At 39.4% G+C, this 72,089-nt stretch overlaps 1 protein-coding gene and 2 long non-coding RNA genes across 3 annotated transcripts; 1 reads left to right on the top strand and 2 right to left on the bottom strand.

The window, feature by feature from the left end:
- The first annotated feature begins 33,502 nt into the window (after positions 1-33,502).
- On the top strand, positions 33,503-35,727 carry LOC123469801. The gene is made up of 4 exons (XR_006643162.1): positions 33,503-33,642; positions 34,308-34,387; positions 34,470-35,107; positions 35,298-35,727. It is a non-coding gene; the product is annotated as an uncharacterized LOC123469801 (long non-coding RNA).
- A 2,340-nt stretch (positions 35,728-38,067) lies between these two features.
- Positions 38,068-38,790, bottom strand: LOC123469858. Its single transcript, XM_045169202.1, has 2 exons — positions 38,362-38,790; positions 38,068-38,238 (listed from the first exon to the last, which is right to left on the bottom strand). The coding sequence occupies exons 1-2, from the start codon at positions 38,788-38,790 to the stop codon at positions 38,068-38,070; spliced, it is 600 nt and encodes a 199-aa protein (XP_045025137.1).
- Positions 38,791-54,085: 15,295 nt separating this feature from the next.
- On the bottom strand, positions 54,086-54,362 carry LOC123470195. The gene is made up of 2 exons (XR_006643817.1): positions 54,259-54,362; positions 54,086-54,182 (listed from the first exon to the last, which is right to left on the bottom strand). It is a non-coding gene; the product is annotated as an uncharacterized LOC123470195 (long non-coding RNA).
- Positions 54,363-72,089: the final 17,727 nt, after the last annotated feature.

Here is a 72,089-nt window from a genome sequence, read left to right as displayed (position 1 = left end):
CTTTGATGAATTGGAAGCCCTTAAGAAAGTGGATGCTGGAAAGAAGGAGAGTTCCAAGCCAAAGAGTTCCAAAATGTACTGTTTAAGTTTCTCTTAAATCTACGGTTGCCAAGATCATCGCAAACGCCCGTCTATAAAATATCCTTTGGCCTGATACATTTCCAGCCTGCCTTCTTCGGTAATTCAGCAAGATTGTAAAGCTGCGAGCCGAAGGATGGGAAACTGTGTCGTCATCTTATTAAAAACAGCCAAATTGAAGGCCCAGTTGGGACCTGTGCCAAATCCAAAATGATGAAATGATATATGGGGAGATCGGAACCATTGTTGCGGATTGTCAAAGTCCACAAGAAGAAAGAGTATCCAAATTTGGAAGGCCCGTCAGACGGCCTATTGTTTTTGATTTATAATTTATGTTATAATTGTAAACTTTGTGTAGGCCGCCAGGGGCGCTGCCAAGCAGAGCCTTCTTGGTGGCCGATATCGGCAATAGCCGTTGTTAGAATTTTTCCCTGTGTAAAGGCAGACGCCATTTTTGTGTCAAAAGTCAGTTTCAAATAAACTAGTGGTAGAACCTGCCTAAGTTAAATTTAAAAAGGTATTGAATCGCAGGTATTAGAGTTGTTAATTAGATTTAATACTTTTCATGGTCCTTCGAACCTTTCTTTGAGACTGACGATATCGTCCAAGTAATTGGCGTAATTTAAAGTGTAGACTTTGAGTGAGAGATTCAACACGTGTTGTAAGGAATCACGTGTTAGGGAAATTTTCAACCCACTATTAATTTATAGTGTAAGTGTTTTGACCTATCTGTTACCTAACTAACAAGTCGTTAAAGGTGTGCGATTTCGCAAAAATACAGTCTTTTGTTTCTTCTTAAACTCGTTTTTGTGTTGCTTTCTCAGACACAATATTGCATTGGGATATCCCACTATAATTGTTATTTAGACAACTTTTTCAGATCACCAGTAGAACTCCACAACAAAAATGGCTGCCAAGAGATTGAATCAAGCAACGTTGGCGGTGACCATAGAAGTTTTGGAGAAAGAACTTCATAAAGACATAAAGAATTACGAAACCGCAGCTTCTGAAAACAGATTGCAGGAAGCTGAAACTTCGTTTGAGCTGGCCGATGACAGGATGAAACGACTAATCAGAAATTACGAAACAATCATCCCTATGTTGGAACAAGCCCCCGAAGTTCAACAGAAGTACCTGGTGCAGCATGAAGAGTTCGTCGACAGTTTCCACAAAATAACCATGGACTGGAAGAAAAAGAAACCAGTAGTAACAACAAGTATGGCAAGCCCCATACTTCAAGTAGCAGCTCCAAGTGGAAACAATACACCTCCAAGCACAATAACTCCACCGATGAATGCGATGCAACTGCAAGTACCTTCAACCCCGTGGAACATTGCGCATCTGTTACCACGGATAGAAATCACCAAGTTTGATGGAGATATTAGCAAATGGGAGGATTGGTGGGCAATTTTTCGCACACTGATCCACGAGAATCCGTCAATGAGACCCATCGAGAAATTCAGCAGACTGAAGTTGCATTTAACGGAGGACGCAGCTGGTGCGATATCGTACTTGGATCTGACAGACAACAATTATATCAAAGCAATAGATATTTTAACTGGGAAATACAACAAGCCGAGATCGGTAAAAGCAGACCATTATATTGCCATTACAGAACTTCCAAGAGTAGAACATCAAGAGGACTTTAAAGGACTACGGAAACTACATGACAAGGCAATGGGCCATGCTTTAAACCTCGGCAGTTTAGACCAACAAACAGTTCAGAATGAAGCAATTATGGAAATCTTGACAAGAAAACTGCCAATTGAACTAAAATCTCGATGGCATGGCAAAACCAGGCAGTTCAACAAGACATTAGAAGATTTTTTTAACTTCATTGACTCAATAGCTGCAGATTGGGAGTATGCTTACTCAACCGAGAAGCAAGAGAAGAAGAAAACTATACCAGAAGCAAGCGAAAAAACGCAAAAAGTAACATTTGCCACCACACCAACGGCAGCTGAACTAGCAGTCACAGGCACTGCTACAGAATATAAGGACAGGAAACAGAACCCTATGGTCAAAAGAAGATGTTTATTCTGCAATGATAAACATTCACCGGCTAAATGTGATATCACCCTAGAGAAGAAACTGGAGCTAATCAAGAAAGAAAAAGGTGTTGGAAGTGCCTGGGACAAAATCATCAGGTGAGAGAGTGTTGGAGTACAAGAAAGTGCTACAAGTGCGGAATGGGTCACCACACGTCTATCTGCAACAAGGCAGTTAAACCGAAATCGGTGACAGCAACTGTGGCAGCGTCTCCAATGTTAAAAGTAGCAGATGGCGCTCCTCTCTCAATCGAAGCACGCCTATTTGGTGGCGTATACGTCCAAACGGCAACAGTGGTAGTGGAGGGCCCAAACGGGTGGCATAAAGCTATCGCCTATATCGATCAAGGATCGAATGCAACCCTTGTTAGAAGTGAATTGGCACAGACTTTAGGGCTACAAGAAGTCGGAAAAATCAATCTGAAGCTGCAAGCAGTGGGACACATCCATCCAGAAAAGGAAAGAAGCGTAAGAAAGCTACGACTTCGCGGAACAATCCCACAAGCGGAAGATATTGAACTTGAAGCAATAGAGCAACCCGAAATCGGGAAAATTGCTGGGTCAAATAAGACAGAATTCGTCAGCGAACTTTGGAGACAAGGATACCAACTAGCCGACGACAGAATACTGAGCGGAAAAGCAGGACCCTGCCAAATAGACGTCTTGATCGGAGCGAATCAAGTCTGGAAGGTTCTCGGCTCAAAACAGATCGTGTCGAATACAGGTATTCGAGCGATAGAAAGTAAATTGGGATGGCTACTACTAGGGCAAGATGAGAAGGTGGCGTTATCGTCTACAACGGCTATCAGCTTTCTCTTAAAAGCTAAACTAGGAACACCCAAAGATTTACATGAAGAAACTGACCCGAAAAAAGAAGAAATTGATTTTGCCAGATGGTGGAAACTAGAGAGTCTAGATCCACTGGAAAAGGTGCCACTTTCAGTACAGTGGAAGACCTATGCAGAGTCCATTACTCAAGATGATGATGGACATTATGTAGCACCGCTCCCATGGAACGGGAACAAAAAATACCTCAGCAAGAATGAAGCCATGGCAGAAGGTCAGGCAAAGGCACTGATAAGAAGATTGGACAGGGACCAGGAGATGAAGACTTCATACGAAGCCGAGTTCAGCAAATTAAAGGAACTTAGGTTCATTTCCAAGGCGGATACGTCATTCGACGGTATCTACACGGTTCTGCCCCATCATCCGGTTGTCAGAAAAGACAAAACCAACATTAGATTAAGGCCAGTTTTCAATGGTTCAGCAAAACCGAAAACGGGTTTCAGCGCCAATGATTGCCTAGAAGAAGGACCCAATCTGAACCCAGACATTCTTGACATCATGTTACAGTTTAGGCTCAACCCCATTGCCTGGACAGCTGACATTAGACAAGCGTTTCTAATGGTGAAACTGCTTAAAGAAGACGCGGAAGAGTTAAGGTTTTTTCTAGAGGATGAAAACGTCCCAGGATCACTGCAACTTTATAAATGGAACAGGCTTCCATTTGGACTCACATGCAGCCCGGCAGTGCTCCGGACCGTCCTGAAGAAACATTTGGAGTCCTATGAAGGTGACTTAGCAGAAATCAGCAAACAAATTCTACGCCACCTATATGTAGATGACTACTTGTCAAATGCCTCTACAGTAGAAGAAGCAATGGCCGTAATCGGAATTGTGCTGAAATTTTTTGCTGACGCAAACATGGACTTAAGAAAATGGGTAACAAACAACCAACAGCTGCGTAGATATCTACAAAAACAAGGTCTAACCAATGACTCAGACAAGTCACACTCATGTCTTAATTTAGACCCACAAAAAGTGCTTGTAGTTAGATGGAATACTAGCACGGATTGCTTTTATTTCAAGGCAGATGTTATCGTAGACGCAGCAGCAAAAGTTCAAGTGTTAACTAAACGAGCTTTTGCAAAAATTTCAACAAAATTGTTCGATCCACTTGGATTAATTTGACCTGTAACGCTCCAATTTAAGCTTCTTTTTCAAGAATTGTGGGAATTCAAGATTGGATGGGACGAGAAGGTGCCCGAAGAGACGGAAAGCCGATTCAGGACAATTGTTGAAGATTTAAAATACATTGACAAGATTCAAGTGCCAAGAATGATTTCTATGGCACCTAGCAAACACACGCAAGAACTGCATGTTTTTTGTGACGCTTCAACCAAAGCGTATGGAGCTGTTGCTTACGTGAAATCAATACATCCAGACTTCATTCGGCTAATTTGCTGCAAAACCAGAGCAGCACCACTCCCGAAGAACGAGGTATCTCTACCACGGTTAGAGTTACTTAGTGCCGAACTCGGCAGTGTTCTAGCTGAAAGAATCGTCAATGCAGTTGACAAAGTAAATTGGGAAGTGCATTTATGGACTGACTCAATGGCAACCCTTGGATGGATTCGCGGAGAAGCAAACCGTTGGAAGATGTTCGTCAGAAACAGAGTTGAAGCCATCCAGAAGAGGTTTGGGCCAGATCACTGGAAACATTGTCCGGGGAAGGACAACCCAGCAGACCACGCATCAAGAAGCTTGACAGCAAAGAAGTTAGTTGCGGCTTCTTCCTGGTGGGGAGGTCCCTCCTGGCTGAAACTAGAAAAGACGGAATGGCCGCAACAAGATATGCTGACATCAGAAGTAATGCAATTGATGGAGATCGAAGCAAAATTGAAGCAGAAGCTGCAAATCCTTGCAGCTAATAGTACTTCGGATTGGTTTGACGTACTCGTATCAAGAGCGAGCAGTTATCTGAGAGTTTTACGTACAATCGCCTGGATGTTTAGGATTTTTAGGAAGGAGTCGCCCGGCAAAGCAACTGAAATGATCAGGGGAGTGGAAGTTTCCTGTCTCTGTGTTCACGAAATCGCCGTCGCCGAGAACTTCATCTTAAAACTCATTCAAAAAAGAGCATTTGCAGAAATCTACGAGTCCTTACAAAAGGGAAAACCACATGGTAAACTGCTTCACGGTATTGATACACTCAGGCCCATTTGGGATGCAAAGGAGCAACTCATCCGCGTGACTGGAAGAATAGGCCCGGCCCTAAAAGAACTGCTCATCGATCCACCCATCCTTCTTCCATCAAACGAGAGGATTGTCGACATGATGATTTACTATCATCATGTTAAACGGAAGCATGCTGGTGTCCAAAACACTCTGACGTTCTTACGAAATCGTTTTTGGATCATTCGTGCACGCCAACGGATTAAAAGTGTCATAAAAAAGTGTGTAAAGTGCCAACGAGTTCAATCGCGTCCCTTTAATGAAGAAACTGCTGCAATGCCATTGGATCGAACCAAGAAAGCGCAGCCATTTGAAGTGATCGGGATCGACTACTTCGGCCCAATGTATGTGCTAGAAGAAGTGATTCTTATTGAAAAGGACAGTGATGGGAACGATATCGAGAAAACTCGTGTTGGTGAAAAGAAAGTGCATGCGTGTTTGTTTACTTGTGCAGTCACAAGGGCTGTGCATTTGGAGCTTGTGACTGATCTGACAACACAAACCTTTATGTACGCGTTAAGAAGAATGATGTCACGCCGAGAAGATTGTAAAATTATCTACAGTGACAACGCGTCAACGTTTACTTGTGCCGCAAAACTAGTGACGGAAGATCCTACCCTAGCCAACTGGCTCTCAAGTAAGGGTATAGAATGGAAGTTTTCTCCTAGCCTAGCTCCATGGTGGGGTGGGTTTTGGGAGAGGAAGGTCCGCTCCGTTAAAGAACCGCTAAGAAAGGTGCTGGGGAAAATGAAGGTTAGTTTCGACCAACTTCACACCATACTGGTGGAAATTGAAGCTATCGTGAATTCACGGTCCCTAACTTATGTTTCTGGCGAAGCACATTCCTACGAAGTTTTGTCTCCACAAATGTTGCTGACTGGAAGACAACCTGGAGCTACATCAGAGTCACCCGACTCAACGAAGATGAGCCGTTATGACCTCATCGAGCTGGACAAGCAGAGGAGCGAACACGCCTTAACATGGTGGAGGCTGTGGCAAGAGACATACCTGTCTGATCTTAAGCGATTTCACTGTCGCAAGGGAAAGGGCACCAGAATTCCGCGTGTTGGCGAAATCGTACTGCTGAAAGAACCTAACATCAAACGTGTTTCGTGGCCGACAGCTATTGTTACAGGAGTGATACCTGGAACCGACGCCAAGGTGCGAGCGGTTGTTTTACGACTACGTTCGGGTAAGGAAACCACCAGGAGCATCCAGACTTTCTACCCAATAGAAGTTCAAGCCGATATCGACACGCCCGTCGATGATACCGGAATCGGCACAGTGGAGAAGACTACGTCTACAAGAAAAAAGAATCCGCCCCGTAAGAAGAATTTGGAATCGCGCGAGGACGCTGGCGATTCCGGCGGGGAGGATGTTGCAGATTGTCAAAGTCCACAAGAAGAAAGAGTATCCAAATTTGGAAGGCCCGTCAGACGGCCTATCGTTTTTGATTTATAATTTATGTTATAATTGTAAACTTTGTGTAGGCCGCCAGGGGCGCTGCCAAGCAGAGCCTTCTTGGTGGCCGATATCGGCAATAGCCGTTGTTAGAATTTTTCCCTGTGTAAAGGCAGACGCCATTTTTGTGTCAAAAGTCAGTTTCAAATAAACTAGTGGTAGAACCTGCCTATTTTAAATTTACAAAGGTATTGAATCGCAGGTATTAGAGTTGTTAATTAGATTTAATACTTTTCAACCATATTGGACACTAGCTTTTCCCTTTTATCTCCTATCCCCCTACAGGAATTACCTTTTTCTTTTTACGAATAATTTTTTATTCTATTCCCCAACTCCTCTAATTTTTTTACTGTTTTTAAACAAAGCAAAAAAAAGTTAAAAGATTTTAATTTTTCTGTCTTTCTTGTCAGACCCGGGTAGGGTTAATTTGAACTTTCTTTTACGAAAAAGAAATTCAATTTAAGATAAAGACAAGATAGGGGGGGGGGGATGGAACGAAATAAATCGAGAATAAATAATTCATATTCTTAGCTCTTTTTCTTTAATTTTTTTGCAATGACACGTAAACTAATGACCATATAGATTGTTTTAGCTTGTTAAAAGTTATAAACTACCCCCTCCACTCTCCTTTCTTCTCCACTTCTTTCTTTGTCCAACTTTACCCAACAAATTGTCAAAAGTGACCCCAAAATCCCCAATTCCTTCCAAAATTAAAAATTAAATTATGACTTAACCTTACAACAATAAAATTTTTCCGATTCCTCTTCAAATAGAATTCCATCTTCCACGTCTGCTGAATTAACCAAAATTACCGAGTATTTTAAAAGAAAATAAATGGGACCAACGTTTTTTTGGCGCGCAAGCACTGCCGCTCCGTTTTCTACGTTTATTTCAAAAACTATAAGCCTCGCGTTAAAAACAACTTGCGTATCGTGATTGTGGTTTAATAACGAATCGAAATCTAATTTACTACTATATGTGTGAATGTCAAAGCTATACGAAGCTTCTGTTAGCACAGATGTTTAAGTTTAGTTCAAACTTGGCATTTTTAAAAACTACCTTTCCCATGGATAGTTTATATCCACCGTGATTTAGTTGTGTAACATCGTGTTCAAGTTCAGCTTTTGACGTTTGAGAAACGTATTCTTTAAAGCGCTTGTCTATAATCCAGGTGTTAATAAGTTCCATCCAAGTTCTTTTTACAACACATCTTCAGGTAAATGAAAATTTCTATTTTCAGTAAGCAACACAATTAGTTCAACTGATCTTACTTTTAACGTGACAAGTGTTTTTCCTAGTGAGTTTCTTTTTTTTACACCCGCCTTTAAAAAACAACCACATATATATATGTTAAATTCTAGTAATAAATAATTGAAACATGCAAATCGCATCTCTCGTTTCTTGATGTGTGTTAATAAATTTTAGATAATTACAGTTCTTAAACGTTTAATTAGTGTAATAACCATTTGCTTCTCCTTGCATGCATTCTCGTACAAAATTGCCTTTGAAAAATGATATCCGATCTAACCACATGAGAAAAATTTTAAAAAGAAATTTTCTAAAAGAACTAATAGACTTACGAGCTTTTGACATTCGTTTAGTGAAAGAAAGGTAACGAGACATTTTAGCAAAAGTTTGCTCTGGCTCTTCACCTAATGTCATAGCTGCATGATATCTCAAGACCTACAAAGGCAAAGTATTTACTTTAAAGGTCTCTATCTTATCGTATAGCATTTTATCTGGTAGCATTGACTGGCTTTTCCACGGAATGTAAATAAAAAAGGCCTCATTTATTTCCGTTAAATTACCCAGAAAATTACCCCCGAATTCAATTTCAACAAGAAGCAGCCTTCTTTTGCAAGCTTGGTTATCTTTCTGCCAAAGGCCAATATTTACGGACTATAACGTAGAAGAAGAAATATCATCCTATCCGAAGGACTACCATATTGTCGCGGTTGAAAACGGAGAGTGGTTTTCTCTTCGCAGATATGAGTCACCCGCACCTTGGACAACACTGCGACAATGGTGGAGAAATTACCAGGAGTCCGCTCTAAGGAAGACACGGAGATACGCAGTCCGGAAGGGGAGTAGTTCACGTGACGGTATAACACGCTGCTGTGAATCTGCGTCAGTTGAGTCTCCATCGAGGTAGCTTCCGATGCTTACCGGTTGGTGGGATTTTTGCATATTGACACAAAAATGTTGTATTTGACAACTACAACAACAAATTTGACAAACAAAAAATACTACAACAAGTGAAGACTTAAACTAAAAAATGTTTTATGTTTTACGACAACTAAAAGGGGAATAGAAATTCCCCTAAGTTCGGAGAACCGTCTGAATCTGTTACAGTTATTATTTTCCAACCTACAGAAGGCTTACAAGTCCCTAGTGTTAGTTTCAACTGATGTTATCGATGGATAGTAACTTTTGCGAAGAAGACCAGTATCAAAATCATTTAGATTACGATTTGATTGATTGGAGCACAAATGATTTAGGAGAATCTGAAGATGATGACGACAATGACATTTTGGTAATTCTGGTGATTTCGATGATCAAGTGAATTACAATTTATTTCTTGTTTATCAAACTCTAACTTTTAGAAGGAATTAGTCAATGTAGAGGAAAAGAAACAATATCTCGCTTTATTAAGCACTGCTTTTTACGTGAAACATGGGCCATCTAATTGTGCGCTGAAGGACCACTTTGCTTTATTGAAAATCGCTCTCCCAGAAAACGACAGGGAAGATGCATTCAGAAGTCCATATCTTTTCCATAAAAGTTTGCTCATCTGAAGAACACCATACGAAAAATATTTCTTTGCAACAAATGTTCCGAAACTTTGAAAACTGGAGTGGATTGAAATCCTATCAAAGAACAGCCAAGTTGCCATCCTTATATAAAGAACGTCAAAGACATTCACGACGGTTGCTACACAATCATGCTGCCCGTCGAAGAGCAAATACGATATTACGAAAAGCAATATTGATCATCCGCGAGAAGCTGCAATCCATCAGATGGTGTGGTTGGTGATATAGTTTCTGGCAAACTCTATGAAGAAAGTCGTCACAGAGAATACACCTGCGATAACACAATCACGATCCTTATTTGTGCAGGCGGAGCGAATCCTTATGAACGTAGTAAATTTGGGTTTTGGTCATTTATGGGAGTGGTCAACGAGGCACCATATGTGGTCCGACGTTCAAACGTAATCGTGTTTGCACTTTTTTATGGATATAAAAAACCTTCCATGCATATTTTTATCAAGCCATGAGTTGATGAACTCATTCGTCTTGGAACTACTGGAATAGTAGTAGATGGGACAAAATACCACGTAAAGCCTTTAATATGCTACCCGATTACCCGACCCGATATTAAAAATAACGAGTAATGGAAAGACTCTTTGTATTGTAAAATTTTTTCTACTTAGCCGGGGGGTACGGGAGTCTACCGATGATACAGTCTACACTTTTTTTCAGACATTTAATACCTAGGGCAAAAAAAAGTGTCTGGACTGACATTACCCACACTACAACCCCCTTATGATGAATTTGCGCCAAAACCGCCCTACCTCTCCTTAAAAAGGTAAACTATTAATATTTTCTACCCACAGATGGCTTTTTCAAAATAAATCGGTGTTCACCTTTTTGTGCAGGATACTGTACGTCAAACCATTCCGAAGTACTATTAGCTGCAAGGATTTGCAGTTCCTGCTTCAATTTTGCTTCGATCTCCATTAATTGCATTACTTTTGATGTCGGCATATCTTGTTGCGGCCATTCCGTCTTTTCCAGTTTCAGCCAGGAGGGACCTCCCCACCAGGAAGAAGCCGCAACTAACTTCTTTGCTGTCAAGCTTCTTGATGCATGGTCTGCTGGGTTGTCCTTGCCCGGACAATGTTTCCAGTGATCTGGCCCAAACCTCTTCTGGATGGCTTCGACTCTGTTTCTGACGAACATCTTCCAACGGTTTGCTTCTCCGCGAATCCATCCAAGGGTTGCCATGGAGTCAGTCCATAAATGCACTTCCCAATTTACTTTGTCACCTGCGTTGACAATTCTTTCAGCTAGAACACTGCCGAGTTCGGCTCTAAGTAACTCTAACCGTGGTAGAGATACCTCGTTCTACGGGAGTGGTGCTGCTCTGGTTTTGCAGCAAATTAGCCGAATGAAATCTGGATGTCTGGATTTCACGTAAGCAACAGCTCCATACGTTTTGGTTGAAGCATCACGAAAAACATGCAGTTCTTGCGTGTGTTTGATAGGTGCCATAGAAATCGTCTTTGGCACTTGTATCTTGTCGATGTATTTTAAGTCTTTAACAATTGTTCTGAATCGGTTTTCCATTTTCTTTGGGCACCTTGTCGTCCCATCCAATCTTGAATTGCCCCGATTCTTGAAAAAGAAGCTTAAATTGGAGCGTTACGGATCCAATTAATCCAAGTGGATCGAAAAATTTTGTTGAAATTTTTGCAAAAGCTCGTTAAGTCAACATTTGAACTTTTGCTGCTGCGTCTACGATAACCTCTGCCTTGAAATAAAAGCAATCCGTGCTAGTATTCCATCTGGCTCCAAGCACTTTTTGTGAGTCTAAATTAAGACATGGGTACGACTTGGTTGAGTCATTGGTTAGGCCTTGTTTTTGTAGATATCTACGCAGCTGTTGGCTGTTTGTCACCCATTATCTTAAGTTCATGTTTGCGTTAGCAAAAAGTTTCAGCACAATTCCGATTACAGCCATTGCTTCTTCTACTGTAGACGCATTTGACAAGTAGTCATCTACATATAGGTGGCGTAGAATTTGTTTGCTGTTTTCTGCTAAGTCACCTTCATAGGACTCTAAATGTTTCTTCAGGACGGTCCTGAGCACTGCCGGGCTGCATGTGAGTCCAAATGGAAGCCTGTTCCATTTATAAAGTTGCAGTGATCCTGGGACGTTTTCATCCTCTAGAAAAAACCGTAACGCTTCCGCGTCTTCTTTAAGCAGTTTCACCATTAGAAACGCTTGCCTAATGTCAGCTGTCCAGGCAATGGGGTTGAGCCTAAACTGTAACATGATGTCAAGAATGTCCGGGTTCAGATTGGGTCCTTCTTCTAGGCAATCATTGACGCTGAAACCCGTTTTCGGTTTTGCTGAACCATTGAAAACTGGCCTTACTCTACTGATGGTTTTGTCTTTTCTGACAACCGGATGATGGGGCAGAACCGTGTAGATACCATCGAATGACGTATCCGCCTTGGAAATGAACCTAAGATCCTTTAATTTGCCGAACTCGGTCTCGTATGAAGTCTTCATCTCCTGGTCTATGTCCAATCTTCTTATCAGTGCCTTTGTCTGACCTTCTGCCATGGCTTCATTCTTGCTAAGGTATTTTTTGTTCCCATTCCATGGCAGCGGTGGTACATAATGTCCATCATCATCTTGAATGATGGACTCTGAATAGGTCTTTCACTGTACTGAAAGTGACACCTTTTCCAGTGGATCTAGACTCTCTAGTGTCCACCATCTGGCAAAATCGATTTCTTCTTTTTTCGGGTCAGTGTCTTCATGTAAATCTTTGGGTGTTCCTAGTTTAGCTTTTAAGAGAAAGCTGATAGCCGTTGTAGACGATAACGCCACCTTCTCATCTTGCCCTAGTAGTAGCCATCCCAATTTACTTTCTATCGCTCGAATACCTGTATTCGACACGATCTGTTTTGAGCCGAGAACCTTCCAAACTTGATTCGCTCCGATCAAGACGTCTATTTGGCTGGGTCCTGCTTTCCGCTCAGTATTCTGTCGTCGGCTAGTTGGTATCCTTGTCTCCAAAGTTTGCTGACGAATTCTATCTTACTTGACCCAGCAATTTTCCCGATTTCGGGTTGCTCTATTGCTTCAAGTTCAATATCTTCCGCCTGTGGGATTGTTCCGCGAAGTCGTAGCTTTCTTACGCTTCTTTCCTTTTCTGGATGGATGTGTCACACTGCTTGCAGTTTCAGATTGATTTTTCCGACTTCTTGTAGCCCTAAAGTCTGTGCTAATTCACTCCTAACAAGGGTTGCATTTGATCCTTGATCGATATAGACGATAGCTTTATGCCATCCGTTTGGACCCTCCACTACCACCGTTGCCGTCTGGACGGATACGCCACCAAATAGGCGTGCTTCGATTGAGAGAGGAGCGTCATCTGCTACTTTTAACATTGGAGACGCTGCCACAGTTGCTATCACCGATTTCGGCTTTACTGCTTTGTTGCAGATAGACGTGTGGTGACCCTGTCCGCACTTGTAGCACTTTCTTGTACTCCAACACTCTCTCACCTGATGATTTTGTCCCAGGCACTTCCAACACCTTTTTCTTTCTTGATTAGCTCCAGTTTCTTCTCTAGAGTGATATCACATTTTGCCGTGGAATTTTTATCATTGCAGAATAAACATCTTTTTTTGACCGCAGCATACTGTTTCCTGTCTCTAGGATATTCTGTAGCAGTGCCTGTGACTGCTAGTTCAGCTGCCGTAGGTGTGGTGGCAAATGTAACTCTTTGCGTCTTTTCGCTTGCTTCTGGTCTTGTTTTCTTCTTTTCTTGCTTCTCGGTTGAGTAAGCATACTCCCAATCTCCAGCTATTGAGTCGATGAAGGTAAAGAAATCTGTTAATGTCTTGTGGAACTGCCTGGTTTTTCCATGCCATCGGGTTTTTAGTTCAATTAGCAGTTTGCTTGTCAAGATCTCCATAATTGCTTCATTCTGAGCTGTTTGTTGGTCTAAACTGCCGAAGTTCAAAGCATGGCCCATTGCCTTGTCATTTAGTTTCCGTAGTCCTTTAAAGTCCTCTTGATGTTCTACTCTTGGAAGTTCTGTTATGGTAATGTAATGGTCTGCTTTTACCGATCTCGGATTGTTGTACTTTCCAGTTAAAATATCTATTGCTTTGTTATAATTGTTATCTGTCAGATCCAAGTACGATATCGCACCAGCTGCGTCCTCCGTTGAATGCACTTTCAGTCTGCTGAATTTCTCGATGGGTCTCATTGACGGATTCTCGTGGATCAGTGTGCGAAAGATTGCCCACCAATCCTCCCACTTGCTGAGATCCACGACAAATTTGGTGATTTCTATCCGTGGTAACAGATGTGCGATGTTCTACGGGGTTGAAGGTACAGTATCCTGCACAAAAAGGTGAACACCGATTTATTTTGAAAAAGCCATCTGTGGCTAGAAAATTGTAATAGTTTACCTTTTTAAGGAGAGGTACGGCGGTTTTGGCGCAAAATCATCATAAGGGGGGTTGGGTAATGTCAGTCCACACACTTTTTTTTGCCCTAGGTATTAAATGTCTGGAAAAAGTGTAGACTGTATCATCGGTAGAACTCCTACCCCCCGGCAAAGTAGAAAAATTTTTGCAATACAAAATAGAGTCTTTCCATTACTCGTTATTGTCATTATCGGGTCGGGTAATCCGACCGAAATTCAACTTCTTGGGGATTTCTTCTTGCCACACTTGCTTAGAATTCGGACTCCAATACCTGAAGAACGAATTCTTCCTCTTCCTCTCTCTTCACCGTAACCACTTGGCCTTCAGCACGGTCTTCAATTGCCACCTTGACGTTCTTCTTGTCTTTTTCTGGTACTCCTGCCCTCGCTGCGAAAATGTTGGAAACAATGATGGTCCTTACTGGGCGTACCTGTGGTGGATGTTGCTTACGATATCGTGCTGGGCATAGGCTCCTTAGTGGTTGTGGTATCAGTCTCGGTGCCGGCGTCGGTGTTGGATGGAAGTTGGATGTGAGGGTAGATCTGCTGCTCTTCTACCACAACTATTGGCTGCCGTTGTTCTTCTGGCTTCAGTGATTCCAGATATCTGGCCTTGTCTGCATCGACTTGAAGATTGATGACTACTACAGCATCACTGCGAGGCAGATATCTGATGGCCACGTTGTAGAAACCAGTTTCATATAAAGCTAACTTCTCGTCAATATGCACTCCAGGTGGTAGAGGTTGATAGGGCCTGGTAGGTGTAGGATGCAGTGGATGAGGTCGTTCCCCAAACTTTACTTGTGCGTGGAATTCTCCTAACCTCCTAATTTTCCCCAGGTACTGTGGAACAGGGTTAGCAAAGAGATCTTAACCTATAACGTAGACTTAATATACAATCATCTTCTGGTGCTCTTCGAAGGTGTATGGTCTTTGCCTAGAGAGCATTGCCTATAGAGTAGTGTGACAACGGCGATTAGGACCAAATGGGAATGGTTAGTTAGGAAACAGATAGGTAAAAAAAACCTTACACCATAAATTAATAGTGGGCTGACAATTTTTCCCAACACGTGATTCCTTACAACACGGGTTAAATCTCTCACTCAAAGTCTACACTTTAAATTACGCCAATTACTTGGACGATATCTTCAGTCTCAAAAAAGTTCGAAGGACCATGAAAAGTATTAAATCTTAATAATAACGCTAATACCTGCGATTAAATACCTTTGTGAGTTTAACTTAGGCAGGTTCTACCACTGATTTTATTGAAACCGACTTTTGACACAAATAATGGCGTCTGCTTCTACACGGGGAAAAATTCTAACAGCGGCTATTGCCGATATCGGCCACCAAGAAGGCTCTGCTTGGCAGCGCCTCTGGCGGCCTACACAAAGTTTACAATTACAACATACATTACAAGTAAAAAATAATAGGCCGTCTGAGGGGCCTTCCAAATTTAGAAAATCTCTCTTCTGGTTGACTTTGACAATCCGCAACAGATATACAATGAGGGGGAAATCAACCAAGAGAAAATTAGTGGCGGAAGAAGTCGTCGCATTAAAAAACCTTTTCCGTGGGTCAAACGCTATGGCAGAACTGAAACAAATTGAATTAGAGCTTCACAAAGATTATGTTTTCTATCCGAAAGTTAGGTTGAGGAATGGAGGTTTTTTCACCACTTCTAGCTATGCTCGTCCCCAAAAGCGAATAAAATTTTATTTTTTATTGAAGAATGGCGATTTTTTTATAATAGAAAAAAATATTTGTCGTTGAAAATCACGCTTCGCTCGTTGGACCACCTATTTTTTTGTTTGCTTACAAATTTGGAACGGTCCGAAAGGACGTACTTTCTCCCCCTCGAATTGGTTCCATATTGATAGACAAAACAGCTAGGCAAACCACTAGGCTAGTGGGTAGGGGTAAGGAGCTTGTTGCTATTTGTGTTGAGAGCGTCAGCAAAAAATGTGTAGTATTGATTGAAAAGTATGATACGATTGTGCTTACTGCTATCCCTAATTCTTATGAAACGGACTTATTGTAATTTCTTCCGGCCAATATATATATAAAATAATACTAATTCTTTCATGTCGTTTTGGCATTTACATATTCATCTAATATTGAATTATATTTATTTTTTTCATCGGTATTCGAAGACCAAAATTAAAATTTTTCTAAAATCCGAAGTAAATTAGAAATTGATTATAAAACCTGTTGTGAAATATCCGATAAACATGGCAACATTGAGAATACAAAAAAATGTAAAAGCTGTCTGCTAGGAGCTTCATTAGGTCAGTTACATTAGCACGTGACGAGTTAGGTCACTCTGGAATTCAGCCTTGTAATAGTGTAGCTATTTAACTAATTTTATCATCCAGTGCATAGCTTCTACATTAGTGTTGGCGATTATCTAATTGGTTAGATACAAATGATCTACGCCCACTTTTAGATAACGATATGATTATCGATAAAGTATCTAATTATCCCCATCTACTGGCCAAAAAATATACTGCGTACATGATTGTATCAATATAAAAAACACGGTTAACATAATATTTAAAAATTATATGCAAAAGGGATTGTGAGTTGTGGTAACCACGGTACTACTAACAAGCCTCAAACAGTAAAACCAAAAAATTGATGTTTTTCTAATTTGCATCGATAGTCGTCAACAAGAACTTTATGGCGGCGAGACTTTGTAATAATCTAGTTTGTAGTAGCGCTAGCGAGTTCTAATCCAGAAGCGACTGTAAATTTTTTCTTGATGATTGGCTCTTGAAAATACATTTTTAACGCATTTAAAAGCTAGCAGACGACGGAAAGATTAGATTTTTGTTTACAATTTGTATCGATACTACCCAACAGCAATTAATATTTTTTATGCTGAATGTTGTTTATAGACTGCTGGCGCAGTGGTATGATACAAGGCTAGTGATACTGAGGCAGTGGGTTCAAATCAAATCGAAGAAACTTTTTCAGCGTTTTTATTGTTGGGAAAAGCTTGCTCAAATGATTTTTGATGGGATTTTATAAATCGGTTGCATAACAGACCTATATTTTTTGAATTCTAATGTTTCTTATTGTAATTTGAATTAGAAATTAATTTAATTTAAAAAGAATTAGTCATTGCTGTTGCAACCCTGATATCAATAGTAAACAAATTTACTATCCAGCCAAATATAGTGTTACAGACGACGATAATTTTAGATTTTCGTCTGCATTTTGTATCGATACTAACCAACAACAGTCAATTCTTTTTAATTTACATAATATTTACGAACTTGAACGGCATAGTGGTATAAGACGATGCTCATGACAACAAGGATCCGTGTTCGTTCCTAATAAACAACATAACTTTTTTTATTGCACCTTAGTCTGGGAAAATGGTGATTTGACAGTCGTAATCGTTGATAATTTGAAGGTTTGACTTTTACTATTTTCTATTTGATTTTCTATTTGGAAAATTATATCGATTGTCGTTCATATAGTTTACTTTAACTATAGCATAAACTTAATAATATTGCAGGCCACTAAAGCTCTGTGGTATCATACAGTATTTGGGATTCAAAGTATCGAAGATCAAATCTCACTCCATCCACATCTTTTATTTCATTTATTTTTCGTGTTCTTTGCGTTTGGACTATTTTGCAATTAGAAATCGTATTAATTTTTTCGTTTAGTATGAAAAATAAAAAAATTGGATATAAAATTCGATAAAAATATAGATAAAACTAGCTTTGTAACAAACTGTTTAGCCTTAAGAAAAGCAGACGATGAACAGTTCAGATTTGTATTGTGCAATTTATATCGATATTCGGTAACAAAATAATTGTTCTTTGCATGGCGCACTTATTTATCTTCTCAGTAGCTCTGTGGATGAAGACAGCAATCGAATGGCAAAGGTTCAGAGTTCAAAACCAGCGATGGGTATGGATTTATTCTTAATTTTTTGTATTTGACAATAAGCCATGTATTGAGTATCGGAAAAACTACTTGGAAAGTATCGATACAACGATATATCTAAAAATATCGACTATCTAACATTTATCTAAAAATATCGATATATCGTTAAAAAATTTAGATAGTCGCTAACACTACCAAGAATAGAAAGACGAAGATCGGCCTAAACCTTCTGAGAGGATGCTCAAAAACCATTCTCGTCGATGCCGCAGGCTGGCGCTGCCTCTGCGGAGTAAAAAAACTTTCGTGATTTTTCCATTTCCCTACTGATTAGATGCTTCACACACCCGGGAGATGTGAGAAAACTAAGGCATCTAATTTTTTAATTTTTATCTCTTTATTTATAATTAGGAAAAATTTTTCCTTTACTTCTTAATTTCAGTTGTATTGTTCCAGCCTTATAAATGTATATAAATTTCTGTACTAAACCGACTAAACCCCATTTCTTCCTCGTTTTCTTGATTTTTTAATTTCTATCGTGAAACGCTGTACCTCAAGTTAATACGGAATTCCCAAATTGCAACGTCATTTCGATTTTAGTCCCAAAAAATCGGGAATGAAAAGGAGCCCTAGTGGATTTACATTTCTAGCACACGAACTGATAATATGATATGTAAACGTCAAGAACCGTCAAAGAAGCCGTCCATTAAAATGAGCAATCTAACCCGGCTTTGATGCCTGGGGGACGCCATTCCAGCGAGCGTAAAAGAATGAAAGAAATGCCCCCTCATTTACATGTGTGTGCCAAAAGTTGTGTCAAAAGTGAATGTCATTAAACTTACATCGTTGATTTGTATTTGACACACACTTCTAGTCGACCCTGTTTCTCGATTGAATACAAATTGTCGAAAGTAATACTTTCCTCCTTTGAATAAGTCTATGAAAATTCATGTGAACACATTCGGATTGAAAATCCATTAGACATGTTGTTGATTTCATGTGATAAGTAGAATAGGAAAAGCAGAGGAAATCAGTGGGTATACAAAATCAGCTGCATCATGTAACTGCACGAGTTTATTATCAAGTTATTGGCAATCATGGAAAAATATTTGTACAAGTCGCTTTGGGCATTCCTTAGAGAAATGCCCCTTCAAGTGACACTAAACGAAAAAAAATAATTAATTATAAAAAATTATTTTAAATATATTTTGATACTCACTTTAAAACATTTTGAATATTTTCTCCTCCTATCCTCCATTCTAATTCTTTTTTGTTGTTGTTGTTTTCTTTTTCTTTGGTGTTACATCATGGAATGATATATGTTGCTCTTCTTCTTCTTCATACATCTTTCCGCCATCCCCGCCAACACCAACATCCTCTCCCAAGCAAGCCATTCCCACAAACACACCACCATCCACACGAAATCCATCCACTTCCCCATTCTCACCACCATCCACACCCAAGCCTTCCCTTCTATCAGCCACACCACCACCAACATCCTCAAAGCCACACCACCACCAACATCCTCAAACAATTCTACAATTTCATCCGAATTTGATTGGGGTGGTGTTAGTACATTATTCATGATCTTCCTCCAAAAAATGTATAAAATTTTAGAAAAAAAAATAATTCAGAAATTTTTGTAATACACGATAAAACCTTACTTTTTATTGAATTCTCTAATAAGAGTCCTGCAGTTTGTAAGTTTTGCAGGAATCCATTGATTATCGGTGTCTGGATAACCTTTAAATTTTATTAAATACCAGACACGGAGTAATCCTTCTTCATTGCGGTACAAGCTGAAATATTACAAAAACAAAAGAATATAAAATACCTATTTAAAAAACTAATAATAATTTAATGTATAAGTAAAAAATTAAATTTTTCTTGATTAAAAATTAACACCCCAATTCGGCGGCCACCACCGAGAGCGAAGCAGGAAAAAAAAGCGAAGAAGAAAATGAAAAATAAATTGGAAAAGACTCTCCTAGCATTTTTGGACTCTCGCTGTTAAAAAAAGGAAAAGAAAATACTATTTCGTGTACACACACGAACGGGACAACCACTCCCGAGTGATCACCACGACACGCTTTATAAAGAAAAAAAAAGAAACGTGAAATAGAAAGCAGCTGGGACATAAACCGCACGAGAGAGGACACTCTGCTCTTGGGCAGAAAAATGTTTTTTTTTTTTCTTAAATAAAAATAAAAAACAATAATGATTTTATATTTTCAAAAAAATTCCCTGAGGGAGGGAGTTCAATAAATCACGCAACTTGTGTTTTTTCTTCTCTGTTTCTCTTCCCTGTGAAAGAAGGGAAAAAAAATTCTTCATTGAATGGCAATTCATCATTTACCCTCTGATGTGTGTGTGTGTGTAAACGCCAAGCCGCCCGTGTTTTCCTTGTTTCTTGTGTAATTTAAAAATCTACTCGAACGTTATCACCATTTTGTTTGCGGGAAAAAAATACGGCTAGAGGCGTAGAACGGAGGATCGTGAAATCGCTTACAGCCCTCCCCTCCCCTCATCTAAACGGGCAAATTGAAATTAACCGAGCGGGAATGTCTCGCAGGTTATTCAATACCCAAAAAAATGCCATCGTAAATCCATTTCCAATCAATAAATGAAACACTCGAAATTGTAACAATACTGTGCAAAATAAGCGTGTGTACGTATATGGACGTAGCAGTTGCTTTAGTGGAAAAAATGCAGCTTCCCACGCGGGAAAGAAAAAAAAGCACAGTAATTTTATAGGGACGTTGGCAGACGTTGGCATACATTAACTCCCCAACATCATCAATTAAATCATAACCCCCCTAACAGTAATTTAAATCTAGGCAAAAAAAAATTTAAACAAAAAAAAACTTACCCTCGATCGACGATCTCCTCTACTTCGAAATTCCGGATCTTCAGCCATTTCAAATTGGATTGTTCGTAGCACTAAAACAACAAACGTTTTTCCAAGAAAAAACAGAACAGAAAATGATGGTGCAATGTGGTCTTGACCAATTAGTTTCCCCAGGACCTATGCCTATTTGGAAAACCAAATGGGCCATCTCTATTTTGAAAAAAAGGTATTGTGCAGATGTTCTCCCTAAGGGATTAATCCCACTCCATCAGACATTTTGAAATTTTTACAATAAAAAAAAGCAACGCTGAAAAATTGTAAAAATTTGAAAATCGTCAACGTTGTTTTACTGTGATATGTAATTCACTAGGAAAAGTCAGAAAGAATACAAAGTAAACAATACAATTTGTAAGCCAACATCAAAATATTGCAAAATAACTGTAAGGCAATAGAAAAGTTTTTTATTTCTGTTAATTTGTATTGTATTTTAATACATTCCCAGATATGATACGGACTGTTTTAATATCAAACCAACTTTCCTGTCATTAAGAATTCTTGGCTATTTTAAAGTTAGTTTGTACTTTAGTTTTCGACGGTAACACCAACAACTTTCTTAGTCGCTTACTCTCTAAGTGAAAACGAACTTTGACGTATTCCATGACTAGATATTTCAGATTGTAGTCTCTGTGTTCTTCACAGAAGAGTGGAATAGTATGCGACTCTGAAATTTTGTCACAACAAACTTCAAATGAATATTGCATGTAAATGTGATTGAGATTTTCGAAATGTGACTGAATTACTAGTTCAACAATCCTAATGGTTTCAAAAAGGTACTGTAACGTAAACTGGATAACCATGATTTCTCATTGCTGTATATTGGTCAGCTGTAAAATCTTTGGGTAAATCAAGTTCAGTGCAACGCACCAAATTCTTACAAGCTTCACAAGCAGTTAAATGTTTTCTTGTCTTTACTATGTAACCACAAAGGTCATATACCATAACGTTTAAATTGAAATCACGTGTACCTTCTTCTGAGACATCATCAACATAATGTATGGTTAATTCGTCGAGTAACTTATCTTTAATAGCTTCTTTATACTCCTTAGCGGTAATATCACTCTTTTTGGCGTGTTCCTGTAGACACTTAGACATTGTAACTAGCAGCTCAATTGGCTCCTTATCATCGATGTTACTTCCTTTTACTTGCTTTACTAGGTAACTGAGTCGTGCTTGAAGAGAAATGTAACGGATTATTTGAAGAAAAGATGTTACGTTGGGTTACTGTCTACCGAACGAACAATACCGAAAAGTCTAAAAATCATAAATTACATAATGATTGTTTCAATTGAATAACGTAAACAAATTAACCTCTCTAGCGAATCCTGATTAAATTTTCCGGTTAATACACCTTTTAACCCTGCGTCGAATTGCTCTTCAATCAAATTAATTGCGCTTCTAATCGAAAGACGCCATGCATGAAGACTTGTTTGTGATACGGACATTGGAATGTTTCTTCCATTTTCTTCATATACATGTTCTGTTTCAGACAGTACTTGAAGCATTTGATTAAGTTTTCTTTTTTGGGGGGAAATGTATCCTTGGCGATCCCTACTTTACAGAAGCGTAAGTTTAGTATATAAAAAACGTCGTTCATAACTTTGGTGAGGCGTTCAATTTTCTCTGTATCTATAGAAAACACAATATAATTTTGCTGATCATTACACTTAATTTTAAAAGTTTAAAATTAAACACACACCTTTAAATGTTGATTTGATAAGTCTTCCAACTTCTGTGTAACAAATAACTTATTTGTTTTGTTTTAGCTAAAGCAAACAGTTCTTCATAGTGTTTGTAATTAACTAGGTGTCCCTGAAACTGGATGGGCAATACTGTTAGTTAAAAGATATTAAACTATTATAAATTAGAAATACCTGAACACAACGATGGGTTTCCATGTTATTTCTTACTACTTTAAGTAAATGAGGAACGTCCACCATCAAATGTATTTCATCTATAACTCTGGTTAGTCTTTCAGCGAGTTGATTTGGCCCATCCCAAAACACTCCCACTAATTGTCTAATCTTACCCCTGGTTTTTGTCCAATATGACCCCAAAAAAAGAGATTTTAGAAAATTTTTAAACCTAATAAACTAGAAGGAATAATTTTTTTTTCTTTTCAGACTACATCCTTGAATAAGTCAGCTAGTTACCTAAAATAAGTAAACGTAAATAGTGCAGTAAAATATATGAATAAATGTAGCAAAAAATGAGAAAAAAATTGCGAATTTTTCACACAGATTCTTATTTCATTCACTACCAGAAATGTAACTGAAATAGGTGTTTCAAATTTCTGCACCAAGTGCGGAAAGTGAATAGAATCATAATTTAATAAGAAAATTTTTTTTATCACGATTTCATCTATTTTTTAGGACACTGTTTAACTTGGGACAGTGTCCAATATGGGAACGGTCTCCCCTATATGTCGCATTGTTCAGCCAGACATGGCTGAAGTGGTGCGCATAGATCCCCCCAAACTGTTTATTGTTTCCCAGGGGTTCCAGCCGGGTTTTGATTGGCTGTGAATTGGGTAGAATTATCGTGTGTAAACAGGGGAGTTGTTCGTTTTCATTTATTACGTTATTACGTTTTAGATGTGCTTTTCTTATCGATGACCAATTGTTGCAAACGTCTCAAGATGGAGGGGAGATCTTTTTCTTCCAAACCACTCAGAACTAATGAGTCATGCAATTTCTTAGCATACTCTGTCTCTTTTTTGGTTGCTTGAAAGACAGTAATTCCTTAATAACCGGCATGAGGGTTTACATTAATCAGTTAAAAAAAAATAGATTACTTTTACAAGACGTTTTACAAGCGAGTTTACCATACCCTCCTCTTTTTCCTCGTTGTTGTAAAATATTGCCTCGGTTATGTGATCTCGGCGAGCTTTGAACAAAAGATAAAAATTAATTTAAGGACTTTCTTACATTTATTTTTTTTTTAAATTTTGTGATAAATATTTACATGCTGGGCTCATATGTTTGGTTACGGAACCATATCTCGACCATTTTGAAAATACCTGTTTCTGTTCATCCTCTAAAAAAGTAGCAGCTCCAGTTTTCCACCTTCCGTTATGAAGAACCTATAAAATGGAAAACAACTTAATATTGCTAAAAGAGATAAATTACAATTAAACTGAGTTTACCTGACAATCCCAAACACGAGTCCTGCCATGAAGAACCGAGATAAAGCCCGTCATTTCCTTGGTCATCCTATCATAATTATGGGGATTCGGATGTCCCTCAGATAATTTTACAACATCTTTTGAAAATACGGATTAATTGTAGATGACGTCATAGCAAAAGTTTAAATACCCCAGTGCCCATAACTTTTTTTGAAAATGATGCAGAAAGTGATAGATTTCTCCAGTTTTTTAATTTCCAGTTATAAGAACATTTAAATGCCGACAGGAAGCAGACCCAAGCCCAGTTTCATCTTGGGTACGAAATCGAAAGCTGCTTTCTCAAGAACCCTGCCCTTTCGTGACCATCACCCCGTCAACCCCCTCAAAGAAAAACCAACAAAAAACCCACTACCCCGCCAATAGGTCTGTTCGACATCTTTTTTTACATTTGTTGCCATCGCGGCAACGCAGCAGTCGTTGGTCTTCTACATCCTTCAAATGAGTTTCCAGTAACGGAGAGGGTTCTAGAGTCAACGAAGAATAATTTGAGTAGATATCCAGAAATCAATCATGAACTTTAAAGCTTTCCTCCTAGTATGTGTACACGTAATAATAATATAACTGTTCCAGTACAACCATCATTTGTCATCGGTTTTACATCATCTGCAATAAATTGAGTTAATAATTTGGTGACACTAGTTCCTATAATCAGTTTTTTAAATAGAGCATTTTTTTATTATCAATTATGCTTATTATAAAAATTTTACCTTTTTTGGACTTTTTAGCAACTCTTTGATGTAGTGGATCGCTTTTTTACGCTCTTTTGGTTTAAGAAGAGGATGGTTTTTTAAAATACTTTTTTCTGAAATTTTCCCGTCTAAGATCTTAAACCACTAACCTACACAGATTTTTATCCATTTTCAGTTTACACGGCTTCTTTTTAATAAATTTGATTAACGATCAAATAAACAACCAGTGTCTCGAAACGGTGAAAAAACAACAGAAAAATACCGGTATTTTAACATGCTCCTCGGTTTTGGCCCCAAAGAAAAACCCAAACAGAAAATCGAATCGCACCACCGAAAGATGGCCGTTTTTCACCTTTTTTTTCTGTTTCATATAATACTATCAGCTGTTTTTAAAGCATAGGTCTATATTGCGTCACCTTGTGTGTGTATTTGTGTATTTTTGTGTTCAAAGTTTTCACCGTTATGGGTTTTTCTTATTTCATAAGCGTGTAAGCATGGGGAGGAATAACGGAAACCAAAGTCACAATTACTTCGATTACGATGCAACTGGAAATACAAGTAGGCGCAAAATAGGGGAATGTAAGCGCGTTTTGAAAGGAAAACATGCTACTAATTTAGAAAGTCATATCAGGGCCTGTCATGCTGATATTTTTTCCGAGATAGTAAAATTAAAATAAAACGCTAGAAAGCGTAAAAATAATGAAAACCATGAAGACTCTCATCAGTTAAACAAAATTACAATTGAGATGAGTAAAGAAAATCTGATGGCAGCGTGTGTAAATATCGTGGCTGTCAATGGGCGCCCCATCACTGTTAAAATGTCCACCGTTTTTTGGGCGAAATAACCCACAAAAATCGGTTCCACCAGACTGGAGTATTTAAATTCGCACTATTTAATTACCGGTAAAGGCCCCGTTTATCTGAATTGAATATTTCATTAAAAAGTGGAGGAAAATTATCACAAAATTGAATACAACTCCCGTAAAGTGGTAAAAAAATTTCCCCCTATTTTTCCATAAATCAGGGTTTAAATGTACCACTATTTAAATTTATTTAATCCTATCGTTACATAAATAGAATTCAATGAAAAACATTAGACGGGTGATGGTAAACTAGACATCACTTTTGTATTTTTTGGAAACACAGATATTTCTATTATATTACTTTCTTGATATGTGATTTAATATCACATCATATGATATGATGATATTAAAATGGTAATAGTATACAATTATAAGAGCATACATTGCACCAAACAGTTATTGACATTAACAACAACACACGGGAATAATAATGTAAGCAAATCAGTCGGAAGAATTTACTTGCTTCTCTTCCTTGGTTAGGAAGTTGAAGAACTGGTTAAGTGAGATGGAGGCCCTTGTAGCTTCGCCTGGCTGCTTCAGGCATTAGGCCTATAGAAGGAGTAATGAAATTTTCACTAATTCGCTGTAGGTGATATCGAAGATATAGTAGGAGGAAAAGAGAGCCAAAATGCAGTCTGAACTCGTCATCGCTGACAAATCCATTAAAGGTTTGTTATCGATGACAAGATAACACTGGTTAACGATGAACAGCAAGAAAGGATTTCCTCGATGAGGAATTTATTTTATTGCATTCAACAAATTGGCTGATACCTGATGAAAAGACAAAAGTATGGGTTAATCATTTCATCGCACCCTTCCACAAAAAATTTCATACCTCTCGGCAATCAATGAAATGCCTGGGTTCTTTCACGGTTTTGTTTTGCCCTAATAACAAAAGAGGCATCCATTCCATAGCCGCTCGGGAACGAAGATCTATAACATTTAAAAATAATTAAATAGTATAATGAAAATAAAAATATTCTATGGTTTTTTAATAATTAATTCGGTAAATTGGTAAAAAATAGGTACTTACCAAAATCGCTTTTGAGGTTGTCGAAGCGAGGTGCCTTTAAGAGATTATTGATCTTGGCTGTACGGTGTAAGCTAGCGTATTTTACAATATTAGACACGAGATCCATCCAAGCCTGGCGGAATCCCGCACTTGACAAGTTTTTTGGTGCATAAATACGATCGAATTCTTTGAAGAGCTGATTAAAACAATGAAGTATTACTCCTTAAACCATTTAAAGAGTAAAAAACTAACAAAGAGAATTGAATGTTGTTGTGTACCATAAAAGGGAAAACCTGGCAACAATGGATAACAGAGAGAAAAAAAGATGGGAGGCGTGCCCATGAGAACAGTGACAAAAAACCCCTTCGACAGATGGTCGATAAAATCGTGCTCGCTAGTTAATCAGACAGAAATTCAAGTGCTATTAGAAGAATACAATTGTGCCAGACTTACTCCTTCTATCTTCCGAGTGATTATTCCCTTAACTATTGTGGATAACAGAGCAATCTGCCACAAATGTTATTCTTACATGAAGGAGCTGCTTCAAGAAGGGACAATTCTCCTTTACCCAGGCTTGAACATGTGGAATTCCAGGATTCGTGTGGATTTTGGCTTGACGACCGCCAAATGGCAGTTCAAGTCAGTTCAAGATAGTGGTTTTCAAATGATTTTTGACCCTATAATTAAAGTTTTTGAACCTAATTCTGCGATTAATTGTCAAAACATACGCCAAGAAATAATTAAAGTGGCATCTGATAGACGCGCTTCTATTTCCAAAGAGGTAGCAGGGAAGCTCTTATATGCGTGAAATTTGACTGTTGCACACGTCTTGATCGTCATATACTTGGAATAAACATCCAATATGCTGAAAAAGGTAAAATAGTTCTAAAAAAAAAGGAATGATAGTAGTATATGGGAGACATACAGGAGAACATATAAAAGAATTTATTCTGGAGTGCATCTCCAGTTAAGGGATTTCTGCTTTCAGATTTATTCTCTTACAACTGATAACGGCAGCAACATGATAAAATGTGTGCAACTTTTCTTAGATGGCGACGAAGGAAAAGAAGACATTGATTTTGATGAACTTGACATAAATAATGACGAAGAAAAAGAAGAACTTGTTATTAACGAACTCTCGGAAAACATTCGTGATGTTGTGCGTGGATTATGGTGTGCAGAGCACCCATTACAAATCGCAGTGCTGGACGAGCTTAAATTGAAATCTGTTAACAGATTAATTGCAAAAGCCCGTGCGGCGATGAAAGCTTTAAAAAATCCGGTGTTTATGGTTTCGATTCGGCGTAGTGAATTGAAAAAACAATCCTTTATGGGAAACCACGTGTAATATAAATAACTGTCGTATGTCCCTTTTTTTGAATTATTTTTTTAAAACGACAGGAGGAACCCGACACTTGCGATGCTAGCTCGTCTTCTTGAGCTTCGGGACTTCATCACTGAAACAGAAAATTCTCGTGCAGATTTAAAGATCAGTGAGATTCAATGGATTGGTAACCATGGGATATCTTCCATTCTTGAGCCGGCCCGAAAAGCATCAGTCAGGTTGCAAATGGAACAGCTGACCATAGGGGATTTTTACTAACTGTTGACGTCGTGTAAAATGGAGGTAGACGAAATCGACACAGTATTTGCGAAAGCTTTTTCCGCGGCTCTTCAAACACGGGAAAATATGTTGATGGATAATGACATTTTTCGATCAGCTATATATCTAGATCCCAGATTTAAGGTTAATTGTAAAATAAAATAGATTCGCTTTGTATAACTAATAGTAACTTGTTTTGCTTATTAAGTAATTCTATCTACTGATGAGAGGGTAAAAGCCAAAGCTTATTTGATCAATCCGTGGCAAACTGTCCATCAAATGAGGTTAGACAGAGAATCTAACAATAACTCTTTCCCAAACGGACAAGTTGAGTCTTTCATTGAGCCTCTTGATAAGTTCGAATCAGCCTTGCGGGAACGTGAAAATTCAATCGTTTCTCCAACATTCACCATTGAAAACAAACGAATCGACCACCTTTTGGAAAACTTTGAAGGTCACCCATGAATAAATGCGACTGAAAATGTACTGGAGTGGTGGTATAATGCACGAACTGGCATGCCAGAATTATTTATTCTTTTCGAAATTGTTCATGGGGTCCCTGTTACTCAAGTCAGCGTAGAAACATATTTCTCTAGCCTCAAGTTTGTTCTTTCTGCTTATCGAAATAATTTGACTCCTTCAATATTAGAGGACATTCTTTTGATTCGATGCAATGACAAATTTGAAAAATAATCTATCATTATATGTTCGGTTCGAAGTTTAATTTGAATTCAGTGGGCTTCAGTTGTTAGGTTCTAATTTTGATCTCGAGTAAGAAACGGCTTCGTTGGAACGATCTTGCCTTATACCTCCCTTATTTCTCTTATATACCACAAGCCCGTATTACCTCTATCTCTGCCTTCTCTTATTGTTTTTTAAAGGGATCTTGTAGCCCCCCCAATTTTCATGAAAAAAACGCCACTCTTCCTATCCTTACACTGAAACCACGATATCAGAAAAGAAACGGCCAGTTCTCTTTGTGTTAAGGTGAAAACTGAAATCAAAAACAGACATTTCGGTTTTCAAACTATCTGAAACAGAATGGCCAGAGAAAGCGATATTTTTCAGAGGTTTGGGTCGCTGTAAACAACAAAGCTTTCGGTTTTACGTGGACGGACCTATGTCCGTCCAAAATTGCCTCCTGGTAGAAAAGTTTACAAGCCTAGATCGGACATAGAACTGATCTCTGCCGCTAGATCATCTGATCTTTTGACTGGTGGAGATCGGGCTATAGTCCGTTCTCGGATGGAGTCTGTGTTGCGCTTTGGCTTAGCGAACCGAGGAATTTGGGCCTTTCAGGCGGATGCAAAGAGGTCAGTGTCCACTTGCCTGCAACTTTCCGGAACTCCTCTGATAAAAGCATCCAATCGCCTCAGTCTAAAGATGTCAGAGACTCTTCGTCAGCAATTATGTTGGTGTTTTCCGGTAAATGAGAATCCAGAATGGAAATTTTACGGTCTTCGCCCCATAAGGCTATTTGAGCGGTGATGTCAGAAAGCGCCTTAGAATGGGTTCCTCCGCATTTGTTAATATATGTGACGGCGGTGGAAAATTGTCCAAGAAAAGGTGGATCGAAATGTTAGCGGATGAAACTGTAAAACTCTGAGGCGCGAACAAAGCGCTCGTCCATTCTAGCTCGTTGATGTGACGAAATTTGTCTGGTAATTGCCATGGACCACGACAACGGGATCCATCACAGACAGCATTCCAACCATGGAGAGAGGCACCAGAAAAAAAAAGAGATCTGGTGCATCAGGAAAAAAGGATTACCGATTTTAAATGCGTCGCCCACCAGAGTAGATCTGCTCTTGCCTCCGGCGTGAGGCAGACATATCTATCCATGTCGTCATGGGAGAGGGAAATGTAGAACGACTGCAATTTACGAAGATGCCCTTCGACGAATGGCACCGTGGGAAGGACCCAAGAATAATTTCCCACGATTTTCGTCAGATCTCGAAAGCTTACTCACCCAGACTTGCCCGACCAAAGGGAGTCTAAACAGAACTTTAAAATGGCATCGACTTTTCCCTCGGGTAGAGCGAGGGAGAGGAGATTCGAGTTGATGATCATACCGAGATATTCCAGATTTTGACTTGGGTTTAGCTCAGATTTCACGCAATTAATGACGAACCAAAGAAATTCCAATACTGATACAACAAATTTTAACTCGCATTTAGGGCTTAGGACTAACACTATAATGTTGCTTACCGAAACAATTTAGCTTATGTTCCAGCTGCCTGTAAATAATTACGTCGTTGTCCATGGAGTAGGTGTAGCCTTTCTGAATGTTATGCTGGAGATCGGTGTTCGATTCCAGATGAGGTAATGAATTATCTTGGTTACCTTACGTGAAATTCTCGTTCATTTATAAAACAAATTTTCATCGAGCAATATGTGCTTTTTTTTTGTTAATTAAATAATTTAAAAAATAATAATTCCCTTCGTTTTAAAGTTATTAATATTCCCAGCATATTCCAATGAAGAATGTTATAATAGACGCCCAGCTAGAATCCATTGACAAGATTGAAGAATGAGACCAGCTTTTGATCCCCACGAAACAACAATTTCTCTCTTTATTGTACGGTATCCTGCACAAAAATCCGAACACCGATTTAATTTTTTAAAGTCACTTTTTGGTGGGGTAAAGGGTTTTTTGTTTGTTTTTATTTATGAGGGAGGGTAGACGGGGTGATGGACACATAGGACAGGGTTAGGTAAGTCTAGAAATTTTTTTGATGCCTTAAAGTATTACGCTTTAAGGCAAGTAACAGGTCGGGACATTTTTGCAACCCCCAGGGTGGTGTGTTTTCTTAAACCGACAATTGGAAATATTGGACTTAGGCTGTGTAATATTCCTTACCAAAATAAATTAGATAGCTGCCTGTTTACAATTATTTCGAAACCGATGGCATATGTGTGGAGCCTCTGATTGCGACGCCGTAGATCAGTGTTTGATTTCCGATAAGAAATTGCGAAATATTTGGTATCTTTATTGACTAAGAGACAGCTATCAACTCATGTCAAACCTAAGGGCAAAAGCTTTGACGTATGCTACCGATAGATGGAGGTCTAAGTAAGACTTAAACCCATCTCTGTCGGCTGGCATCGGACGCGTTCACCCATGACGGGTCGTGAAAGTCGGCGTGAAGGACGTTTTTTGTCAAACCACGTGGCATGGATAAAAAAATCATCAATAGATTAAGAAAATTACGCTGCTTTTTATGGTGTTTGAACAGACTCCTTGTCTGGCAGTTTTACACCAAACAGACGCTTTTGAAATCGTGTAAATTTTACGGTTTTTGTCAAATTAAGGGGAAAACAAACCAATAACATCCTTAAATAGATCAGCTCCTACTTGTTAATTTAGCATCAAAGCAGACGTAATTATCTGCCGTTTGGTTCGAAGCAGAATCAATTTATCTGGGAGATTCCTCCTGTCACATTTATTTACCTGGAACGGCAACCTCGCGTCCTACCCGCCAAATTTGGAAAATATTTTTTTTTTACAACTGCATTTTATTTATGTAAATAGATTTTCTCGTAACAAATTTTTTATTCACTTTCATCTATCTGACACAAGTTTTGCATCATTCAACATCGTCTGCTAGTTGACTTTTTTAAACAATACAAGTGACGTAAATATTTCAATGATGTTTCTAAGTTAATTTGTGTTGAAAATGGCTTAATCGAATGAAGAAAAGATATGTGTGATTCACATAGTTGATACGGCTGGTTCGGGAAAGATTAAACTCTTTGATGATGAAAAGCTGATGAAATGTAGAAATGCACAACTGGTGTACAGTTTTCGAACAAACTCAAAGTTCAGTGGAGTAAAAATACCTGGATCCCCTAATGACATTTATGGTTATCATTCTTCCTGTTACATTAAATTCACTGCTGTTTCAGGCAAGCAGATAATTTTAGCTCATGAAAACAAAGTGCAGCTGGAAATTCTTCCTCATGCGAGTCAGGTAATCCTTATCGATATTTGTTCTTTACAATTTGCTTCATAAAAAAATATCCATAACACATTATAAAATACAGCGGACAAAGAAAGAAGGTAAAAACTGAGAGAAGAGCAGGGAGAAGACTCTTAGAAGACTGTCAGAAGAGTGCCCGCAGACTGACTGAGTGACTTACTTGACGTTATGACGCTTGACTGTTTTTTCAAGTGGAGGTTGTATATCTTTTATACGGCAAGACAGAGAGCTGAATTTAAGGTCAAATGAGCTCAGACGTGTTAAAAATAAAAAGTCAGGCGGAAAACATCTGGGTTTACCGTTAAGATAATTAAATTATAAAGGGGGTTATTCGGGGCAACAAGTTTAGGGTCAAAACAGGGCAATGGCTGAGAGATAAGGACAATAAATGAAGCGTGTTCAATTTTACTGTTTGAATTTGATTTGGGTGGTGAATCCTCACAATTGTAGATCTCTTATTTACGAGTATCTTCCTAATGAAAGAAGGTATTAATATTTTATTCATTGTTTTTTCGCAATTTAAATTAATGTATACATCGTAGAAAATCCCGTCACCGTAATTCAATTGGGAAGGCGTAGCCGGACGGCAAGGCTGTGCTTTACTGCGTGGCTTTGCTGTCTGACTAGGTGGAGCCGGCCGTTGAGGCTGAGTCGGCTGTGGAAGCTGAACCGGCCGTGGAAGCTGAGCCGGCCGTAAAAGCTGGGCCAGCCGTGAAAGCTGAGCAATCCGACAGTCCTTTTGGATTTCAATCATCCATTGCAGATCATCTCGACCAACATGGCCGTAGTTCCGCATTGAATAGGTATTTCAAATCTGAAGCGTCGTTATCCTAATGGGAGTTGCTGGCTGTCAACGCCATCTCTTGATGTTCATGGCCATACTGTTCCGTTAAAAGAAATTTAAATCAACGCAAGAATGGCTAGCATGGATATATTTCAGGTAATCTTAGCGAAAAGGACGAGGAAGAGCCTTCATCTTCTGAAAAAAATACGGATAATAAGGGTGTGCCAAAGCATAAAAAATGTGAGAAATTAGGAGTCATGAAGACCAGCCGTTTCGTTGTAAAATACTCATCAAATAAAAAAAGAAGATGTAAGGAATTTATGGTAAGTTTACCACTAATTAGCCTGTGCAATACATTGTAACTATTTTTCTTTGATATTCATAGACGAGGCAGCTGGCCCAAGATGGAGATGGTCTCATTGTAAGTTTAATTTACACGCTAAATGAAAAAACTCGCACAAAGGATTACACAGCAAAAAAGGATTTTAGTCTTTTGGGGTAAGCCTTAACAACCCCCAAGTAAGTGGGAAAAAGCAAAATTGTTGTATTTTTTTCAAATTTTTTGGGTTGTTAATACAATTCATCATGTGTGGGTATAATTTGTTGGAATATATACAACATGTCAACAACAGATGGCAGCACCTGACAGATGGCAGCACATACAAATGACGGATGCCTCGGCATCCTCTTCTATACATCATAGGCCCAAGACATCCCAGCAGCCATTTTTTAAAGTTCTGCTGAAAGCTAGCACCACGCTAACACCACGCTGAAGTCTCTCTCATTTTCGTTTTGCTCACATTGTGTAAAACTGTGTTAATTATTCACTCCACTGAAGCCAGTCGTTTCTACAGTTATATTCAGTTCTTGTCATCGAGTATTGTATACTCAGGTAATTAATTCTATGTTTATCTTCAATGTTTATTCGTGTGTTGAAGAAGACTACAACTATGTTCTCATGTATCCTACAATAAATGTGCAAGCCTGTCTCAGACAGAAGCCTAGTTATGTTGAATCCATCTCTCATATACTCGTCTATCTCCAACATAATTTCCCCGAAATTTTCTGATTAGTGGACCCCTGGATGGAATAAAACCTGAATAATTTGTGGAATTGGAAAATTTGGAAGAACCACGCTTTTTCATGGAATGGTTTTTGTTTAGTTACTTGCATCAAAAACACGTAAAATCAAAAATTTTCAAATCTTTAATAAATTCCCTCAACATTTTTGTATCACCTACCACACTTGAATCGAATCCGAACAGGCATTTGTTAATTAATCTTTATAGAATATGACACAGTGGTAAGCCATGGGAATACACATCTAAAGTTCTGATGTTCGAGTTCCGTTGCCTACAAATCTTTTCTAAAATTCCGTTAAAAACTTCCGTCTTTTATAAAATTCCGTTACTCCGTGGTATATACCACGAAATTTCATTTTGCGATACGATTCAAAATTTTGGGGATAGGTACCCCAGATATCATTAACCGAGCTTTTCGTACGAATAACCCTGAAATAGTGGTGTATCTTTTTAACAGTTTTTTGCATTATGGTAGGCTAGCTAAGTATATTGTAAAACAGCCGGCTATTACAAGGCTGAAGAGAAACTGGGCTAAACTCTGTGCATTAGCACAAGGTAATGGAACACCCCAACACGTAAATTTTTTAAACTACTTTATTGATAATATTTAATACATTTTGTCTACCTCCCATAACAGAAAAACTTGACTGTGCCAATTTAGAGGACCTACTTAGACCTATTTGAAGATGTAGACGATAAGCCTGCAGAAGATGTCACACATCCAAATTCACTTACTGTAGAGGTTCTAGAAGAGACTCTTTTGCCAACAATGTAAATATATCTGGTTCATTGCAGGGTGATCTGCAATTTCTGGACATTCCTGCTGCAGAGCTTCAACAAGACATAGAGGAAATAATCTCAACTCAGAGGATCCTCTGAAAGATAGAGAAGGAAGGGAGTTTGAAGCTGTACCAACCAGTTTTGTCTATTATGGGTATCAACTGCTTATGTTTGGTTTTTTATTAAGACGATTATTAATGCATAGAATTTTTCATGTTTAACCATTGTTTGATGACTTTGTCCGAGATGCCAATAACGTTCCTGCAACAACCTTTAGCTCATGAACCCTTTTGGATCCAACAATTTAGGAGAAAATTGCTTTGGAGCTGCTCTTGTTGATGAGCTTATAACGGACAGGAAAAAACTAATTCCGCACTTGCTAAAAAACTGCCAGTGGCTACTGCACCAAAACTGCAAGTGGCTCCTGCTCAAAACCGGCCAGTCGCTCCTGCCCAAATACTGCTAGTCGCTCCTGCCCAGACACCAAAATTTGTGGTATATTCATGAAAATCTTCGTTCGTTGGGAATGTAATTTGCTTAAGAACAAAGAAAATTTTGATTTGTTTAAATTATTTAACATTATATCTTACAAAAAAATAAAATTTTCTTTGTTCTTAAGCAATTAACATACCCAAAGAATGAAGATTTTTATATAGATATCCTATATTATGCAATTTCATATCAGGAATCGAACACCGGTCTCCGGCGTTCTAGCCGGAACCTCTACACATATGCCAGCGGTATCTACGAAACCACGCACAAACAGCTAGCTATTTTTTTTGAGTAAGGAATGTTTCAAAGCCTTAGCTCAACATTTCCAACTGTCGCTTAAAAAAACACACCCCCTGAGGGATTCATAAATGACCTGACCTGTTACTTGCCCTGAAGAAAAAAAGCAAGGTGTAGACAACCGTCATCTCCTCACCCCGTCTACCCTACCTATAAAAAAAAAAATAAACGCGTTACCCTGCCAAAAGATGGCTTTCAACATTTGAATCGGTGTTCGGATTTTTGTGCAGGATACTGTACGTATAGAAGAACTCTACTAGAGTGCCACGTAGCGGTAGAGCACTATCGCATCTATCTATAGTAACTGAGATCGGCAACCATAATTAGGTGTATGTTGTATTTCTCAGCTTCATTAGAAACACACGGGAATTTATGCTTTTTGGGAACAGCTGCTATGGAAGGAAATCTCTACCGACAAGACTGCTGGACATCTCGGATTAGATTGCGGGAAATCTCCGATAAAAAGATCGCCGGACATGACAACCGAGTCCATAGTTTCCATCACCGCAACAATATGGAAGAAGCTTAGTTCTTAACACAAATATCTATGTAAAAGTGTTCCTTAAGATTAAACAATTTTGTGTAAACAGTGATACTACTCTTGACGAAAACAAAAAAAATCGGATGTTTATGTATGCAAGTGTCCAGTATGTAATCTCTATTCAGTGAAGGAGATGGAGGATCAACATCCTCTTTGGATAGGGGGAAGGGATGAAGTAAGTTGAAACTGCTTTCATTATGCTTGACGGCAACTTGCCGTAGTCCTGAAGTGGAAGTGACGCACAGTGCACACACTACGTCACCACGCATACGATTTTAGACGCTCTTATTGCGCTTAGCGGTACCTCACCATGACGCGTAGTTACGGATGGCGCGTAGTGTGTTACTCTCGCACCACACCCACTTCTGTCTCTACCGTCTAGGCGTGTTGATGATTTCTCCCATGGCGTTTGCAACTGTTGCTACTTAAGTGTAAAAAAAACCCCTCCTTTTCGCTATTGAGCTCAGATTTTCCCGTGCTCCCATCTTGTGTATACTTGTACCGAGATATAAATAAACGGCCTATGTTCTCTTACTCTTACACTAGGTATCCATTATAGTGTTGTTTTGGTGGCTAAGCTTCCTTAGTTTTCTGCGGCATTTATTATTTTATAGATTATCTGGTGGTTCCCGATATTGAGGGATTTTAGAGCTTGTACCACTGACTTTGAGTCTGTAAATATGGTCAATACCTCAGTCAAGTCATTTTGGCCATATGTGATTTCCATAGCTCTAAGGATGACATAAATTTCTGCTGTAAAGATTCCCCTCCCTCTGATGTCCCTTCCCTCATTATGTATATCGCATAAGGTTTTTTTTATCTTCTTTAGCTGATTTATTGATGTAAGCCCTTCTTGTTGGCCTTTGATTGCATTCTAGTTCTTGGTTAAGGAGTTCAGCATCAACTTAGTTTGATTTGCTCTTTTTTTTACATAGGGGAGAATTTGAGTTCTGTTTGTGGTTTTTGCCTTGGTTGCCCAGCGTGTTGGGTTTACTGCAGGATTTCTTTGAAAGGATCGATACCAGCGAGTGTTATATGCTCTGTTGCTAGTTTAAGTGCGGGGGTGTTTCGATTTTTTCCTGTTTTGGGGGATTTTCTATAGTCACTGGATGTTGAATTGAGTGGATGGTTTCAGGATTTGTAACCCGTAAGTCCAGTTACTGCTGGCGCAGAGTGTCAGTCGGGACTTACGGGAATAAGCCTGCCAGACTGTTCTACCTTTACACGAATGAACTGTTTCTTAAGGGCCGTATCACGTTGTAAGGACAATTTTCAGGAATTATAATCCTGAAAGGCTAGATTACTGCTGGCGCAGAGGGTCAGTCGGGTCTAACGGTGGTAAGCCTGCCAGACTGTTTGTCCTTGCTACGGTTAAACTTAGCTCAAGTGCCGTAGCACTATTTCGAAGACTACTGCGGTCGCCTATGTCGGGCTAGCGCTGGTAAGTCCGGGAACTGCTGTTCGTCTTATGGGGCTAGAGCAAGGTCTGACTCTGTTGGGTCTTGTCGGGCTCAACAGAGGATACGGCCGCAGAGTATTACTCTTAGTAGCGGTGAAGTGAAGGCTCCGTGGGTCTGGCTCGGTCGCAGGCTTGCACGTCACGGCAGGCGGCTGGCAGGCTAAAGGAGACGGTGGCAGGAGGGCTTCGGACTTATCTGCAAAAGGAATGGGTTTGCAAATAAATAGACTTGACGCGACAGTTCGGTGAAGAAAAGTGAGTGTATTAGCATGGCTCGACGGCCCCTTATATACACGGAAAACTACACCTTTGTCTAATTTGTCCGAGCGTCCGATCCTGGAATAGAGGGCACCGCTGCTGATGATTGCCGGCTATCGATCAGTAAACTGCCCGATAACCCTGCGGGAACTAAACCTATATTCTGGCGGGATGAACTCTGCAGGCTCCGCCTCAATGAGTTCAACCCTCATGTCGTTCCTTTCACCCTCAACAGGTGTCTCCATATATATGGAAAAGCTCTCAGGCAGTTCCAATAACGCAGTCTTGCGCTCCAGCCTCCTATCTACGGCTCTTGCAAGCCGTAGGACGTTGCTCCCGCTTGCTTCCGCTAGTGGACTTCCTTACCCTCGTTAGCGCGGCACTCAACCGAGGATGACTCGTCTGAGTCTAGCCTGCTTCGGCCAAAGGGTTGTCACCCGGACGAGGGCTGTGAGCTTCGTCCGTCGGAATTTCCGACACTCCCCCCGTTAAACCTTGGTCTAACTGAGTTCGCGAAAGCTCACTGTCCTCGTAAGGTCCGGTGTTCTGATGGTCATCATCTATCTGGCCCGCGTGGAGCTATAACGGATATAAACTCTTTGGGTCTCTCGTTATCATGATCGACCCTTTGCCTCTGAATTTATCTGCGATGAGCACGTTCACACGCCTCGTCTTTCCGTCATTACCGGGGATTAGTTTTACTAGTCTCCCAAACTTCCATCTTGTTCTTTTGGCCGAATCGTTGTGAATCAACACGACTTGTCCTAACTCAATCTCCTTGACGTGTCCTAGGGTTGGGCAGTGAAATTGCTCCAAATCCATCACATATTCCGTGTAGAAATCCTTCCACCATTGAGCCACCAGGGTTCTCCTGATCCCCTCTCTCTTTGTCAGCGTCACCCGGTCCGAGTATTCTCTCTCCTCGTCATCGACTGGGTGATGCTGCTGTTGCCGGTAGCCTGTCACCAATTGTTTGGGGGTTAGCAGCTCCATATCATCTTCTGCCACGTATGTCAACGGTCTCGTGTTGATCGTGTCCTCTATCTCCGTCAACACCTTCTGGAATAGATCGTATTCCATACAATCGCTCCCGTACGTTTTATACAGCTGCCGTTTAACGGTCTGCACCATTCTTTCCCAGAATCCGCCCCACCAAGGGGCTGGACTCGGTGAGAATCTCCACTTTATGTTGAGATCAACCAGCGTGTTAAACACCCTGCTGTCTCTGTACGCTGCTCTCAGGTACTTAGCGGCCAACGTGAACGTTCTTGCATTATCGGAGTAGAGCGCCCTGGGGTACTCTCTGCGCGCAAAGAATCGTCTCAGCGCGAAGATAAACGTGGAAATCTCCTGGTCGGTCGTAACTTCGAGATGGACTGCTCTTGTTACGGCACATGTGAACAGACGTCACCGTTGATTTTTTTGGTTCAGGTAAATTGTGAATCTGACTCTAGGGTTTCAGGAGTAGGCCTCTGGGGCTTTGGTGGGCGCCGGCGATGAAACAGGTTGAACGGGTTGAGCGGGTTGACCTGGTGCGGGTTGATCCGGTAAGTCTTTCTTCTTTGGGTTGCGGTGAGCGGCCGTATGGACCTTGAATGGGGCCGAAGATGGCTGAATAGTTGGGCGGCCATTGGAATTTTCGAGATGGTAAAATTCCAAAGGCCCGCCGCCATCTTTGTACTCGGCCAAATTTTTTAATCGAAGATTCTTGTAATCAACGATGGCTTTAAATTCTTCTTCATTTGGTGTCCAGTCCACCAAAGTATCGGCCACTTCGGCCAAAATGCCCTCGAGTGCTAGCTCCTCGGCTTCGATGAGGAGCGTACTCAATTCTTGGGTGCATTTGGTCATAGTGGCGTTCAATTTATTGTTGAGGTCTTCAGTCGCTATGTGGTGCATGGCCGGGACCTGGAAAGCCCTCGGTAGAGGGACCAATGGTGGTCTTCCGTCGGCTAACAGCAGGGCGTGGCGCTGACGCGCGTGAAAAATCACATTGTAATCAGCAATCATGCGTGATAAACAATGGACCGAAGTATCGGTGGCAACACCGGACGTCGGCACCGTGGGCTGAGCAGAACAAGCCATCACGTCTTGGACGAAGACCAGTGTAGAAAGTGGAACGGGAGGTAGAGGTGATGGGGAATCAAGCAAAGGTACCTCACCAATCGATTGATCCGTCAATGACTGGACGATCTTTTCAGCTGGAATTTTTCCAGATGTGAAAAGATCGTCATCATTTGGGAAATCGCTTGATGAAGGCACAAGTTCAATTTTCCATGACGGACTCAGAGCAATATCATCACATTCACTTAGAACGGGAGCAGCAAGAACGGCTTCCCAATTGTTGGCTAGGGCTCGCCAAGAGCGAGTCGAAGCAATGATGCGATGGTACGTCTTCGGGAAGCGCTTGGTCTTCAACGGCAGGACGAGAAAGGTGTGCTGATCGATAGAAATATCAATCGCTCCACTGGAACCGGGCTGGCAATGGTAAAACAGCTGATGCTTATTACCCGCAGACCGTCTCAGAAAAAGGCCAAAGCCTTTCGATAAACTCGCCTCGCTAAGCAGAAGATCCAGGTTGGATTTGTTAGTCGCCATAACTAAAAGGTGGCAGAGAACAAAACAGATCCAACAAAAAATGGAAAGTGAAAAAAAGGTACAAGCCTTAGGAAAAAGCAACGCTTTTTAGATCACCAACACTTAAAACACGCTAAAAGAGTCCACTCGGAACGTTCCAAAACTGAAAATAAGATTGAAACTGAAAGTAAAATTGAAAATAAAAAATGAAACACTGGATGCTTTCTGAATTTAAAAAAACTTTGATTTAAAACACCCAATCGCGACGGCTACAAAGCCTCAAGTTGGGATAAAAGTCGGAACAGAAAGAACACAAACATACAAAATTGTGAACATTAAATAGTCGGCAAAAAAGTAGGCTGGGCTACAGCATCCAGTGGGTGTGGCGAATCTCGTGCGCTGATTGGAAAAGATGGCTGCCGAAGTGCACGTTTTTCAGACGTCGCACCGTGGGAAGTCCAAGCTCCAATCCGTTGAGGGTCCAAGGTTGAACGCAAGGTTCATTGAACTTAGGCCAGCTGCAACACTTGCGAAATCAGTGTGAAAACAAAAAAGAAAGGCACAAAAAATGGAACTTAAAATACTGGCAAGCAAAAGAATATGCACAAGTTCACACAAAGATGACAAAAGATAGCTTAAAAAAGCAATTAAAGACATTAAAGGAAGGGTACACAAAAAAGGCGGTAAATTCACTAGTCAAAAAACAGTAGAAGAAATCGAAAAGATCGAGATCAATAGACATGAGTTTTTTGACTGAATAGACCAATCACGAATACCTTCGTCTTGTCCCCGCTATTTGCCGGCGACTCCACTACAAACGGGCCCGCAAAATCTACTCCTGTTATCGTGAACGGATTGGACATTTGCAGGCGGTCCAACGGTAGGGGCGCCGGTATTTCATCGAAGTGCCTCGAGTCCATTCTCTGGCATCTCGTGCACTTACTTGTCTCTTTTTTGATGGCTTGACGCATCTTCGGAATCCAGAAATCTGTTCTGAGTGCCCCCATCATGGTTTCCAAACCCGGTATGTTTCAACCGAAGATGCGTCTGTTCTATCAGCCTTCTGGTTATAAAGTGCTCGGCCGGTAGCAGAATGAGCGCTGCTTTTTTATTGTATTCCATCCAATTTAGATGCCTGCCTCGATACCCGATTATCTCGTCTTTTTTGTCCCATATTAGGCCGAGTTTCCTCAACTCATGTGGGACTTCTGTTTTCCCAGCTCTAAAGCTCTTCACCACTGCTCCGTAGTGAGTCGCCTGGGCTTCTTTGTAAAGCTCGAGCGTTGCCTCTCGAGTTTCGTTGGTGGTCAACCCGGGGAACTTCAATTTTCTCCCACGGTGTCTGACCGTTGCCACCGGGCTTTCCGGATTCTCTTTGCCCTTGAACTTCTTTATCGCTCTCAGCATCGTGGCCAAGACTCTTACCATGGTTCGCATGCAGCTGAATCTTTCATATCATTCCGCTTCGATTGATACCGCACATTGCGTTACTTCGTCTGCCTTTTCTTCGACCGAGACTTCCTGCAACTGGAGCTCGGTCACTGAGCTTGGTGACTGCGGCCATTCCTCTTCCTTTCCCATCCAAGATGGGCCAGTCCACCAACTCTTCTGTGCGTTAAGCTGCGCAGCCGTAGCTCCTATGGATGCTACGTCTGCTGGGTTCTGTAACCCTGGGCAGTGTCTGATTTTCTCAGTTTCCACTGCCTGCCTTATCTCCGTCACTCTGTTATGAACGAACTGCTTCCACCGACCAGCCTCGCCTTTCATCCACCAGAAAGCTATCGCTGAGTCGGTCCACAGTAGGTTTCTCTTGATCTTTCTCTCCGTCGCTTTCTCGACGTAGCTTCCGAGTCTTGCTGCCAGAAGCCCGCTCAGAAGTTCCAGTCTCGGAATCGAGACGGATTTCTTGGGGTCTGGCGCTACTCTCGTCTTGCTACACAGCATTACCGGGTCTTTTCCATCCGTCCTCTGCAAGTATGCCACCACACTGTAGGCGTCATTACTTGCGTCGCAGAATAGATGGAGTCGTCCGTCATGCTCCCCGGCCCATCTGGGCTGATATGTGTTCTTTAATTCGGTTATCCTGTCAATAAAAGTCTTCCAATGAGGTATCACCTCGATTGGAATGGGCTCGTCCCATCCTGTTCCAGCCAACCAGACCTTTTGCATGATGAGTTTCTCCACCAACGTCACAGGAGCGATGAGACCCAAAGGGTCAAAGATTTTCAGCGCTAGGCTGAAAAGCAACCATTTGGTGGGTCTGTCACCAATTTCGCGGGCTTCTCTAAGTACCTGCGTCGGATCAAACCGAAATTTGTCCGATACTGGATCCCAGATCACCCCTAACGCCTTTGTGGCTGACTTGCTTTCCGCTGTGCATTCCGCCGTTTCCTTGAATTGGACCTCCGACAGTCTCTCAATCAATTCTGCGCTGTTGGAGGTCCATTTGCACAATTCCACCTTCGCGGCCTTGAAGATCGTATTAGCTTCGCGAATACGCTTCACCGCTTCATCAACATTGGTCTCACCCCCTAGCCAGTCCTCAAAGTATAACTGCTGTTGTAGCTGCCGCACGGTCTCCGGGTATATTTATTCAAACCCTTTCAGGTGTTTGAGGATGACGGCCTTGAGAATGAACGGGCTGCATGACAACCCGAACGGTACTCTTCTCCATCTGTATTCAATCAGTCTGGCTGTGCTTTCCTAGGGCCATCGATCCAAATGAACCTGATCAACTGCCCGTGCTCCGGGCGGATCTCCACTTGGAGAAACGCCTGAGTGATCGGCAGGCTATCCGATTCTGTTGGAACCGCAACAAGACTGCTAATACTTCCGGGTTTTGATTTGGCCCTATTTCCAAAGCATCATTGATGCAAGGTCTATCCTTCATGTGGGCTGATCCATCGAACACCGGCCGAATTTTCGTTGTCTCCGCGCCTACTTTAATCACCGGGCGGTGAGACAAGTAGGTGCAGTTACCGGTGAATTCTCGGTCGGCTTCTTCAATAAATCCGTCTCTGATATACAGTACCCACGCCAGGTATTGGATCACCTTGGTCCAAAAAAGGCGTTTTAACCCGCGCGAGATAGGCCTAACGGTGTCTCGCGCGGGAATTTTTTTAAAATACTAACAACAACAACAACAAGGGCACAAGAAATAAGAAGAAGGAATTGGCAGGACTGAAATTGTTACGAGAAAAGTGGCCGGTTCGCAATTTCGGTTGAATATTTTTAGATATTTGTGGCTGGTCTTACACAGTGTTTGTGCCCATGGGGTCAGCTGTCGCCCTGCTAATCATTTCAGTTTTCAACTCCATTACGTGGCTTATTTAATTTTAAGATTTTAAAAATCAGAAATAAATAAAAATTGCAGAGGGAAATCTCCCAAACGTCAAGGTAACATTCCCACCCAAATTTTGCACCACTCGTTGGATTGAAAAGGTCTCCGTTGCAAAAAAATTCTTGGAAGTTTTCCAGCTCTAAAATTATATATCGAGACAGCCGTGGACACAAAAGAACCCAATCAGCCAAGCTGGAAGAAACTAGAGGTTACTTTTAAGGATCGCTTTCGGCGTGTCAAAGTAGCCTTTTTCATCAGCGCTGCCCACGAAGATGAGCCTTTTCTGCGCCTTTTTCAGTCGCAGAAACCACTAGATCAATTTATCTATGATGAAGTCGGTAATATGCTCATGAACATTTAAAAAAGATATACTGAAACCTGATTTGGAAGAACTGGACATCTCAAGAACTAACGCGACTGAATTTGGAGGATCCAGAAAATCTTCTGTCTCACAATCGTGTATCAATCGGAATGACCACCTTTGATGAATTGGAAGCCCTTAAGAAAGTGGATGCTGGAAAGAAGGAGAGTTCCAAGCTAAAGAGTTCCAAAATGGACTGTTTAAGTTTCTCTTAAATCTACGGCTGCCAAGATCATCGCAAACGCCCGTCTATAAAATATCCTTTGGCCTGATACATTTCCAGACTACCTCCTTCGGTAATTCAGCAAGATTGTAAAGCTGCGTGCCGAAGGATGAGAAAACTGTGTCGTCATCTTATTTAAAACAGCCAAATTGAAGGCCCGGACTGGGACCTGTGCCAAATCCAAAATGATGAAATGATATATGGGGAGATCGGACCCATATTAAACACCAGCTTTTCCCTTTTATCTCCTATCCCCCTACAGGAATTACCTTTTTCTTTTTACGAATAATTTTTTATTCTATTCCCCAACTCCTCTAATTTTTATTATCATCTTATTAATAGACATCTTATTAAAAACAGCCAAATTGAAGGCCCAGATTGGGACCTGTGCCAAATTCAAAATGATGAAAAAATGGGGAGATCGGACCCATATTGGACACCAGCTTTTCCCTTTTATCTCCTATCCCCCTACAGGAATTACCTTTTTAGGTAGGGGGGGGGGATGGAACGAAATAAATCGAGAATAAATAATTCATATTCTTAGCTCTTTTTCTTTAATTTTTTTGCAATGACACGTAAACTAATGACCATATAGATTGTTTTAGCTTGTTAAAAGTTATAAACTACCCCCTCCACTCTCCTTTCTTCTCCGCTTTTTTCTTTGTCCAACTTTACCCAACAAATTGTCAAAAGTGACCCCAAAATCCCTAATTCCTTCCAAAATTAAAAATTAAATTATGACTTAACCTTACAACAATAAAATTTTTCCGATTCCTCTTCAAATAGAATTCCATCTTCCACGTCTGCTGAATTAACCAAAATTACCGAGTATTTTAAAAGAAAATAAATGGGACCAACGTTTTTCTGGCGCGCAAGCACTGCCGCTCCGTTTTCTACGTTTATTTCAAAAACTATAAGCCTCGCGTTAAAAACAACTTGCGTATCGTGATTGTGGTTTAATAACGAATCGAAATCTAATTTACTACTATATGTGTGAATGTCAAAGCTATACGAAGCTTCTGTTAGCACAGATGTTTAAGTTTAGTTCAAACTTGGCATTTTTCAAAACTACCTTCCCCATGGATAGTTTATATCCACCGTGATTTAGTTGCGTAACATCGTGTTCAAGTTCAGCTTTTGACGTTTGAGTAACGTATTCTTTAAAGCGCTTGTCTATAATCCAGGTGTTAATAAGTTCCATCCAAGTTCCTTTTACAACACACCTTCAGGCAAATGAAAATTTCTATTTTCAGTAAGCAACACAATTAGTTCAACTGATCTTACTTTTAACGTGACAAGTGTTTTTCCTAGTGAGTTTCTTTTTTTACACCCGCCTTTAAAAAACAACAACATATATATATGTTAAATTCTAGTAATAAATAATTGAAACATTCAAATCGCATCTCACGTTTCTTGATGTGTGTTAATAAATTTTAGATAATTACAGTTCTTAAACGTTTAATTAGTGTAATAACCATTTGCTTCTCCTTGCATGCATTCTCGTACAAAATTGCCTTTGAAAAATGATATCCTATTTAACCACATGAGAAAAATTTTAAAAAGAAATTTTCTAAAAGAACTAATAGACTTACCAGCTTTTGACATTCGTTTAATGAAAGAAAAGTAACGAGACATTTTAGCAAAAGTTTGCTTTGGCTCTTCACCTAATGTCATAGCTGCATGATATTGTAACAGATTCACTGGGTTTAAGGGATGTATTCAGTCATAGACAGCTTACACGACACACACACACAGCATTACATAGTAACAGCACTGACAGCACTAAAAACTAGTCTGAATCACTACATTGGACTGCCCCTCTGGCCGGTCATAGACGGGCTTTTGAGTCCTCTGACATCCGGCCAGAGTGGCAAAGTCCATTGACATCGCACATTTGCATCTTTTAGCATCGGGTGCTAAGCGACAAAGTACATTGGCGCTACATCCCCCCTCCTACCTACTGACATGGGTTACCTAAACTGGATAACAAACCCCACAAGGCATAACAAATAGAGTCCCCTATGTTTTCTACTTGAACATTTGGTAAAACTAATCTGGGTTAAACGACAATATTCACGCGACTGCATTCAGCCCGGGCTGGCCTTTATCCTCTTCTCCGGGCTCCCGCACCTCCACAAGACGAGTCAACAGTAGGGTGTCCACGTGACTACTCAGCCTCCGATACTCGATCCACAGGTACACCACCATTGGCAACGGGAACAAGCATCCGATCAACCATTCAAACGAATAACGCTTGGCATTCTCCTCTTCTTCCCATTGCCGTTGTAGGCGTTCGACCGCTTTCAGGTGTGAACTCGTCCCCGCTAGGTCTATACGCGTAGGCGTTCTTAGGGCGGCTGGTGCTTCCACCATGATGGGGCTCTTTGCCACTGGTTGCGATTGCTCGAACACCGTTGCCAATAGACCACTCAGCATCCCTGCAGCTTCCTCGTCGATGACGCTCGTCACATTCACTGGCATCATCTGTCGGAAGCTCGCTTGCAGAACCCATTCGTCAAAGGTTGCCGAACACAACCGTTGGATTTTTATGACTCCCGCTGCTGGCAGCACTTGCGGTAGACCAATTCCGCCGAACCTTTTCCCAGAAGACTGGAGCACTATTTCCACCCCGTTAGCTTGAAGTAACACAGGAACGATAGCTAGGGAAGTGTTGATAGCCGTATCCCTGTTTTTAATGGTCATTGCACGACCATCAGACGATTTTGCTGATGGCTGGCCTGCATTTTTAGTGGTTGAAGCATTCGCGGGATAAACTCGAGGGGCTCCGTGCAATAGGGGGTGGTGTCGTTGACCAAAGTTCCCAATGTTGCAGATGATTTCGGTGGGACACTCAGTTCCCCGATGTGTTCCGATCAGACACCTGAAACATAATCGTTTCTCTTTTACCCACTCCACTCTAGTTACAAGGTCTAGATCTTTGAATGTGGAACAGGTTTTTATCGAATGGGCGTTATCACAATAAATGCACTTCTTAATAACGCCTTTCTTCAGCGATGACGAATTACTCTCAGAGGGAGGACTTTGCTGCGGTTTCTTGACTGGTGGAGTTGTGGAGGTGTGAAAAACAACAGGACCTTTACCAAAGAGAGAAGTTGGTTTGGTGGAAGGCTTGGCATTTAGCACTTCCCGCTTTCTTTTCCTTCTGTGGAGCTGGTGATCTAGGAGTAAACGGCGTGGTCATCAATTCACCCATCACCATCTCGTCTATCCACTTTGCTAGATCCTTGAGAATAGCTCGTTTTGGAGTCATCCGGTACACTTTCACGCCCCAGCTACTTCTCATTCGCGGAGGTAAACGGGAGACGACGTGTTCCAGAGTCATTCCCGATTCCAAGTCTTGCTCATATCCGCCGGTGCTCAGGGCATGCATGGCTCCATGAAGAGTTCGATTGAGCTTGGCTAGTGCCTCTGAATCATCATCTCGGATCGATGGAAGATTCATAAGAGCCATCAAATGGCTCCGAGTAACCACTTGTGGTCGACCATATCGCTTTTTCAGTTCTACTAAGGCATCATAATAAGTGGACGGATTATCCAAGTATTCGGCTATGTAGGAACGAACTTCTGTAGTGAGCAACTGCTTTAAGAAAGCATGGCGTTGAGCGTCCGATGGTACCACATTATGGGTCATGTCCCTAAACGAAGAGATAAAGGTTGGCCATTCCTTTGGATCACCATTGAATGGCGTGATCTTTATCTGTGGTAACGCATTCATTAGCCAATTTGGGCTGAACCCCGCTGAAGCTCCCTTGGTGGAGGTGTACGCCTGTTGATCCAATCATCGCTGTTGAACGATGGCATTAAAGGAGGTGGTGGACCACCTTTCCCCGATTTCTGTAATGGTCTAGGATTGTACTCAGATGTGGGCGGGCTCCCAATCGTTGATATAGGTCGAGAGGTATCGAATCTATATCGATCGTTAGTTCTGCCCATTGCTTGCCTTAACGTCGGATCAGGCGTTTGCGGCCGTGAACTGTAACGATATCCATCCATGGTGAAGAAAGATTCTTCCTCAGCTTGGCTCCGAGTATCACGACTGGCAGTAGAAGCTGGCGAGTTACGTCGATCATCAAGGTAATGATCTACCTGTTGTGATACTCCTCGGACTCGAATCCTTATACCTATAATATAATTATAGGCATCTGTCATCGGCTTCTTGGCTTCCCATAATCTTTGATTGTACAAGAAATGGGCATCTCGTACTTGATCCAAACGACTATGGATCTGTGTATTAAGATGGTTTAGTATGGAACTGCGCCCATGGTTACTAATCAGTTGCTCTATCTCACGACACTGTTGCTAGGTAAATAAGCTTAATGTAAATTTAAAGTTTCTTCTACTTGATGATTTCGCTCTATTCGTTATAATAAGACAAGTTGAAGCGATGGAATTCAATTTCACTTTTATATTGTTAAACCGGCACGGGAATTAACATACAATATGTAAATAAATTATTCTCTTCGAGGACGTTGGTCAGTTTTTCGGAAAAGCTGTCTTGAGGTTACCGTGCGAATGATCTGCCCTGAAAAGGTATCGACGATGGTAAATAGGACGAGATAGGCAAATACTGACAAGAATTGACCAACCACCATAGATCGGACAAAACTATGCCAGCTAACAATGCTTACGTCCTGATTGAAGTGTTCAAATGATGTTCCGGGATACCCAGGGAGGAATGGCCACGCGAACGGATAGGCGATGGCGAAGATAAACACGAACGATGAAGTTCCCGGTCGATGCACCAAAATGTTAACCACCGAAGTAAAACGACGAAGATGGGATGGGGCTAACTCAGTGGCCAAAAGGGCCATGCTGCGGTGTATTTAAACACGACACGAGGTTACCACACGGGAAAGTTTGGGCGACAGGTTGCGACTGCTACCACCACGAAAACGATTCAGACTAACCTCGTTGCTGCATTTTCCTCCGTCATCGACTATGGCGGAAATGCAGGGGAGGAAAAAAACAAAAGAAGGGCGCTAACGTGACAATTAGCTTTTAGGTGTAAATGGGGTGGCGGAAGTGTAAGGGAGGGTAACCTTTTACAAAAAACAAAGGGTTAGTTCAGCCAAGGTCAGACAAGTTCAGACTTGTCTGCCCCTCGGCTATAACGCAAACTTACACATACACACACACACACATACAGAAAAAACGAAAATTAAATTACATTTATACACTAACGACTTCTGTCGTTAACAACAGGGTCCCGTTTTACCCTTCTCTTCCCTACTCCATCGATTCTAGGCAAGTGCGAACGAATTTTGATCAAATAATCCTGTCAACGGAAGATGTTCCCGTTTTCTGATGAAACAGTTATATTCTCTTCTTATTCAGTGTAATCCATATGTAATCATGTATAAAACATGAACCAAATGGCAACCGAGGAGGATCTTCTTGCTGAAGTGGAGGTTAGGAGACCCATAGAAATTGGAATGATTATGGAAAACGATTGTCAAACACAGTAAAAGAGGCGCTACATCAGACGGATAGGAGAAGAAATTGCTGTGGTTTTCAAAAGCATTGATAGGGCTCCATCGGAAAATAGTGATATATGTGGCCATCTCTTTATCCCAAGAAGAGGAAATCGATTCATTTGAACCAATAACCCAAAAACTTGCAATCCCATGACCGTTACTTTTTACAAATGCTAACAATGGTTGGAATTAAAACATGGTTCACAGTAATCCATTTTTTCAAAGAATAACCAAAATAATGAAAACCACGGTGGACAAGAAGACGAAATGATGGACCATGAAGCTCAAGTTTTATGTGATACTCCAGAAGATCGTGTACCAAACGTTGTAGAGGTGGAAGACGAACTAGAACCGGAAGAAGTCCTTGATATAGACCCTATTGCACCTTAATTGAGTTCTTCGTTGGTCAAGAATTACACAATGCTAGTTTTATAGCAGTAGAATGTTGATTCGTGAACAATGCAATGTAGCTTTATACGGCGTTCCTCTCACTTTCTTCAGACTCATCAGGCAGATCTATACGTCAAACAGTACAATGGACTTAAGTATTATTTGAATAATTTAGTTGAAAGAGAGAACATGGCAGCCGGAACATGACAACCGGTACAAAGATGCGATAGCTATTTGCAGATAATTGGGAAAGTCAACCTTTTCCCTTACTTTATCTGCAACCCTAAATGGCAATAGGTAACCTACAGCTTTAAAGCTTATCAAATTACATAGAATAGGCCAGCTTTTCTTTCAAGCGTTCATCGGCTGAAATTTGAAGAACTTAAATGGGGCATTCAAGAACGTAAAATTTTGGGGATTATTGTTGCAATGATTCATGTCAACGAATTCCAAAAGCACGGTCTTTCCCACGTCCAACTACTCGTGTAGTTAGATACCAATGACGTTTCAACGAATAAAAACAGTATTGACAAGACAATTCATGCTGAAATTCTTGACCCAGATACGCACCTGAGACTTCACAAAATTGTTAGGAGCAACATGATTAACGGCCTATGCGGAAAAAGTATTGATTTCATTTCGACCATGCTCCAAATAAGGGTTGTTAACGATACCCAGAAATTTTTTTATCTGCAATGCCGATTCCGATACATTTTTGGGCACTTACCGATACAAAAAAAAATAAACAAATTTTTTAATTTCATTGCAACCCTACGGCAGCACTTCATGGCAACCCGTGTGAAGCTGAACAAACAGCATTCGTAGATAAGGATACGAATCAGAAGATCGCAAATCATTACACGGCTTCTTTTTAAAGATTCTACCTATCACATCATACCCCGGGAAAAATTTGTTTTGCGGGTTTGAAACAGGTTTTAGGGATGAAAAAAAATCTTTAGAGTCAATCGGTATTTAATAGAGGATCTAAAGGGCCAACTTCGTCCTCTACATCAGCTTGGACCATTGCTTAATTTTTTTAGTTCAGCCTTCATTTCTGTTTTCACGCCATCAATTTCTTCTTGTGACGAAAAACCATCTGCCACTTCATTGAATTTAAATCTAGGGTGAATTGCGGAAGCCAAACGCAAATCATAACGGAGAAAAAAATTACAAAACCCATTTTCAACGCCATCGAGGAAAGCCGCAGCCAAAGATATACAGACTTTTGGGTTCCCAGAATTTTTAAGGCCATCAACTTGTCTCTTAATCCCAAAAATGGGAAGTAACATACAGCTGTAACTTGATTTTTTCTTTTCCCTTGGAGACTTTTTAAAGCATTGGCAATTGGCTTCAAAAGCATACCGCATTCTTTCATAAAAAATAGCTCCTGTGACTTAAAATCTGCAATGCCGTTATAGTCACACAGAGAAACAATATAGACTTCGTTTGCAGATCAAGTATCGCTATCGAGTATGGATCAATACCGGACCGATACCGTACCGATTCCTATTTCTTTAAAGTACCACCAATACTGTCCCGATACCAGGTATCGCTATCGCCGATACTGTCGGTATCGAAAACAACACCGATATTAACAACCCTGGTTTTGATGTTTTCTTTATCTTAATTTGGCTCATGATATCTTCTATTTCTTTCTCTTGATGCGGAAACTGTAAAAAAGCTTGATCGATTTCGGTCTCTTCTTAAACCGTTTCTGCAAGTGAAGGTACACATTCCCAAGGTTCAGTTTTATCAACAGAATCCCCCAACCTAGTTGGTGATTCTGATTCTTTATCTGGCACCAGTGGTGTGTCTAGAATCACTTGATCAGTTTCAGTATAGTCGTCTGTAAATGAATAAATGTCAAAGTTTGACGGAGCACTGGAATCTTTAGATTAAGAAAAAATATTTTTTTTACTTTCTTCATCAGTAGATTCAGCCAGAAAGCCAGCAGATTCATTCTGCCCAGCAGCAACATCATTGATGACTGCTTCTACGTTTTCTGTTTTTGTTGCGAGCTGGAAGACTTTTATCATGTTAGCTCCGTTATCAGTAACAATGATGAAGAAGTAAAAATTCCACTCATTGAGGACTTTTTTCATCAAGCCACCAATTGCATTCCCAGTGTGGGGAGCAGGAAAATGAAGTAACTCAAGCACGGCATGTTCCAGTTGATATTCCGCATTCACGTAGTGAATAGTGACACCTAAATTTTAAGTTCAGTATTAATGATAAAAATTACGATAATTAGTTTAATTTGATGAAAACTAACTGATGATTACCCAAGTACGAAGAAGTTATTTCTGGCTTGGTCTAAATGTCAGCAGTCCTGTTTGGTTTTGACTTGGCCTCATCAACCCTATACGCTTCACAAATTTTCTGGCCCGTTCGTGTAATTTCAGGATATCAGCAGCCAATGATTTTCTACCTGGTATATTATGTTTTAGGTCTAGCAACAAAGCATATTATTGCCAGTCTTTATTTTCACACGTAGATGTTGTCATGGAAGTGGTGGCAACACAAAATGCTAGCTTTTTTCTTAGAAGTAGTTGTTTGACATTCTTTCTAGCATATTTTTCCTTTTTTTTCAATCTATAAGTAAAAAAGGAAACGCTATGAGAAGTTGAGAAAAAGAATGTTGCACGATAACATTTTAACTGAATAAATGTTGGCTGTAACAAGGATTTAGCTTTGGCCCTTGCAATTTTTCTTGGGTTGCATGATTGTGCTGCATTTTCCTTGTCATTCAGATATTGCAAATATTCATTGTGTTTGTGTTTCCGAATCTTTAAGTGATTTTCAAGATTTGTTGTATTGCTACCCTTTATTGTTGCGGTACAAGAATTGCATTTGCTTAGATCAATCGTTTTATCGTGAGAAAAATATGCATGGATCAAGCTTCTTTTAATATTGCTGCTTTTATTTTGAGATTGGGCATCTTCTGAATCCCAACTTTTGTCTTTTTCAATTTTTTGTTTTCGTGCATGAATTCTATTTGTTGTTAAAAAGCTGAAAGAGGTTCTTGACATAGTTACCCGCTAGGGGACATGACAATTACTCGCTAGTCGCTAGAGAAAAAATAGACTGCTAGTGAGAAATAAATTCTAAAGAAAAGGGGTTAAATTTGGAACTCTAGGTGGTTTTTTACACACAAAATCTTGCGGAAAGACAACGAAAAGAACGGAAAAACAAGCCATTTCTTTTTCGTTAACGGAAAAAACGAGATTTAAAAAAAGGTGATAACGAGGCACGTTAATACGTTTATTTCGTTATCGTTTTTTAAACGAGAACAACACTAGCCTGCAGTGCCGGATTAAGATTTTTTGTGCCCTTGGGCTTTTGACTAATTTCGCCCATTTATTTTTTAAAATGATTAAGAAACAATATTTTTGCTTTCCAAGTTTGTATTGACAAGAAACAGGCCAGCTCTTTCCACAAATTACACATTTTGACAGTTACTTTGATACGCAACACTTGTTTAAACTTGCACTTTTCGAATTTTTTCTTTCACAAACTGCTCTACGACATCGTCGAAAGAGAGACATTTTATAAATTCGTTTTCAATCGAAATAAGAGAGAGAAAGTTTAGTCTTTTTTGGCCCATAGTTGTCTTTTTTTCGTTTTTTATCAACTTAGGCTTCGAAAAAGATCTCTCCCCCGAAGCTACACTTACCATTAGAGCAGAGTTGAAACTAGCTTACCGAAACGTGAGCTTAGCTCAAGCTCTCCGCTCACGGCCTAAAAGTGAGTGGAGCTCAAGCTCAATCTCGCACAAAAGAAGTTGAGCTTCACTCAAGCTCACGTTCGCTCAAGCTCATTTCCAAGTTCTTTTTATTAATAGATTACCTTTGACAACTGACAATCAAAACGGTGTATTTTTTTCATATTTGCTTTCATGAGAAAGCGGTCAATGCTCAATGGTCTAACATTGAATGAGAATGACAAATCTGCCAGAATTATGCCCATCGCTGCCAGAATCATTATTCTCTACATTTACAGTTTCACAATCAACTTGATCATCACCACCTACAGCACCCACATGACTTTGTAAACTTGGAGAAGCTGTTTGCTTTTTTGACGCCATTTCTCATTAGTCTCTACTCTCTAAAGAGTTTAAGACTTTCAGTTTCAGATTTCCTGGTTTTAATTTGAAAAAAATTAGTGTGAGTTAAGCAATTAACTACAGAAAACCGATATTTAAGACACAACTCACAAGTTTATGTTTTTATTTGTTCAGTTCAATCACTAAGCTGTAACTGTAAGTATAAGCAACTAGTATAGGCTGGGCTATTAGCAAGTAGCACAGACAGCTTTCCACCTCCAAACGTGGAGACTTGTCTCATTTTGGCAACCACTTTCAATTTTGGCCGCTAGATGGCGCCACAAGCGTGAGCTTCCGCTCATTAGGCAAAAGCTCAAGCTCAAGCTCACACTTTTTCAAAAAGAGCGAAGCTCAAGCTCAAAGCTCACAAAATGAGTGAGCTTTTGAGCTAAAGCTCAAGCTCTCGTGAAGCTCGTTTCAACTCTGCATTAGAGATAGATAAATGCGAAGGGCAATTTCAACATTTGGGAAAGGTAACTGAACTTTCTGTGTGAATAGAGTTTGATACATCATATTCACAGTAAATGACTTGTCGAAATCTGGGATTTCTGTCTCAAGGTACTGCTGAATGTATAGGCTGAAATGTGTCAACTCATCGGGAAACGATTTCTCTAAGTCAGAACTATACTGAGTTTGCAAAATGGTGGCCTTTTCGATCAAAATATCAAAATCCAATCTCCAACCATTATTGAGAAATCCGAATAAGCCAGCATCTTTACTGTAAGCATTTGTCCGGGAAATTAGAGCTTGCTACAAAGAGTCCAATATCGGAAAAAATCCATACACTCGAAAGCGAGTTTGACCTGACAGAACGACCTCTTCGCTTGGACCACCAACTTGCTGTCGACGCCTTCTTGGTATTTTATCTGCACCTCTATATTTTCCGTTTGGAATCAGCTTTAAGGCTTCTTTTTCAAAGTCATCAAATATTTCTCGTTGATTAGCTACGAAATCTGTTAAGGATTTCATCATCAACGCTGCCCAAGTCCAAAGTTTCGGATTGCAAAGTTTTGCTTACAATATTAAATCTCTCCATGACTGAATTCCAAAGTCTGGTCATTATGGCAGTCTCGCAAAATAGCATGTGGTCAAATAAAGATTTGGCTTGATGCCTTGTATAAGGCGTTTGTTGTAAATCCTCCAACAATTTTTTAAGGGAATCTTAAATTTTTGTATAGCCAAACGAAAGAGCTTTAACAGCATCAGCTCGTGCAGACCATCTAGTGTTTCCGAAAGGCGCTTGACAACAAACTTTTTTGGGTCAATGTTTTTTATTAGCACTGACCAGCGACGAGTTGATCCAGAAAAAAAAAGAAAAAAGTTGTTGGACAATTCCGAAAAAGCGAGTAGCCTCAAGACAGCTTTCAGCTGCACAAACCCCAGCAAGGTTTAGTGAATGGGCAAAACAGGGAATGTAAAAAGCAAGAGATTTTTTTCAATTATTTTAGCTTGCCCGCCATTGTACCTTCCTGATATATTCGCAGCATTATCGTACGATTGCCCTCGTGCATTTTTAATGTCAATGTTTTGGTCCTCGAAAAATTTAAGAATAATGTTGGCCAGATATTCACCAGTATGGCTTTCAATAGGAATAAAGGACAAAAAGCGTTCGGTAGCTTCGTGAGACGTTACTGAAACATATCTGATAATCATGGAGAGCTGGTCAACGTTTGTCAAGTCTGGTGTAGAATCAATGGACACAGAAAAAATCTTGCTTCTTGGATTTCAGAAATAATTAGAAAAAGCACTTTCACACCCATAATTGTAATTAACTCTTCGTAGATGGTCGAAGATAAATAAGAAGATCGACCCTTTCCTTTGTTGCAATATTCTTTTAAATGGTTACAAATGAACGGATCAAACTGACTCATCAATTCAAGAATACCAAGAAAGTTGCCGTTTTTTGGCGATCCTATTAGTTCGTTATCTCCACGAAGTGGAAGGCCTCTTTCACACAGAAATTTGATGACAGCAACAACACGCAATAACAATGATTTCCAGTAGGAGCCTTCTGTGCTTCTCACTTCCTCTATATGCTGATCAATTTTTCCAAAAAGACGCCTCCTTAAGGTCAAAGTAGGTGCGTTTGTTTTATGACTTTTGCTATCTTCGTGCTGTCGAAGTGAAGAATCACCATGCTTCCAGTCTTTAAATCCCACACAAGGATCTCCAAATTTTGTTGACGATGGCAATGAAAAAAGAATGCAAGGAAAACAAAATATTTTTCCCGTTTCCGGGGAGGAAAGAATCAATTTTCGCAAAACTTTAAACTGATTGATGTTTTTCTGATCCGTTTGAAGTACTCGGTAAAGAAGGCCTTTCGAAAATTTTCTATTTTAGTCACCAAATTTTTGCAAGGATGCCTCAAAATTAGACTTATCGTCGCGGTGCTGACATTTTTCTGGCCCGTCTTTAATCTAATAGTCTATATCGTATTGACTTAATTTCCCCCAAAGTCCAGCGTCATTAGTGCGCTCAAGCTTCACTGATACAATTGCTTCAGTTGAATTTGAAGCTCCCAAACACGAATGGAAATCAATGTCAACAATATTATGATTACCTAAATGATTTTTGACACGATCATCGTGAATGCTTTCATGTGAAACAGGAGAATAAGTAAGAAAATTAGATAAAGGACTTGATACATTCGATTCGATTTCGACTTCATCATTGTCGTCATCATCAACATCCAATAAAACTGAAGCTGAGGCAGAGCCGTTTGAATTTAAATCAGCTTTTTTTCCAAATCCAAATTTGCTTAGTTTGGGCATTGAGTTTAATAGATGTTTCTCTTTTACATCTTTAGTTGCCTTAGCCTTACGATTTGCTGCCCCACTTGGGCGACTTGACTTTTTCAAGCCATTATCTGAATTTGACATAACTGTTTTCGAAACTTAGTACGAGTGTACGACTTAGAAGTCTATTAGTAAATAAGCTTCTTCTCAACCGACGACTCAAGAAAAACTGAACAGCATGAGGCGCATGTAATTTACTTTCCCACGAGTACCAGAATCCTCAAGGGACGCGCAGAATTGTCAGAAGGCCCCCAGGGGCCCAGCTTTGACCTTCTGCTTTCAAAATGAGAGAATTCAAAGATGAAAAATACTATTTAAAATTTTTTTTTCGAAAACTATTTTTTTGGCAGTTTTCAACAAAATTTGCGCCCTCCCAGTCCTTGCGCCCCTGGGCTTCAGCCCCGGTAAGCCCTATGGTTAATCCGGCACTGCTAGCCTGGTGGTACTGGAAATTTTTTTGTCTACAACGCGTTCATTAATGTGCTTAAAGGACAACCGAAATCTGTGATTGCTGTGTCACCCACTGCAATCCATTTAATTTTGCTGTAATAGGTTCTAAGTAATGGGAGTATTTACCATACTCGAATTCACCAATGGGCTCACTGAACTTGGAAATTAAACAATTTTAAAAACCAAAAGTCTGGGAACGGATGCGATAAGAACCGGGACGGGTGTGTTGGAAAATTTTCAAAGAAAGTGCACTCTTGAACCCGAAAAAATGATTCCAAATGGTCAGAAATGTTTCCGTTTAGTATAAGTTACAATGTTTACTTGCCATTTAATGATTGGAAGCTGGCTTATCTCTCTAGTGTATCTTGATTACATTTTCCAGCAAGTACAGCGGAACGCATAACGGAATGCATAACAATTGGCAAATCGATATTTCAACCACTTTCGACATAAATATTTGCTTCACTTCTGGGAAAAAAAATCGATAGGAACTGTTGACATGACAGTACCTGTACCAAGAGTCAATAGCTCTGGTAGAGAAGTTATTGAACGTAACGTGAAATTATTACGTTTTTCGGCGTTACCCCATCCATTATGGCAAGAAATTGTCTCATAACGCTCCATCCATTGGCTCGCATCTTCCTCCGGACTACCTCGAAAGATAGACGGGCTAATAAATTTTCTGACAGCTGCCATAGATTGTCTTTGCGACTGCTTAATATGCCATGATGGCACTAAAAATTTTTGTCCGCCGACCGGAACAACAGTACTTTCAGCTCTCAAAACGACCTCGGTTTCTGAATCTTAGTCTGAATCTCTTGCAGTCTCCACGGATTTATCCTGACTGTTGACCTTCGAAATTTCGGGCTTCACCAACAACGGAAGTTCTACTCTCCAACGACGAATCTTGGGTAGGCGAAGTTTCTACTGGAACGCTTGATACTTCTCGAAGCCGATGTAATCGTCGGCTTGAATCTCTTGAGCAAGTAGGTATCCGTGGATTTTTCCTCATCTGCATCGGCTAACAATGACTGAAGCACGACTTCATTTATTCTCAGGCAACAAGCTGCGGGTTCAACAATTGCCACACTGCAGCACAAATTCTTTACTTATGGGTAATGAGCTGCGTCTCAAAAATTACAATTATGCAACACTAATTCGTCACTTACGAGTAACGAGCTGCGTCTCCACCAATTGTCACATGGGTGTCGTATTTTATCAAGAACGAATTAATACAAAAAGTGATAACTTAAATGTAAACAATGTTTTACTTAAACAAAATTGATCAACCATTTACCCAAAGTCGGAGAAGCGTCTGAAGACCTCTAGGGAAACCAGGGAACTCATCTTTAACTGACTTTTACAATCGTATTTTTACGGCTATGCAAATTACGCCCCTTTCGGAGCGCATGTCTCCGTTACTACTTCTAGTGCTGATTGCTTGCGATGATTCATTCCTACGGTAGCAGTGTAGTTTAATGAACTGGTGAATCATCTCTGTGAAGAGATAAAAATTTCCCCTTTTTCACCCGCGATAATATCTATGAGATATTTATGTAGTAAACTATTGTCATATCTCAGACATGTCTAAATGAAACACCTAAACTATGTTTTAGTAACATATCTCATAAAGAACAAACCGATGTTATATTTCTGTATTAGTATTTTTATGGTTCAAAAATCCAATAGAAATAGAAAAAGATTATTTATATTGCAAAAAATTTCTTTTTAATACTCAAAATACAGTTGGAATAGTCAAGTTGGATAACATTAAAGATAAAGGTGTGCTAATAGTACAGATTTTTATACGGACTAAAGCATTAACGAACTTGGGATCTGAAGCAAAAATCGTCTTCCACACAAGTGTGATATTTTAACATAAGCAATTAAAACACTATCTAGTGCGGACGACGATCTGTGCTTAAGGTTGTAAGTTTCTTGTTGCTTTACTTTGTAAAAAAATCTATAGCGTTAAAGCACCGAGATCCACGATTAAGGAGCTGACTTCTTATGGCACTTATATATATTGAAAAATGGTTCCGAGTGGGATCAAGTAAATGTAAGATCTCAGTTACTGAGATCACCTTCTTCCTCTTGTTGGTTCAGTTTGGCTTGTTTTCGAGGGAAAATTGCCGTTGCGTTTCTTTGAAATTCTTTTGTGGACATTTCGAATTCTGCGTTTTCCGCTGATGTTGTAAGGATTCGCCGACCAAATCGAATTCACACGGTAAAATTGAACATGCTGTTTTTATTGCCAGTATCATTTAGCCGTTGCCCTGTTTTAAACCTTAGTTCGTTGCCCCGAATGACCCACTTTCTATTTTTATTACTTTAATGGTAAAGCCAGCCGTCTTCCGCCTGACTTTATATTTTTAGACACGCCTGACCTCATTTTGACCTGGCTCTCACTGTATAAAAGACAAAAAAAAAATTCGCTTAAGGGCAGTCGGCAGTCGGCAAGCAGAAGACCAGTGGGAGACCAGTCTGTCAGTTTTCTTCCCTAAGTCTTTTACCTTTTTTTTCCTTTTTGCCACTGTGCTTTGTAATGTGTTGGTGCCAAATTGAAATAAACATCTACAACTAATTGTTTCAATATACAATCTAGATTTTTTCAATTTTCTTTGTAATAAACAAAAATTTATTAATTAAATATAAATTTTTCAATACAAAAAATTTATACTTAATTTATATATGATGGCTTTGGTTATGACATAGCTGTGAATTCCTCGTTTACCCCTGCCACTCTCAACTCGCTTATCTTGTCTCCTAAGTCGATTAATATCTTTGGCTTCTGAATGTTCTAAGACAACCCCCCCCCCCAAAGTTCTTCTAACATAGTCTTCCACGAAGTGTTTTGTTTTTCTTTTTCCCAGTTTTTTTTATCTACAAGACCTACACTATGTTTAACAAAATCGAAATAAAAACATTGTTGCATCAGTAAAGGTGCGTTTACATGAAACATTGTAGACACTTACCAATTTATTAAAGATTGACTTGTCTTGCAGATTTCGTTAAAATTGTTTAAATTCTTCTAAAGTTTTAGAAAAAGGAAAAGTCCATCTTCCTTGTCGTCCGAATTGATTGTAGCGCCAATGTACTTTGTCTCTTAGCACAGGATGCTAAGTGATGCAAATGTGCGGTGTCAATGGACTTCGGTGATCCTCACCGGATGTCAGAGGACTCAAAGGTCCATCTATGATCGACCAGAGAGGCAGGCAATTGTAGTGATTCAGACTAGTTGTTAGTGCTGTTAGTGCTGTATGCTGCGTATAATCGAATACATTCCTTGACCCAGTGAATCTGTTAAATTATAAAGTAGTCTTCGTCGACCGGTCTTACCATTATTTTTTTAAGGACACCAAACGTTTCATTCATCTGGGCCAATACAGTAACGAGCGTAACTTTGGCTGAACTGTCCTTCTCAGAGCTTTAAAAAAGTTGAGAAATGCTCACCGCCATAAGATCCCATGCTAAAATGGTACAGAAACGCAAGGTGTTCGGATAATTGTGGCACTTACTGTACAGACACAACATGTACAATATACAAGATTTAAGTTGGGACTCCGTCGGGTAGCGAATTTGTGTTGGTTGAATGTGTGTCGTTTGTGTTTCGTAAGTGGCTCTTGGGCTCGGCCCCAATTACTTGAACCCCAAATAACCGCACCGACCTTCCCGAATGGAAATGGCTGATCAGCAGCGACCAGGGTAGGTACTTTTCAAGCGCTTCGGTTCTGTTCAAAATACCCAGTGAAACCGATAGACCCGGCGCCACATTGAAAAAATAGCTGATACGTGATACCAAATTACAAAAACTGATAAATGTGATGATGTGATGATAAATATGATAAATTACTTGAATTGTGAACTTAAATCAAATTTCTGGGTAAGAATTGGGGCTAAAGTCGGGTTTTCAGGGTATGTAACCCGGTTTTTGGAACCAATTGGTTTCTTTTGCTTGCACCGGTTTTACCCGGAAGTTGACCCAAATGCTTATGAGCAAGAAAAAATGCTATGAGCTATAAAAATTTATTTTTTAAAGAGAGGAAGTTGGTTTTTCCATAAGATGCTTCAGAAAAAGCAGACTAACTTCGAGCACAAATGAGTTTTTTCTTATTTGCGAGAGCACAACAGTGGATGTTTAACTTCTATATAGGTATAGTTTCGACTATTCATGAATTATTGATTGTCGTATCTTTTAGCAGAGTGATTTTCCACCCGTGAGAGCACCTCTTGCGGTTGTGTTGGTGCACTCCACGCAGAGACTCATTTGTAGGCAGATGGCACTCGCACTAGGCGGAAAATCACTCTCGAACATGGTTAACCATGTGTGTTTCAATCAGTTTCCTTTATTGTGTTGTGAATTAACGCATTTAAATTGGAGCATACTCATAAAAATAATTTTGTGTTTCCGTATGCTACCCGATTACCCGACCCGATAATGACAATAACGAGTAATGGAAGTTTTTTATTGCAGAAATTGTTCTACTTAGCCGGGGGGTAGGGGAATCTACCAACAATACAGTCTACACTCTTTACCAGACATTTAATACCTAGGGAAAAAAAAAGGTGTCTGAACTGATATTACACAACCCCCCTTATGATGATTTTGCGCCAAAACCACCCTACATCTCCTTAAAAAGGTTAAATATTAATATTTTCTACCCACGGATGGCTTTTTCAAAATAAATCGGTGTTCACCTTTTTGTGCTGGATACTGTACGTGTGCTGCTGGATGAGATAAGTTGATGTGTAAAGCAGAAATGACCATGTTGTTACTTTTATTTTACGTTTTTAGATTCCGGGAAGTGTGCAACCATGTTGCTGGGCTACTCTAAGTTTGTGTAAAGGTATCATGGGTTTATTCATTCTTCCCTTTACGGAATAATTAAATTAAAATCAGTTTAAAATAAATAACAGACACGGCTGATCCACAATGCAAATGTATTGGTTACTAAGTCTAAGTCTACATTTATAAGTTAAATGAGGCTCGACATACCAATTGCGAACAGTTGAACAATGGGAGAGGGAATACCCGATTCCCGAATTAAGTTAACTGAACTAACTGGTACTTTAAACAGAGCCCGAGAAGAACCGGGTTGAAACCGGAAAGGAAACTAAAAGGAACTCGTCGGGAGCCCGAAAGGAGGTCTTTTAGAGGAAAATCAAGCCCTTTTTTATATGGAAAAGATCCGTGCAAAAGCCACCCCCGAACCAGTTGACAGTTCTGTCAACTCATTAAGGTCAAATTTTATGGAAGTTAAAGGGTACCCATCCGCTAGGATGAGTCACGTAGGGGTGAAAAGAATTATAGTTTTAAGTTGTAAGATTTACGTGAGAAAGCGTGAGTTTGAGGAATAAATTAGTATTTAATAGTCCTGTGTTAATGCCATCCCCGAACTGTGGTGACAGTTCGGACAGGTCGCTTAACTAGAGTTTAAGTGAATTATTAGTAAAAAAATTTCTATATCTACGGTTATTTATAAATTGTGATCTTAATCTAGAAATTGTTGAATGTTCTGGCGCGTGCGGTGGAGGTACAGGAATATTCTAGATATTGGAACAGGTAAGAAGAGGTTCTGGGAGTTTCCGTCTAGACGAAGGTGCTTCCTTGTTAGTCGGCTGATGTAAGAATATGTCTTCGAGCGGCACAGGTGTCTTTTGGGAAGTCGATGGGAAATATGTATGTTCTGTTGCTGCTTGAAGTTTTATGGTGGGTTCTAGTGGATGCTGTGTGACGAGGGATGTGGGGGAGAGAAAGTGAAGAAACCATGCTTGCAGAATGGGAATTCTGTTACATTTGCACGGTGTCTTAACAGATAAACGAACAAATAACCTGCACTGAACAATTGTGTACTTGGTCGGGTACATATTCCAAACCGGTAATAAATTTCAAGATCTAATAATGAAAAGTTATTGTTTATATTCAAACAATTAGGACGTATTCAGACAAGTAAGAGACATTGGTGCAATATGCAAGGAAAATTTATCAAAAATTAATGTTCCAAAGAAAGAGGATATCAATTGATCGACGGTGCCCAATCAACATGTTTTTGGTTGAATTCACCACTCGGCTTTCCTAAAAAAAGAATGACAGAAATATTAATATTGTCACTAGTGGTGATAATAGAAAGATGAATACCTGAAACAAAATGAAGTGAACACACAAACAGGTTTTCACGCTCCCGTTGCCATAATTTATCGCCATTCTCCTCAACCACAGGTCTCTTCGTTGGCCCGCCTTCGGTAAACTAAATACTTTTATACTTCCGCTTTTTGGGTTGCGACAATTAGACACTTTGCACCTTCTGACACCCATTCTATTAATGTCAAATCTTCAGACTACCCTATATTTTAAACTACTTTAGACGACAACTTTTCCACTAAAAACGAAGAACTAGTGTAAAATAAATTACCTTTGACAATTCCAGACTTGCCATAATCACGATTAAAAAATAATCAAAATCAAAATTCCAATTAATTTTTTAATCGAAAATCAAATCTTTATTTTTTAATCTTAACCGCGATCGAAAGCAAAATAAATAATTTTTTAACGATTTTTGTTTTCGATCATTTTTTAGTGACATCTGCCGTTGTAATTAGAAATGCATAACAGATGCAGTCGGAAAAAATGAATGTCGTCTGACTTTCGTCTTAGTACCGTTGTCTGTCTGTGTTCTATAATTACTATTTTTTAACATTCAATACGGTTGATTTAAGTTGAAATTGGCTTAAAGTTTCACTGAAATTGTGATTTTAATAGTTTTGTGACATGGAAACTTCTAAAACGTCAAAAATTGAAAGTATGAGTGATTATAATTCAAACTCAGTAACCATTGTTAGGTACAGTATCCTGCACAAAAAGGTGAACACCGATTTGTTTTGAAAAAGCCATCTGTGGGTAGAAAATATTAATAGTATACCTTTTTAAGGAGAGGTAGGCCGGTTTCGGCGCAAAATCATCATAAGGGGGGTTGGGTAATGTCAGTCCAGACACCTTTTTTTTTGCCCTAGGTATTAAATGTCTGGAAAAGTGTAGACTCGGTAGACTCCCCTACCCCCCGGCTAAGTAGAACTATTTTTGCAATACAAAATAGAGTCTTTCCATTACTTGTTATTGTCATTATCGGGTCGAATAATCGGGTAGCATATGGAAACACAGAATTATTTTATCAGTATGCTAGCTGTTAGTTATCAAATTGTTAGTGGCTTGTGGGATACGTTTCCGTTGGCGACGCGGGAGTTCCGCGTTCAAAGCTTGTATGCGTTAATAGTATTCAGAGCAAATCTAACTAATGAATATAATTAAATAAAAATTTTTGATGAGATGTATAATATTTAAAATTTTGAAAAAAGTATTTATATGCGATTAATGATTATTTAATTCGCAAACAATTACACTGTTTTCATGAACGCAATAATTTTGTAAACAGTTGTCTCATCCAAGTCTAGAACGCGCCGCCAACGGAAACGTATCCAACAAGCCACTAACAATTTTTTAAATAACTGCTAGCATACTGATAAAAATAATTTTGTGTTTCCATATGCTACCCGATTACCCGACCCGATAATGACAATAACGAGTAATGGAAAGACTATTTTGTATTGCAAAAATTTTTCTACTTAGCCGGGGGGTAGGGGAGTCTACCGAGTCTACACTTTTCCAGACATTGAATACCTAGGGCAAAAAAAAAGGTGTCTGGACTGACATTACCCAACCCCCCTTATAATGATTTTGCGCCAAAACCGCCCTACCTCTCCTTAAAAAGGTAAACTATTAATTTTTTTTACCCAGCGATGGCTTTTTCAAAACAAATCGGTGTTCACCTTTTTGTGCAGGATAATGTACAAATGTGTTTTATCCCTGAGGGTATATATGTATATATACTGAAGGACTATAACAATTTTAGGGTGTGGGGTATAGGGGGTAGGGTAGTAGTAGTAGATCTCAGAAGGTTTAATGTCCATTATGTATTTCCATATACGTTTCTTCCCTGAATGACCAATCGTCCTCAAATTTTGTACAAAATTATGTCAAAATTTGATACGTGGTATAGTGGTTTTTTCATTTGATTCTATTTCAGTATAAAAAAATTAATTTGCGTAATTGTTTCCTAGCTGGTTGCCGAATCCTAGGCAGTGAATTCGCTTTTGTTTGCGTAACCTTACAACTGTCAATGCATTGCAGTCAGTGCAGAAGGCTGTATAAAAGTCCCTAAACAGTAAGTTTTTTCTTTAACAAAATGTTTTAAACAGTAGATTTTTATATATTTTTTTATATTGCAAATTTAAATATATTTAGAAAATATTTATTTATTTATTATATTAAAAATATTTAAATATAAAAATATGTAAATTAGTTTTTTATAGTTGAATGCCAATTACTCTCTAATTCAAAACTAGTTTATTGGTCCAATTATTAACGCCAATAATTGACGCTTCTGCGAAAAAGCCTAAATTGAAAGACTTTGGCTTGTTATTACCGATTATTTTGATAACGGTGACGTCATGACTCGTAAGTGTGAAAGAATACAAGACGGAGAACGAAGCAAACACTATAAATTGATTAAAATTTAGAAATCTTGGATCCAAAATCTGTTTGTCTTTGGCCCACGTTACATGTCTATAGACATTTTTTTTTCAAAAAAATTGCCCGAAGGACATTACCGAAGGAATCTTGTTGTAACAAATAATTTTTTTTGATAAATGAGGTTTGCCTAACATTTATTTTTCTTTATTGAAGTAGTAGTAGCACAGCTTGTAAATAGTTATTACTGCCTCATTAGTTCTTTCATTTTCTTGGTGGGCTACCCGGTTTCTGAGTAGCTTTGTTCTGATAAGGCTTGTTCCCGGAGTCTAAATTTATCCCTCTCCTTTCTGATCTGTGATGCTTCTAGTATTAGTTTTGCTTTCAGTTCAGCTTCCTGGGCTGCCTTCTGCGCTGCTGCGATGACCGCCGTATGTGAGGCTCGAACCTTCGTCAGAGCCTCTAGCTGCGTTTTTTCGTCGTTGCTTAATAATGGCGCCGTGTTTAGTGATTCTGGCACCGGCCTTACATACGGGGCTACTCTACGGAGCTCTGGTCTATGTGTCCTTTGCTCAGGAAAAGGTTCAGGGATCCTGAGGCGTCTAAAAACACCTTTTGGGATGGTGCCCTCTAAATCCTTCCACAGGCTGTATGTTCTGGCACCAGAGTCGAGAAGGGTCTGGAAATGATTGAAAACCGCCTTCTGGTGGTGTGAATGGACGTTGTCTGAAACTGGAAAATTATTAAAGTTCGAAGGACCAATTTCAGATTAACTAGATCTGAATGTCGGAACTGCCGACTTAGATAATACTAACGTATGTTTATTTCTGGCCTAACATCTAAGTGTCAGCGTGTGTTGAAAGGCCTAACACCTAATTATCAGCGTATATTTTATTTTAGTGTATGTGAATTGTTATACTTGTTATACTGTAACGTATTTTTTAGGTGTAGGAACACTACCCCACTGGTGAGCTGAATCATGAAAAGAAATGTAAAGATGCTTTAAAAGTTATAAAAGAACAGTTGAGGCCTAATGCAAACAACAGTAGCCCACAAGCGCTTCCCAAACAGTTTATAATCACACAACATGATTTAAACGACTGGGTATTGGTATGTAACTAAAATGTGAAATAAAAAACTACGTAGAAATAATTATCTTTTTTCTTGCTAGAACTGCTTAATTGTTGATGTAATGCCTTTACAGTCCGTCGAAAAACCTGGATTTAAAAGGCTCGTCACAAACTTGGCTGCAAATCTCAAACTATTTGGACGTACTTTTTCACACGGAAACTACATTACAAATTTGAACACAGAAGACAGCAACTGACCGAGGAGTTTGAAAACAATAGTGATGCAAGTAAAACGATCGACGCATGGACATGCCGAAGAAAGAGTTATCTTGGCAAAACCATAGATTGGTTTACTGAAGGAAGTTTTCAACGCAAAAATGTCTACCTGTCCATTAGTAGAGTGAAGGGTAGTCATACTTTTGACGTCTTGGCGAAACTTATCGAAGATATTCATGTTGAATTTGTTGTTACTGATAAGCTGCGGGGTTCTACGACCGTCAACGCATCCAATTTTTGTAAATGTTTTTGCGAAAGAGGTGAGCCTTTCAATATTAATTTGACTGTCACTTTCAGAGGCTCAGCGTTATACCTTTGCAATAAAAAGTGCTACGTCTAACTTATCAGACGGCCTAGACGAGTTTTCCGAGGAAGAGTACGACGATGATATTGTATTTATTGATCTGGGAGAAATATTTAGTTCACAAACGATACCCATATGCAGTCGCCAAGTTACGCTTCCTGTCCACCAAAGATACGCATGCCATCTATTAAATTTGATATGCAAAGCTGACGTGGAAAACATTGCTGTAGATGTTTTAATGATCTGTGAGAAAATGTTGAAGATAAGCTGGACTTGTTGTGGAACAAGCAATCGTCGAATTCAAATAACTTTGACACCATTATATGCCATTTATGCCAATTATTTGTGTAAAAAAAGACACTCGATGGAATTCGAGATATAATGCCACAGCCTGTGTAGTTCAATTGCTGCGCAAAAAAGAAAAAGCTTTGCGATAACTAATGGAAGAGTTGAAAATCCTATTTTTTCACAAGGAATGAACAGCGATATATAAAAGAATACACTAAAGTTATGAAAACCGTTGTAGAAGCCCTTGATATTATACGATGGGGAAAAAATGTCGGCCTCGGTCATGTTTTAACGACTATAAAAGTTTTAAAATCCAATCTCCTGCTTTTTAAAGACGACTCAAGTATTGTACAATGCCAGCCACTTATCGATAGTTTGTAGATGCCAATTAATATTCGGTAACACCCACAATAATTTTTCACGGTCTTTGTAATGTTATAATATTTAACAATTTCTACAGGTTTTACGATATGTTTCAAGATAAATAATGTTTGTTTGCTGCTATATTTAACCCAATATTTAAGCTATCGTGGCTTGAAGACGAATCGGATGTTTCAAAAGCCTTGTCGTACATTTGTTCTGTCTTTGAGCAAAACCAGGACCAATGTGACCCACATTCAAATACGTAAAACCTTTTTTTATTTAAGGGTATTGTTTATTTACTTATTTGAAGTTTTGTTTCGCAGATCGGATGAAGACACAGATGGAACAACATCATCGAAATCTGATCCCAGCCCTGTTAAGCTCCATAAACGAAGTAAAAACTTCTATATTCTTGAAAAACAGTTTTGAAGAGCCCGATATGTATTTCAAGCATTTTTCTAATTTGAAAGAGCTGTCAAAGTATCCAACGGTGCAAAAAATTTACAAGTAAGGTGTAAGTTTACAATCATAGTTGAACGACAGTTTCACTGTACTCTCACCAACACTTATTGCAATAACCAAAACATTAATTTTTTCTAGACGATTCAATATCGCACTGCAGTCCTCAGCCTCCGTAGAGAGGTTGATTAGTCAGGGAGGATTGATTTACGTTCCCAAAAGGACAAATCTTATTGACAAATCTTTTGAGATGCTTTTACCGTGCGGTCCTTATAACACAAATGCCGACAGTTCCACAGTTCCGCTTTTTATCATTATATCTATTTTTAAGTAAAATAAAACAATTTTGACAGATCTCAGCCTAGTGGTAGTGGTTCTAAAAACAGAAAACGGTTAAAAGCCATTTGTGGTCATATTTTACATCACGTAATAGCTTTTTAACAAGATGTTTATTTTATAGTTTTAATATTAACTGCATTTGAAAGAGTAATATAGTATAACTGCGCAAAATAATTATGTTTTCTAGCGTTAGATGCCGCAAACTGCAATCGAATAAATCTTACGAAAAATTTATTGAAAATCAAATCTTTTCGAAAAGATTTAACTTTTTATCATTTCTTTTTCGATCATTTCTTATGTCGATTATCGCAAAAGAAATTATCGGGTGGCAAGTCAGCACAACTCAGTCATAGCAGACAGAATCAACCATCGAATGCTGCGTTGCGTAATAGAATCAAATGCGAAAAAAGATGTCCAACAGCCCTATAGATCTGGTCTCTTCTACTTAAAGATATGGTAATATATTAATCAAACAGATCTTTAGAATATCTTTAAAAAAGACGACGAAAAGATAGCAAGAAATATGTAAGATATCTTGTTCTACAAGGGTAGATTATTGACCAGGTTTGTTGGGTTTTCGCCCTTTAAATTTGTTGAACAGTCCTTAACAACACACATGTTGGTTTAAGACTCAATCTTGTACAAAAATCTTAACCATTAATTCCATGATTATTGTTGTTTCTCATAGAGATATATTAACAGTCTCGTGGTCTTCCACTACGATTGCCGGAGAAATAGGACCCAGACAAATAGGACCCGGAGAAATAGGACCCAAAAAATGGCCATGGAGAAATAGGACCCGGAGAAATAGGACCCCTATTTCTATCTTTTTTTTTAGGGTCCTATTTCTCCGCTAGATGGGTCCTATTCCCCCCAATAACAAGAGCTATACAAACTAGTTCATATGCAATGTATTAATGCAAGAAAATAAGAAATCAGAGTTGAATGTTGTGGCTGTTTCAATGTGTGCATCAACGCCAACGCTGTTCTGTCAGCTGAAAACTATATAGCCCGTACCCATACGACGGCATAGGGGGGGAGGAATAAGACAGTATTATCTGAGCCACCCATTTCCTGATCACTCATCAGTAGTGTTGGCGATTATCTAGTGTTGGCGATTATCTAATTTGGTTAGATACAAATGATCTACGCCCACTTTTAGATAACGATACGATTATCGATAAAGTATATAATTATCCCCATCTACTGGCCAAAAAATATACTGCGTACATGATTGTGTCAATATAAAAAACACGGTTAACATAATATTTAAAAATTATATGCAAAAGGGATTGTGAGTTGTGGTAACCACGGTACTACTAACAAGCCTCAAACAGTAAAACCAAAAAATTGCAGTTTTTCTAATTTGCATCGATAGTCGTCAACAAGAACTTTATGGCGGCGAGACTTTGTAATAATCTAGTTTGTAGTAGCGCTAAGGTTAACGACTTGATCCGTGATCATAAAGTTCGGAGTTCTAATCCAGAAACGACTGTAAATTTTTTCTTGATGATTGGCTCTTGAAAATACATTTTTAACGCATTTTAAAGCTAGCAGACGACGGAAAGATTAGATTTTTGTTTACAATTTGTATCGATACTACCCAACAGCAATTAATCTTTTTTATGCTGAATGTTGTTTATAAACTGCTGGCGCAGTGGTATAAAACAAGGCTAGTGATACTGAGGCAGTGGGTTCATACCTAATCGAAGAAACTTTTTCAGCGTTTTTATTGTTAGGAAAAGCTTGCTCAAATGATTTTTGATGGGATTTTATAAATCGGTTGCATAACAGACCTATATTTTTTGAATCCTAATGTTTCTTATTGTAATTTGAATTAGAAATTAATTTAATTTAAAAAGAATTAGTCATTGCTGTTGCAACCCTGATATCAATAGTAAACAAATTTACTATCCAGCCAAATATAGTGTTACAGACGACGATAATTTTAGATTTTCGTCTGCATTTTGTATCGATACTAACCAACAACAGTCAATTCTTTTAAATTTACGCAATATTTACGAACTTGAACGGCATAGTGGTATAAGACGATGCTCATGACAACAAGGATCCGTGTTCGATCCTAATAAACAACATAACTTTTTTTATTGCACCTTAGTCTGGGAAAATGGTGATTTGACAGTCGTAATTGTTGATAATTTGAAGGTTTGACTTTTACTATTTTCTATTTGATTTTCTGTTTGGAAAATTATATCGATTGTCGTTCATATAGTTTACTTTAACTATAGCATAAACTTAATAATATTGCAGGCCACTAAAGCTCTGTGGTATCATACAGTATTTGGGATTCAAAGTATCGAAGATCAAATCTCACTCCATCCACATCTTTTATTTCATTTATTTTTCGTGTTCTTCGCGTTTGGACTATTTTGCAATTAGAAATCGTATTAATTTTTTCGTTTAGCATGAAAAATAAAAAAATTGGATATAAAATTCGATAAAAATATAGATAAAACTAGCTTTGTAACAAACTGTTTAGCCTTAAGAAAAGCAGACGATGAACAGTTCAGATTTGTATAGTGCAATTTATATCGATATTCGGTAACAAAATAATTGTTCTTTGCATAGCGCACTTATTTATCTTCTCAGTAGCTCTGTGGATGAAGACAGCAATCGAATGGCAAAGGTTCAGAGTTGAAAACCAGCGATGGGTATGGATCTATTCTTAATTTTTTGTATTTGACAATAAGCCATCTATTGAGTATCGGAAAAACTACTTGGAAAGTATCGACACAACGATATATCTAAAAATATCGACTAGCTAACATTTATCTAAAAATATCGATATATCGTTAAAAAATTTAGATAGTCGCCAACACTACCAAGAATAGAAAGACTAAGATCGGCCTAAACCTTCTGAGAGGATGCTCAAAAACCATTCTCGTCGATGCCGCAGGCTGGCGCTGCCTCTGCGGAGTAAAAAAACTTTCGTGATTTTTCCATTTCCCTACTGATTAGATGCTTCACACACCCGGGAGATGTGAGAAAACTAAGGCATCTAATTTTTTAATTTTTATCTCTTTATTTATAATTAGGAAAAATTTTTCCTTTAC

This window comes from Daphnia magna, linkage group LG2 (genome assembly GCF_020631705.1).
Source record: "Daphnia magna isolate NIES linkage group LG2, ASM2063170v1.1, whole genome shotgun sequence".
Lineage (NCBI taxonomy): Eukaryota > Metazoa > Arthropoda > Branchiopoda > Diplostraca > Daphniidae > Daphnia > Daphnia magna.
Note: the sequence above shows the minus strand (reverse complement) of the source record. Positions and strands in the feature narration are given on the sequence as shown.

Coding starts and splice junctions, on each gene's coding strand:
- LOC123469858 (XM_045169202.1), bottom strand. CDS start 38,790: ATGGTGCAGACCGTTAAACGGCAGCTGTATAAAACGTACGGGAGCGAT. Junction 38,239..38,361: donor GATGGAAGTTTGGGAGACTA/GTAAAACTAATC, acceptor TATCCGTTATAG/CTCCACGCGGGCCAGATAGA.